The sequence below is a fragment of the Zingiber officinale genome, chromosome 7A, assembly GCF_018446385.1.
Source record: "Zingiber officinale cultivar Zhangliang chromosome 7A, Zo_v1.1, whole genome shotgun sequence".
Taxonomy (NCBI): Eukaryota; Viridiplantae; Streptophyta; class Magnoliopsida; order Zingiberales; family Zingiberaceae; genus Zingiber; species Zingiber officinale.
In genome coordinates, this window is record NC_055998.1 from 65,295,418 (window position 1) to 65,367,506 (window position 72,089).

The 72,089-nt window shown below is 35.2% G+C and overlaps 1 protein-coding gene and 1 pseudogene across 3 annotated transcripts; both read right to left on the reverse strand.

Moving 5' to 3' along the window:
- Positions 1-10,428: 10,428 nt before the first annotated feature.
- Positions 10,429-30,402, reverse strand: LOC122001454 (protein FATTY ACID EXPORT 3, chloroplastic-like). Of its 3 annotated transcripts, none has more exons than XM_042556198.1 (7): positions 30,143-30,402; positions 29,140-29,527; positions 28,810-28,977; positions 13,049-13,095; positions 12,879-12,916; positions 10,909-11,007; positions 10,429-10,808 (listed from the first exon to the last, which is right to left on the reverse strand). In XM_042556198.1, the coding sequence occupies exons 1-6, from the start codon at positions 30,308-30,310 to the stop codon at positions 10,923-10,925; spliced, it is 894 nt and encodes a 297-aa protein (XP_042412132.1). In that variant the 5' UTR covers positions 30,311-30,402; the 3' UTR covers positions 10,429-10,808; positions 10,909-10,922. The 3 variants fall into 3 exon arrangements, with proteins under 3 accessions (XP_042412132.1, XP_042412133.1, XP_042412134.1); XM_042556199.1 differs by having other exon boundaries at positions 10,429-10,811; XM_042556200.1 differs by having other exon boundaries at positions 10,429-10,822.
- A 508-nt stretch (positions 30,403-30,910) lies between these two features.
- Positions 30,911-59,316, reverse strand: LOC122001455 (annotated as a pseudogene).
- Between the last annotated feature and the right edge of the window lie 12,773 nt (positions 59,317-72,089).

A 72,089-nucleotide genomic window follows, 5' to 3' on the forward strand; every position in this document is an offset into this window, starting at 1 on the left:
TTTGAACTTCATGAATCAAAATGTGTAGGCTTACGAAATAAAGAAGAAAAGGCAGCGCACAACATAGCTCTAAAGGCCAACCAGAAAGGCAAAATAGATCCAAACTCCAAAGAATCAATCGGCGAAGATGAAGCAGCATTATTGGTAAGAAAATTTAGTAAGTTCATTAGATCTAATAAATTTAATAAGTTGTAGGCGAAAAAACACTTTCGAAGCAAAAGAAAGTTTTGGTGCTACAACTGCCAAGGAAAAGGACACATCAAGGACAACTGCCCCGAACTGAAGAAGAAGGAGAAGGACAAGGGTAAAAAATCAACAAGATCAAAGTACAAGAATTTGAAGGCCACATGGGATGAATCGTTGTCCTCCGAGTTCGAGATCGAAGCTTACGCCGAACTAGCTCTAATGGTAAACCACCAAGAATATGATGAAGGTAGCTCAGAGATGAGCATCGATGAAGAGGGAAGATTATCAGAGGAAAGCTACGATGAAGGGGGAGCATCCAAATACGAGGTAAGTGAAGTACGTGTGCTATCTCCCAAGCAATCTTTTGAATTTATCAAAATGTTATCTAAGAATATAATACAATTAGAAAGAGAAAATGTTGGGTTAAAATTAAACTTAGCAAATTCATGCCCCTTAGATATGTTTGATAATTTAAAGGTAGAAAACGAAAAATTGAAAATGAAAATTGAAAAGTTAAAAAATGATCATGCATGTTCAAACGATTTTTTAAAAATCAAAATTTAAAAATTATGGTAGAATCAACTAGTACATTAGAATTCACCAAGGATAAATTAGAAAAAGTTTTAAAAATTATGTACCTCCTAAATTTTTAGTAAATCTAGTAGGCATGAACCTATATTGGATTCTAAAAATATTTTTAGATTAAACTCTAATTTCTTTTAATCATTAGGATAGAAATTGTCCTTTTTTTTTAACTTTTCTGTTCATATTTCGAGTTGAAAATTTTTTCTATGCTATCTGATAATTTAATTTATAAATAATTTTTGTTTTAAAATTTTTTTTTACTGTTGAGTTATTTTTTATAAAATTATTTTTTAAAAATCATACTTTGAAATTTAAATTTATTTCGCAGACTTAAATTTTAAAAATCTTATTTTTCTGTGATAAAACATAATACTCTCTATCCTTACAAATATTTTTGAATTTTTTTGAATAATATCTTATTTATTATAAATTATTCTCCGAAAAGATAATTGTTAATATTAAAAATTTAATAAAATTAAAATTTTGAAAATTTTATTTTTTTGTCATTAAACAATGTGTCTCATATATTCAAGAAAATAATAAAACTTTTAGAGTTGAAAAAATATTTTTAAATATTTATTTTCAAAAATTAGTTTCTATACTGAAATAATTTATTTCTTTTCAAATACAAAATATTTCTTCGTGTAAATTTTTCTACTGATCTAACTTATTCTGTTTAGATTTGACAAATATTTTAAAGATTTTTCAAAATAAAAAAGTAATTTTTATATTATTTGTGTCAAAATATAAGCTTAATTATTAAAAATAGAATATGTTTGAAAATTATTCCTACAAATATTAGCCTACTAGTAATGTTTATAATGCACCCCTAAAAATATCTGTTTCATACTTTATTGTATTTTTTTCCTTTTTTTTATATGATCAAAAGGAGATAAATAGGTACAAGTTCAGGGGGAGTTAGGATTTTTTTTTATTTAAAATTTTTTACTTATTTTGCAAGCAATTTGTTATCTACTTTAGTTATGTTATTGTATTTTTACCATAACTTGAACTTAGGTTGATGCACATCAAAAAGGAAGAGATTGTTAATATCCTGGAGTAGTTTTGATATGGTCAACTAAGTTTAGTTAGGTCCTGGTGTATTTGATCCTTGTATCTAAGTGTACAGGAGCTTAGGAACACAAGAAGTCGAGTGGAAAACTGATGTGAACCATTTATATGTCATGTGGCACTTCAAATTATTAATCGTGAAACCCCATATTAATTCATAAGAAAAGATGTAGTATAGGTTTCGAGTCGTATTTTTCCAAGGATAACTAATAAATGTGTTCTTGATTTAGATTCAAAATTCTTTTTGGGTTTTCTATTTAGAAATGTGGATTTGATTTTCAATTTTCTTGCTAAATGGTTGATGAAATGCAATCACGATAAGTAAATTCCATTGAACGAATCTGATCTAAAATAAAAATTAAATCCCAGCTGTAACTAAACTACTTATTCTTAAGGAAATTAATCTCTAACAAATAAATGAACAACTAGACTTGAAAAGCAACTTAACTAAACTCAATGACTATACTAAGAAAAAGTGCAACTCATTAAAATGAATTGAAAACAGTTGGTTGTAACAACTACAGCAATGAAGTAGATGAAGTAAATGCATTGAAGTGAATTCAGAAATTGACCTAAGAACGTTAATGGACTACTTAACAACTAACACTAACTTAAGCTACTCTTATCCAAATTAAGCTAATTGACTTTTAAGGAACAAACAAACAGAATTGTTGAAATGGAATTGCTGAACACAACTTAAGAGTTAAAGATTAAGAACATAATTTACTTTAACAAATGAAGAACTAAATTGCAAAAGCTAAGCTAACTAAAACAGGATCAAGAGATCAATTGCAGAATTAAAATGTATAACAATTAAATTGCCAAAAATCTGAAATGGAGATCCAAACAGTTTTCCTAATTACAACTACTCGAGATTGCAGAATTCAAATGAGATCAAGATTGCAAGGATGAGGAAAACAAAGTTAAGCATTCGAACTAGCAAATAAATCCCAAAATCTAAGTAAAGAAATGTTCCACAAATTCAGATCAGTGATCTAATCCCTTCACTCTGTCATCACGCAAAGATGCTCCTAGAAAATACCCTTCAAGCAATCGATAAAGAAAATCCGAACTCCTAGCTAGTGCAGTTGATGCTCATAGCTCCTAGAAAATACCCTTCAAGCTCACGATCAACGAAACCTTTCGACGCTCGAAGAATAGAAGAATGAAATATGGAAATCGCTAGTTCTGATAGATTGATTTGATCGATTCAGAAGTCACAGATGAATTTGAAGATGAAATGAAATCGGAATACTGAGAAAATGCTGCCGACACCTTCGTTGGATGATGGAAGCTCAGATCGGGAAAACGCCCTCTAATCTGTGCTGACTGGGGAACGTGAAAGTCAAGATCGCGTACGAGGAAACACCTCTATCGCGCTCAGATCCTCGAACGCTGATCGCCGGTTGCTCAGGTCTCACCATCAACGAAGAAAACTAGATCTCAAATCCAAGAAAGGGAATGGAGCTTGCGACAGCGCCTGGAAACAACGATGACATGGTGAATAGGAACGTAAGCCACTATTCACCGTGTCGAAATTGAGCTAAAATACCCTTGGTTCAAAATGGTTTACAATGACTTGGCTCAACCGATTAAATAATAGCTTGGTTTGGTCTAATTTGTTGAGTCACATGGAATGAGTTCAAATGGTTAAATCGATTTGCTCTCCTACTTGGTCGCACAAACCCAACTTCTCCTCAAATAATCTTTAATTCCTTGTTCAATAACCCCCATGAGTTACCTACACAACCAATTACATTTATGTGACAAAAAAATAATGAATTAAAATAAAAGAATGTGGTTAACTCGAATCAATCCTTGCTTTGTAAAACCACATCACAAATTGATTCATTAATATAATAGCTCCCCAAAAATCATCCAAAAACTGCCAAAATAATATGTCCAAAAAACCAACTATCAAAGACACAGCTAGTGAGAAGGGTGACATGGGAAGGGAGTCGACGAGCTCGGTGCATCCGAAGGACGAGATAGAAGAGTACATCGGTGGACGAGAAGGATATGCGCGGTAGTCGAGGGACGAGAAGCCAGGGAAGAAGGCTGCTCAAGGAGAATATTGGAATTGGGTTCAGGTGAGCTCAACCCCGGTTAGCCAGAAATTTAGCCACATGAAAAGATTAGCCACTAAGGAGTTGATCTGCCACTTGGAAGACGCCTTCCAGAGCTAGAAGGCGCCTTCGATGAATAGTGCGAAGGCGCTTTCCAGCCTATTGAAGGCACATTCCCTAGCTGTTAGCGGAAGATAAAATTTTATCTTCGGTGATAAGATTTGTCATGCTAGAGACGCCTTCCACCCTATTGAAGGCGCCTTCCAACTTCGAATAGAATTTTCCAGGGGCCATAAAAAAAAGTTAGGAATAATTCAATAACTTTAACAATAAGTATTGTACACTTTCGTAGTCTTTTTTTTTTTAGCTATCAACTTCTGTAAGAGGCTTCTCCGCCTGCAGCAAAAGAGAATTCTAGTGGAGCTTTCTTTAACGCCTTGGATTAACAACTACTTAAGTTGTAACCAAATAAATAGAATTAACCTTTTACTTTTTTATTTAGTTGTTCAATTAATTCATTATTATTATTATGTTAGGCTAATCTAATCAAAGGATCAAAAAAGGGGGTTTATTTTTTATAGACAATTCACCCCCCTCCCCTCTTACCGACCCCGCTACACCAACACAATCCACTGGCCTGGCTAGCCCAAAGTCACCCATCTTCACGTTGAAATCGGAATCCAGTATCATGTTGCTGGATTTGACGTCCTTGTGCACCACGCACAACTCCACTTCTTTGTGAAGGTACAGCAGTGCCGAGGCGAGGTCGAGGGTGATGCTATACCTGACCTCCCAAGTGAGTGAGTGAGTGATTATTTTTCTTCATGGGGAAAAGGTGCCAATCGAGGCTTTGATTGGGGAGGAACTCATAGACGAGGATGAACTCGGAGAACTTGTGGCACCAACCCACGAGCTGCACCGGATTCCGATGCCGAAGTCAGCTAATGATCTTGATCTCTGACAGGTACTCTTTGATTCCTTGTTTGGAGTTGCCTGAGATCTTCTTCACCGCCACTTGTTGCTTGCCTAGAGAATAGGCAACAAGTTGTTACGTATTATTTGGATATATTATCTTAGTCTTCGATCATTAGCCCAACATAAATAAACAAAAGGGGGAGAGGGGCAAATCATGTGTTATGTATGCCCAGAGAATAGGCAACAAGTAGTTAGTCAGCTTCTCTTGCTTTATTCAGTCTGTAATGTGGAGATGTGAGGATCCATTCCAAAGGATAAAATTAATAATTTCATTGGAGTAAGGAAACGGGAGGGGGAGATATAGAGGATATAATTTCATAATTAATTACTCGAAAACATGAGTTATATTACACATCTTGAGCTCCTTCACTTTATTCTTTCAGTATTAGGTTTAACTACTCAAGTGTTTGTATAAATACATTCATTCATTCTAACTGATTGTTGAGCGAACTGTACTGCGGTAATGATTTGGTGAAGTTGTTACTTGGTTATATGGTTGTATAATTTGAGAATATGGTTTCTTCATCTACTCTCTCTCTTATGACCGTAACCCATCTAGATCAAGTGTACGGGATGTAGATAAGTACATGAATCTTTATTCTAGAGCATGGATCTTCATTATATTACAATTTTTTTTTTCATATCTTTTTTCCTACACGTTGGAGTCATTTTTCTTTTAGTCCACCAAATAAATAGTTATAGGTTTCATATCTGGCTCTATAAAAATCTCCATTTTTTTCTGATCAAAGAATTCATGTTTGTATATTTTTTTGTATCACCCACTGCACTACAGGTTAGACCTGACTATTTTCAAATTCACAAACAGAATCTCTATTTAGTGTGACACTTACAACTAATTTAGATATGTACATCATTCATTATGTTGACCATTGGTTGAATTAATGTGCAATCTTATTCTTTATATCATTTGTGAGTATTTTATTGTTTTCATTCTGATTTGTATTTTTAACTGTTGTTCTGACTTTAGCACTTGCAGTAATTACTATAACCTGCATCAAAACTGAAAATGCAGAATACCCTACCCATGAAATAAACTCTTCTATTAGTGATAGAGCTTTCAATAAACAATACTGCTTGCTATCTAATTTTCCCTGTATATATATCCTCTCCTCTGCGTTGCATATCTTTTCGATGATGCATAATCACAGAGGACCAAGTGGTTAAAATAGTTTTTAAAACTCTATAATTTCTTACAATTTGTTTTGCTTAGAACTACTTGTATTGTCATCACCATATGTAGGAATTTTGTGCAATCTAATGAACTTAATTAAGAACCTTGTGTTAATATGTTGGGGACTCATTTTTTTTTGTTATTGAACTTCTTTCAGAACTTCCAAAAGATGCTAGATTATTAATGGATTGTAAAGCTGCAGAAGTTTTACAGTTCTATCATAAGATCCAAAGATAAAAATGTCTGAGTACTAGCTTACAATTACATTGGGACTTTGTTCTTTTTATGTGCTTTGTTTGCAGATTATTCATATTTTCATAGTTGATACTTGTTTTTCTTAATGATATATTTTTCTTCTTATGTCATTTAGCAAGGCATTGCAATACTCTAAAGTCAATGATCATTATAAAAATGCCAAGGCTGTGTGCGACAGGTTTTGGAGTATCCTTCCGTTTTAACACATTATTTTTGGTTAACTTTTGGATTATGTTATTATTTGGAAAGCCTTTTTCAATTGGATCGTTAACTCAAGTTTTGAACTTTGAAACTAAATGCAGTCACTGATGGTGAGATTTGTACTCTAGCTTAACTATTCTTGATTTACGCATTTTTATCCATATCTATATGCTTGCTTTTGAGTCCAGCGAATGTAGATGAAGTTTATGCTTTAATACCATCCTTGAAGGTGAGTGTTATAATTCCTCTCTTTATAGGTGTTGTTTTCACTTAGTACTCAACTGAGCTATATGTCTACTTTGTTGCTGAGTCGAGCTAGGCTATAGGCAGCACTGTCTATTTGACAATTATATATTTTAGCTAAATTTGGGTGTAATAATGATTATTTCTGTTCCATTTAAAATACATTACAGGTTTTTTAGCAGAGGTTGTTTGTACTTTGTTATAAGTTATTTATGCGTGATCGTTTGTGCTTTCTTGTAACAAGTTGTTTACAGAGTCTATCTTTTTGAAAGTGTATTCACTTTATTTTCCTACTGATTTCAGGGTTCACAACAGCAACAACGATCTTCATATGGCTATGGATCTACTATAGGTTCTGTCAATAGAGGATATCCTCGTGCTGGAGTATACCATGGTAATACATTTGGAGCACCTCTTACCAACTTGGGAATCAAGGATTGGGAGCAGTTACTACATAGAAAAGTAAGAGTTAGGGAATCAGAAGTGCTCTATTGTGCAATTGCAACAACACTCTTGAATTCCTTGATGAAAAAAACCGAGGGCCACGAGTAAGAAAGAAAATGTGGAAGTTGGTCAAAATATACTTTTATTATCCTAATGTAGAATTGTTGTATTATACAATGTGTATCAGTTTATTGTGGCAAAGGCGAATACGCTCGCCCCCAACGCCCCCGCCAACCTGTCTCAGGACTAACACGGAAGAGGTAAATCACGAGCGACTACTAGCCTTTGGAATAGTGACTAGCACATAAGGGAGGTATTTACCTCGGCTTTGCCGAGATTTGAACCTCAGACCTCATTATGACAACACCTCATGCGCTAGCCACTAGACTCATCCGAGAGGACCAATGTGTATCAGTCTATGCTATAATTATTAGTGTGCATTTGTCTGTTTGTTTAATTATTAGTGTTTTATTGTGTTTTGCTTGTGTTTAAGATAATTGTTGTTAAAAGTAATTAAAAAACAATGGTTTTAAACTATTGTCGAACCATTGAGGTCCTCAAGAAAGACAACGATGTTTAACTATTGTCAAAAGCATATAAAAGACAACGATTTTTAAACGCTACGAAACTATTATTGTTGGTATTAAAAGACAATGGTTTAAAAATCGTTGTCGTTGAGGGTACAATTAATAGCACCATCAATTACAACGATTTTGAAAGGCCAAAGACAACAAATTTTATCCGTGTCTATTAGCGTTTTTGTTGTAGTGGGGCTAGATTCTTGGCAAACAGAAGCTCTTGCAGGTTGTACAAATAAATGCAAGGCATAGAAGTCCAAGGTGGCCGAGGGTCGAATTCTTTGTAGAAGGAAAGCCCGAGCAGATTGCGAGATCAAATGCAAGAGTGGATGGAGACTCAAAGACGAGGAAGTTTCAAACACAAAGTCCGAGGAATAAGAGGTTCATCTAGTATGAAGTACTTGTGGGATGAGGGTAGTGAAGTTAGACATATGTTGGTCATTAGGATAGCTAAAAGTTGTGTATTGAGGGTTTGTGATTGAGTGTAGCAATTGCCTGATATATTGAGGATGGGAAAAGGGAGTTTGTGATTGAGGGTTTAAGTGTGCAAACCCTGACTTAGGGTTTATCAGTCGGCTACTGGTTTCCAACAATTCGATTGCTGGTTTCCAATAGTTCTACTACTGGTTTCCTGCATTTCGACTATTGGTTTTCAACATTTCGACTACGGGGAAAGGGTTTAGCACAATAATTGATTGTTGAGTTAAACCCCGAATTCGGGATTTAAACAATCACCCTAACAATTAATTATTTTGATGTGATAATCAATTTGTAAACCATTCCACACAAACAGAATGCTCCCAATTCAACTGATTAGTTTGACTGAGGGCTAGAAATCGATTGCTAGGTTCTAGCAATTAATTGGTAGTCCATGTCGAGCGACCAGAATGCTCCTAATACAATTGGCTAATTCGACTGAAGGATACTTAGTCGACTGATAATTCCTAATAGTTGACTGATATGCAAAAAAAAAAATAGGATGATAACAACCGTTGATCCGGAGTTAGTAACCATTCAACTGTCTAAGCTCTACATCAGTTGATTGGTGAATAATAGCAATTGACTAGTGGTGGCAAAAAAGTGTAAGAAACAGCCCAATTAAAGCATGTTTAAAAGGGTTTTCAGTTGTCTCCTACACACTTCTATGTTACAATTCTCTTGCTCAACTGTAGTTCAAAGTGCTCAATCTCAACAATCTTCAAGTGAAAAAGAGAAAGGGATATTGTGCAATACTGTTGTAAAATGTTTCTTCCTCTCCAAATTTGGTCTGAGAATGAGGAAATTTATTATTGGTGGTGATAGATTGTTAGAACTTGGAGTAATCACCTCAGATGGCGGTGAACTAAATAAACAACCTATGTTCTGCACGTTAAAGTTTTTCACTGTGCAAACCTTTCAAGCACAATGGATTTCAGACAAAATTGAACAACCAAAAAATTACTTCTCTTTTCAAAACTTTCACATGTTCACGTCAATTGACTCAAAATTTTCTAAGCAGACAACTTAACTAAAGGAAAGTGAAAGCAGGAAAAAAAAATAGATTAATCAATCTATTCTATTACCCTAATTTTTACTGATATAATCAAATATGTTCATAATCATATTACATATAACTCGATAAATTTATATATACATGAAAGGACACTTTAAATATTTTTAAGCACGTTTTACTATTGAGAGAAGAAAATAAACATATTAATCCGACCATTAGCTAACTAATTGATTACCTTAAACCAAAATTCTAAATTATATTTAGCACTAGAGCAAGCAAACACATTCTAGTTGAGTACCTCGCCTAGCCACAAGATTATTACAAACAAGTGTGTAATAGCTAGCTATTGGTAGATATCATTCATCAACAAGACATCTAGCTCAATCTTCAATAGTATAATATAAATCTCCTTTTCTAGTGAAAAAGAAACCTCACCAGGGCCACCTTTATGGCATTTTAGAAGATTACACATATAAATACTCTATATAGTCCACAGTTAGTAACCTCAAGTTATAACAACTTTGTGACTATTTCAACTGCGATTGTAGACAATGCAAATTCCGTAATAGAACATAACAAGGTCATTCAGTAAACACAGGAAAATCATTGGTATAAAAAAATTATTATTCACTAATTGATGCAACATACAAAAATCACAAACACGAAAAATCACTGAAGTTACGAGCTTTTATGCCATTTGACTTTTCTTCATGTTGTCCAACTCACGAGTCCTATTGATTTCCTTGGATGATAACAACATTCTACAACCTTCTCGGGGAAGAACATAGTCAGGATTTACTATCTTACAATAGGGAGAATTCAAATTTCAGGATTAAAGGGTGTTTTTAAGGAATGAAATGAGAATATAACCCAACAGATTTGTTAGTTATGGCTTTAGGTTTTTGAGATGAAAGGGGCAAGGACAGGATACTGAGATTGGAATGAGCCAACCATATTGTGCAGATATCAGGGAAAGTTGTGTGGCTTGGTGTCAAGAACTCAAAATCCAAATACATGGCTTAGGAAATTTGACACAGAAGAGTATCGACTAAAAATACTCAATGCTAAAAAAGAATCGAGGCATCTTATCATACCCCTATCTAACACTCATTGAAAGCACATATCTCAGCAATTCACAAGTGATACAATATCCTCTCGTCACCTCACCCTTCACTAGTCTGGAAAAAACAACATACTCTGGCAAACTCAGTCATTTTGAGTTAGTGCTCTATTAATGTTGAACATTAACATAAAAGAGCAAAATGTTTCAACTCCAAAGAGAAACTGCAACACCATTAACATGCAACTCAAAAGAAAAAGAATAGCTACCCTAACCCGACATATGGAATCATTTATGTATCATTGTATTACCCAACATCTGAGAGAGAGCATGATGCAACAATTCAAGAAACTTTCACAACCCCTGATGTCAACAAGCACAATCATCTGGTACGTACAGGAAGAGAAAGCAATGGCAGGTGACAGCATCTTTCTTTCAGAGTCATCTTCACTAATTCATCCTGCTAATTAGGATCTTCAGCTTATATATTATATTGTGTGCAAAAAGAATATAATGTCTATCCAAATGTACAAAGAAAATTATAAATGTAAATATCTAACCTCAACTGTGTCCGTTAGGCTTCTGAACTCTGCTCCACTTTTTCAGACTTGTTGAAGTCGGATGCAATTCTATAGACATAGAAACCCAGCATTGCCCCACTATTCACCAAATCCAAGATTGGTTATTATTTCCAAAAGCATCTCTCTCTCTCTCTCTCTCTCTCTCTCTCTCTCTCTATATATATATATATATATATATATACACTTTGATGCTAGCTATGCGTTGAGTGGTTTAATATATAAATATTTCAGTGGTTGAATTTTCAGTAAAAGACTGGAATATAAGCTGGTTTCAGGGGCTACAATGGCATATAATGATTTAATGCAACTCAGAAGAGCTATCCAATCTGCTCAGCTGATTTCTGGTAACAATGATTTTATAGAATGGAGATGGAATGCAAGTGGTTTATCCATAGTTCATTCAATGTACAAGTTGCTTGCAAATGGAGGTATATCATCAGAACTTTTCAGTAATATGTGGCAACATTCACTGTTAACAAAGTATAAGTAACAGTTTGGCTGATTATCAATGAGAAAATACTGATCAGACAGATTGCTGGAAGAGGTCTACTAGTAAAAGATTCAAGCTGTGGGATATGCAGAAGAAGTTTGAGACAAGATACCATTGTTTCTTACATGCACAGAGGCATGTAGAGGCTGGATGAATAATAAGCCAAATGGCAAGTTTTCCAATGGAACATGTTCTTTAAATAAGATAGCCACATCAAATTGAGTATGAAGCCATATATCTTAGAGGTTTGTGCCACGGCTTGCTCTGGAAATTATGGAGGTTTAGAAATAATAGGATATTTGAACCAAGGGAGAATGAAAGATTAGATCTATTTTTTTAATGGAGAAAACTGATGCAGGATTCAGAAATCAGATTCTGCAAATGAAGGAGAGGATGATGCATGTGATTATTATAATCTTCCTTTAGATGGTGTTGGAAGGTTAAAGATTAACATGAAAAGAGTGAAAAGGACTATGATCTTCTTTGAATCAAAGATGATCTCCTACTTTGTTACATCATATAAATATCATATTATTTTTTAAAAGTTTTGTCGAGTTTGGGAAAATTATTATGGATGCATTACTCTCATTACATAATATAACTGTTATGTTTTCTAATATTTTAGTAAGTGGATGAGATCAGGAGTAAAATATGGAGAATGTAATAGCTAAAGATTACATTTACATGTTACAGCATTTATCCAAAATTTACAGTTCCTTTGCCATGCAGAAAAATGTTATATCTAATTTTGATAGATGTAATGGCTTCTCAAATATATAAATGCTTTACTCATTAACAATTAGTTAGGGATCCCTTCAAAGGGATGATTATTAGAATTATGTGCTTCATATGTTCAAATGGATGGTTACTATAGTTATTAGAATTATGTACTTCATATGCTATATTAATCTGATTAGCAGTGTATATATTGTACATTATTAATCATGTACTTTGGTAAAATAATTTATTATCTAACTAGTAAGATAAAGTTATAATTTATAACATTGTGGGATATGTTTTTCTTTGTATTTTCTTTAAAAGAGACTTTTAAATTAAGAAAACAATATTATTGTTATGATTGTAACAACATTGTATGAGAGTATCTCTATAATTATAATATTAAATCCTTTGATGCATACTAAATGTTAGATGATTTGTTATCTTTGAAGCAACAAAAAAAAGTTATTCTTACTTCTTTTTTGTTAAAATGTTTTTCCATTATGAATGTTTAAAATATTTTACATACAAAAAAAATACATCTTTTGTTTTAGTTAATTGCACATTGGGCAACAATGCGGCTATAAACAAAAAACAATATATACAATTTTCTATTTTTTTCACTTATCAGGAATAGACTGAGAACAAGATATGGTAAGATTTCTTTGAAATTAAATGTTTCCATTGTTCCGAAAGTATTAGAACAACCACATAAATTCATTATGATTAAGTGCATGCTAACCTGATAAGAAGCATCAAACGATTTGAAAATAATCCCATCTGCATGATTGAATATAAACATATCATCAAAATTTTAATGAAAACTTGGATTTGTCCCAAAGGAATTGTAAAAATCATTATGAACTTATTATTAGCACGCCATTCTACCTGCATAACCAAACAAACATGTACCTGAGAACACAACTGCCAATGCTTGAAGAAAACAATTGTAGAAATTGCTGCAAGATGAGAGGGGCTGTTATTAGTACATGTGATTATGGAAATTAAAAACAATTTAAGATAAGTAGCAGTATTAGTTAAAAAAAATCAAGCAAGGAGTGACTAGAACCAGATCTAGAATAAGATTTGTTGAATACTTCCAAAGATTTCCTTAATTTTAGGGATTATGATTGATTTAGATTAGCTTGATTATAAGGATTAAGATTGATTATAATTAATGATTGATAGGCATACCATAATTATAGGATCCTCTTTCCCTCCTTATGTATATAAATATCTACATATAAATAGATTAGGTCATTGGAAATATATTATCTCTTTCTCTTTTATATAGCAAGTTCTCCTTCTTTGACCTTTTTTTTCTGCCGTCATTGCTATTGTTGTGCCTCCTACTACTATCAATGCCTCTTGTTGCCGATTTCGGTGTCGACATCCCTTGCTACTGGTTTCGGTGCCGACGTCCTTTGCTGCCGATTTCAGCGTCGAGGTCCCTTGCTGTCGATTTCAACACCGACGTCCTTTGCTGTCGATTTCGTCACCGTCCCTTGCTGCCGCCTTCTACTACGGCTGCTGTTGCCTGCTGCTGGATCAACCAACGCTGCCCTAATCTGCTACTACTCAAGTTCTATATCTAATTTTCTCCTATGATGAAGTCTTTAGATTCTAAACTCAATTTGGCTACCACTATTAAATTGAATGGGACCAATTATCTCTTGTGGTCACGTTCGTTTGAATTATTCCTTGAATCCCATAAGGAATGTTGTCCTGCCCTCCTGACCCTAAAGATCCGAAATATTCAGATTGGGTTTTAGACGATTATTCTGTTATGGCTTGGCTTCTCAATAATTAGGAGTCTGCGAGCACTAATGTTATGTTTGTGGAAACTGACAAGGAGATGTGGGATGCTTTACGGGATATGTATTCGAATAACAAGAACATTTCTCTGGTTTTCAAAGTATATGAAAAACTCTTCTCTCTTCATCGATGGTCAATCTGTTTGCGACTATTTTGCTACTCTTAAGGAGACTGCCAATGAAATTCTGTTATACCATCCGATCTCTTGTGACGCTCAAACTCGAAAGAATTAGTGGGAGAAGTTCTTAGTTGTGAAGTTCCTATCCGGTTTAGATTCCATTCTACAACCGGTTCGGGATAGTAATAGTAGTCGTGGTTGTGTTACCACTAGGAATAGTTGTCTTCACTGATCATTCTGTTAAATATAATAATCAAATAATAATTAAATAATATGGTTAATTGAGAAATAACCTTGCGGAAATTTTTTAGAAAGGATTTTTCTGAAATTTAAATGAACCTTTTAAAAAAATTATGGAGATAAATGGGATAAAAGGAAAGTCTGGCTATCTCATTTAAATGACAGAAGTTTATTTAATTAAAACCTAAAATGAATTTCCTTTTCCTCACCCGTGCCCTAAATCCATGCCGCCCCTCCCTCTTGGGCGACGCTCTCTTCGCGCGGTCGCCACCGTCGCGAGGGTCAACGCCGCCGGTTGTGCGAGAGCCGCCGGATTCGCCTCTTCACCGAGCCTCTTCCTTTCTACTCCCGATCCAGAGTCGACACCGCTACTCAGTGTGAGGCCAGCGCGACGACGCCGACGACGTCGACTGTTGCGAGAGCGCCGGTCTCCCTGTTGCGGTCGCCACTGCCTCACCTCTACTTGGACCCTGAGCAGAAGCCGAAACCGTCATGTCCACTGTCCGTGCCGTGAGAACTACGGGCACTGCTCCTTGCGCGCCTCACCCCTAAACCACCGCCAGTGACCAACCAACCGCCTGCGAATAGCCACAGATCTGCCGCCCCTCTTCATCGTTTCTCCCTCACATCGTGCGAGGCTAGCCCAGCGACGCCATTGACCTAGACACTACAGTGGTGCGACCTACCACGGCTCTGAGCAACCGTGGCAATTGCTGTGATTTGCCCTGCCTCAGTTGGGCGCCGCTTCATCTGATCAGCAGCAGCTGCCGACCCTCCATTGCCTACCCCATTCCATTGTACAACCGGAACCGGAAGAGAAGCCGTAGGGTAGTGAATTTCTTTACCCTATAGTTCTATTTGTTTAGTTTGATTTATGTTACAATTTGATTTGAGGAATATTACGGAGGAGTTAGATCGCTCACATGATGTTAATCTCAATTTAGTAGATTAGATTGATCACTTGTTGATAGGAGTTGATTTCACCATGTTCCTAGGGTTTATTGGAATCTCATGATTTAGGTGAAGAATTGGGTAACGATCATTCATTATTTCAACAGTGATTTGGATTTAGGAGTGTAAATAAATTAAGTCGTTCATGAGTTATTCGAAATTCGATTCGATAAAAGTTCGTTTGAACTCGTTTAATAAGGTTCGTTAAGATAAATAAATCAAATTCAAGTTTCATAATATTCGACTCGTTAGCTCGTGAACATGTGTTAAGTTCATAAATCAACTTTTAATTAAAAAAAATTATATTTTTGATATTGAATTTATAGATTTTATTCTCCACTCATGAAATATATAGACAAATATATTAAATTTATTTATTTGAATGAAATTATAAATTTTAAAATAAATATTATAATTTTTTCTAAATATATAATTTAATTTTTAATGAATATTTAAATTTATAATTTATATTTAGTAAGCTCGTTTAGGTTCGATAAAAGTTCGAATAAGTTCATGAGTCATGAATATATTCGTTAAATAAAGCTTGAGTTCAGCTCGATTATAAACGAGTCAAACTCAAACATTCAAGAGTTCGACTCAGTTTGACTCAATTACACCCCTATTTGAATTTATGTTTATTGCTTTGAAGATATTGATTAGTTGGTTAACCATTAATTATATATTTATTAGTTGATTGATGATAATTTGATGGATTAGTTGATACAATTAATTAAATTTGGATCTGATTAAACTAAGGGATGATTAATTTAGTTGTGAATTAATGTGATATGTAATTGAATTAGAGATTGGTTTGATTAAATACTGGATTAGTTAATAAATCATGTATTTGGAGAATTATCAATCTGGATTAATTAAAGAGTAATTGATAGATGGATTAATAGATGGATAAATTAATCAGTTGGTTAAAGATCAATATAGTAGTTGGTTAAAGATCAATATAGTATCTGATCTCATTATTCCAAAGGTTAATAGTCGTCCGTGATTTACCTCCTTCGTGTTGGTCCTGGGACGGGTTGGCGGAGGCACTGGGGGCGAACGTATTCGCCTTTTGCCACCAATGTAGTACCTGATCTATTAATTTCATAGGATGAATTAATTGGTGTTACCTAATTAGATTAGGATTAGATTTTGCTACTTGGTTTATGATAGAACTTAGCTATAATATGTATCCTGTGATACAGGACACTGATACGAAACGAGCATTTTAATATGAGGATAGTTTCAGCACGGTCTATATTTAAGGTGGGTACTTTTTCCCTTACTTTCATAGTTCATTGACTCTAGTGCATGACTTATTATTCTGATTGATAGTTGTATTTATCTTGACTCTATTCGCTCTTGCTTCTTGAGTTTGATCTTTTATTATTTGATTTTGTATATTGATTTATTTTGATATCCATACAATCTCGTTGTTATCCATTCTATTTATGACCATTTATGCTTGTATTATTATGCTAGTGACACTATACCGTGGCATAACTGAAAAATATTGAACTAAGTTACCAACTTGATATTTATTCATTCCTGTGTATTAGTAGGACCATACCGTATTGTAGGATATCGAGTATCCTACTAAACTTTGTTTGTTATTTATGTTCATGCCTAAATGCTAGTGAGGTTAGACCCACATTGTTATACCCTATCGATCATTGTCTCTCATCCGTGGTTAAGAGAGTCGTCAGCGACCGTTGATATATCTTGTCGATCATCGTCTCTCATTCGTGGTTGAGAGAGTCATAAGTGATCATGATACGTACGATTGCCCATAAGACATTCGTGGTAGCGAGTTCACGTGCAGTCCATAGCTAAATAGTTACGTATATATCATGTCTGCCCACCAGATCATTCGTGGTAGCGAGTTCGTCCACAGACAATGACTATTTGCTTACCCTGACTGTCCACAGGACTATCCATGATAGAGCATTCTCCTGCAGTCAGTGATTGTTATTTACTTACCCAGACTGCCCACAGAACCATCCATGGTAGAATATTCTCCTGTAGTCATTGCTTGTTATTTACTTACCAGACTGCTCACGGGGCCATCCGTGGTAGAGTGTTCTCCTGCAGTCAGTGTTTGTTATATGTTTGCTATATGTTGGTCATGTATTTATTCGTGCAGAAAGGGATGTACTATAGGTTCTCCTGATTTATTGGTTAGATTTGGTTGAGCAGGTTAGTGTGTTATATTATTGATTATGTTGTCGGTTAGCCGATTATTATTTTGGTGCTCCTATCTTTGAAGTAAGTATTTTACCTGAGACTGCATTATTTGATTTCCTTATAGTACTATTATTCACTATCTATGTTATACCCACAGGATTTTTTTTGTACTCACTACCCCTTACTTTCCCTTTATTTCTAAGTTAGCAGCTAGAGGGTGTGTCATGTCACTCAGAGGTCTTGACTGTCGGTCCCACACCACACTCGAGATTGTATTTTCCACATTATGTCTTGCTATTTTGTATTTACATTTGGTTTTGATTCGTGGATTTTAGTCGTCTAGTGTATCTGTATTCAGTTGTGATATTTATTGTGTTAAGTCATGTTGACACGCAGTTTATTTATGTTTTTTATATTGTGTGGGATTGTGTAAATCTCTATATTGCATAGTTGGTTATCTTTTATCTTCCGTTGTGTTTATTTCCAACTTTGTGGGTTATATTATGTTGTATTGTACATTGTCACTAGGAGGTACCATCTATTCTGTTGGACAATTATACCTCTGGGGTGTGACACGTTCCAACCATGCCTTCAAGAAGTGTTGGGCAAAATTTGGTAAACATGACTAGGCTAATAATACATCTACCAAACTATCGACTCCATCACTAGATACTGGCAATCATGATGATATGGTCTCTATTTTTCGTACTGAATATAAGAAATTGTTTCGCTCTTCTACAAGCATTCCCTCTGTCAATGTTATCTCATCCTCTCCAGGTGTGTTTGCTATGTCTTGTGATAAGTCTTGGATGTTGGATTCTAGTACATCTGCTCGTATTACTAGTAACAAATATGTTTTCTCTTCCTCTTTTATTTTATCATCTTTATCCTCTGTCCGTCTAGCCAATAGTACCTATTATCTGATTATGAGAAGAGGTGTTGTCAGACCCATTACCAATGCTCTCTTTTCACCTAAATTTCCTATTAGTTTATTGCCTATAAGCTGGCAAACAAAAGCTCGCAACTAATCTATATCTTTTTATCCATCCTATTGTATTTTTCAGGACTTGCATACGAAGAATAATTGGTGGACATGAGAATAATGACATATACTATCTAGATTCAGTTACACCTGTAAGTTCCTGGGCACTCTCAACAACTATCTCCTTATCAGTGGTATTGTATTCTATGTCACTCATCTTCTTTTGCTCTTGAAAGTTTAGTTCTCATTCTGTCTATTAATCCAATGTGAGTCCTATGAGTTGATAAACATAGTTCTTTTGCATTTGAACTTGTCCATTGTGATGGTTGGGGACTTAGTAGAGTTGAGTCGAGAGGAGGTTTTCAGTATTTTATAATTTTTGTTGATGACTATTCTCGCGCGACTTAGTTGTATTTACTCAAAAATAAAGTGAGGTTTCTAAGGTGTTAGCATCATTTTATAATGAAATGAAAACTCAATATTATGTTACCTTGCGCATTCTTCGTATCGATAATGCACTTGATTTCATTCAGAAAACATTGTCTACATTCTGTGATTCTCATGGTATAATTCATAAACCACTTGTTTATACACATCCCAACAAAATGGAGTTGTTGAACGTAAGCACCATCATATGTTAGATTAACTCGTACTCTTATTTGTCACATGCATGTTTCTAAGTTTTTGTGGGGTGATGTTGTTCTCACAGCTTGCTTTCTCATAAATAGGATGTCGTCTACTGTGTTACATGGGGATATCCCCTTCTCTTATTTTCATCTTGATATATTTCTTTTCTCTATGTCTCCTCGTATATTTGGTTGTGTTTATTTGATTCATAATTTTACTCTTGGCTTGGATAAATTATCTTCTCGCTCTATTAAATGTATCATACTTAGATATTCTCTCACACAAAAAAGGATATCATATTATTACACCTGTACTAATGCTAGGTTTTCTAAGCCTCAACCATACTCTTCCCATCAAACAGTGTAAATCAGATCATTTTGTGTTTGAACAACAGAGCACAAATGAGATTATCGTTCTTATTGTTTATGTTGATGATATCCTAATTTCTGACGGTGATATATGTGGGATAGACAAAGTTAAGAAGTATTTGCAATAACACTTTGTGACGAGGGATATGGGGCATCCTAAGTATTTCTTGGGAATTAAAATTACTCATAACAAATCTGGAGTTTTATTATGCCACCAGAAGTATACTATATATTTACTCAAAAAAACTGGATTGCTTGGAATGAAATCGGTTGATACGTCTATGGATATCAATTCAAGTGTTTAGGATGATACTGGAGAGTTCTTTGAGGATGATGTAAAATATAGGCGGCTTGTTGGAAACTTATCTATTTAACAATAACGAAACCTGACATCTCCTTTACAGTTGAAATATTCAGTTGTTTTGTGGATAAACCAAAGCAAGTTCATTGAGATGCCGCTATCAAGATTCTTAAGTACATTAAGAAATCTCCCGAAAAAGAGTTGTCATTTGAGAGAAATTGACACCTAAAGATTGAAACTTATTCTAATATCGACTATGCTGGATCTAAAATCAACCGACGATCTAGTTTTGGGTATTGCACTTATCTAGGGGGAAATCTAGTAACATAGCCTAGTAAGAAACAACTGGTGTTGCCAGATCGACTGTCGACTGTCGAAGTCAAATACAATCATGGCTCACACTGTAACTAAGAAGTTATAGCGAAAGAATTTGCTTGAAGAATTAAGGTTCACCTACAATGAACCACTGCCAATGTACTGCGATAATTAAGCAGTTATTCACATTACAAGTAACCTAATTTCTTATGATAGGTTTAAGTATATTGAGGTTGGTTGACTATCACTTTATTCGTGAGTATGTAATAAGTTAAAAAATTATCACTCCGTTCATATCATCATCCAACCAAGTTATTGATGTCTTCACTAAAGCATTAAGAGGAAAACGATTCTCAGAACTTTATGACAAGCTGGATATGATCGACATATATACTCCAGCTTGAGGGGAAGTATTAAATACTTCCAAAGATCTCTTAATTGTAGGGATTATGATTGATTTAAATTAGCTTAATTATAAAGATTAAAATTAATTATAATTAATGATTGATAGGTGTACCATAATTATATGATCATTTTTCTCTGTATATAAATATCTATATAAACAGATTAAATCATTAAATTCATTTTCCCTTATTTTCTAAATCATCAAAGGATCGTTTCATTTTTACTGTCATTTAAAAGAAATTAAATTGACCGTCCAACTAGTCTAATCCTACACTCAGGTAGTAGTTTTGGTTAGAACTTTTAAAAAGGGCAAAGTGATACCAATTCTAATATAAAATTTTAAAAAGTACTAGATTAATTTTTAAAAAGACATAAAAATATAAATTTTAATATATATTATAAAATCTTAAAATATAAAATTTTAAGAAAGAAAGTAACAAAGAACAAAATAATATAAATTTTCCATAATTATTTTAAAATTGTAACATGCATTGTAATATAAAAAATTATCAAAAAATACAAAAAAAGTTTTAAAAATATTCTCACAAAATGTAAAATTTTGGTAATATAGATCAAAGTGATACAAATTATTTTTTATTAAAAAAATGAAGTGAAATATAAATTTAAAAAATGATATGTTTGGTCAGAATTGATTATATAATAATTTTGGCCAAAAACATGAGTTGCATGGTCACAATTGGCGAAATCTAATGGTCTTCTAGAGCGCATGGATATATTCGAATTGAATTTAGAAAAAGACTCAAAATGAATTGGGCCAAAGCTACCTATCCATTTAGTCTCCTAAAGTCCATAGAGAGCATGGATGAGCAACCGGAGAGGGGCACCAACCAAACGGAGGAACAAGTCGACGGCACACGCAGCCATGACGCGGCACGGAGGCAACCCCCGGTGCCGAACATATGATTGGTTCGAAGGGGTCACTTGAGATCGACCAACCTTACGGAGGGACAAGCCGAATGCACACACAACCATAGACCGATCGACACGAGGGCAACCCAAGATGTCGGGGCATTTTTGGTCATCGACCAACCTTGCGAAGGGACGAAGCCGACGGAACCCGCATATCTAAAGAGTGGCACGGGGGCAACCCCCGGTGCCAGGCATATGGCTCAAAGGGGCCATTCAGGTTGACATTTTTTGTCAACGACCAACCTTGCGAAGGGACGAGGCGACGGAACCCGAATATCTATAGAGCGGCACGGGGGCAGCTCCCGGTGCCAGGCATTTGGTTCAAAGGAGCCGCTCAAGGTGACATTTTTTGCCAAGCACCAACCATGCCAAGGGACAAGCCGACGGGCGCATGCACCTATAGAGCGGCACGGGGGGCAGCCCCCGGTGCCAGACATTTGGTTCAAAGAGGCCGTTCAGGTTGACATTTTTTGCCAAGCACCAACCATGCCAAGGGATAAGCCGACGGCCGCATGCACCTATAGAGCGGCACGGAGGCAGCCCTCGGTGCCAGGCATTTGGTTCAAAGGGGTCGTTCAGGATGACATTTTTTGTCAACCACCAACCATGCCAAGGGACAAGTCGACGGGCGCATGCACCTATAGAGCAGCACGGGGGCAACCCCTGGTGCCGGATGGGTCTAGTAGGTAGCACATGAGATGTTGCCATAATCAAGTTTGGGGTTCGAATCTCGACAAAGTCGAAGTAAATACCTCCCTTATGTGCTAGTTACTATTCTAAAAGATAGTAGCCACCCGTGATTTACCTTCTTCGTGTTGACCTTGGGACAGATTGATAGAGATATTGGGACGAACATAGTCACCTTTTGCCGCAATAGAGAGCATGGGTGAACTTCAATCGGCTCCTACAATGCATACATTGCATGGGTGGCTATCAATTCAAATTCAAAAAGCACAAAAAGGGAAAAAAAAAAAAACTCAAGTTAAAACTTCTACATTGTCATTTTGAGTGTCAACGGTGCCCTAGTGTTCATCTATAGTATTTTATCTATCCAGTATAAAAAATTCTCATAAATGACTGCCAAAATTGTAATTTTTGTTCGGTCACTTTGTAAATATGAGTGCTTAAATAGCCTCTTAGAGTGCATTTATCTATTAAAATTCAAAAAAGACCCCAAAAAAACGCCACGTATCATTTTTGGCCAAAAGTGTTACATGGCCACTTTGAAAGTCAATTCAAATCCAATCAACTTATATTGTTGCACATTTATTTCTTTCCAATCACTTCCTTCAGTGCATCTGTCAATTCAAATTAAAGAATATATAAAAAAATAGTCATGTAGCCAAGCTAAAATTTTTACATATTATTTTTAAGGTGTTAATTTGGTCGTTTTAAAAGTATAAGTTAACTCTAATAAATTCTTAGACTGCATTTATCTAATCAATTTAAAATTTGAGGAAGACCATATTTTAGCCAATTTTGACCAAAAATATATTTTATAATCATATTTCATGTTATGTTTTGAAGACTCCTAAACTTATAGAAATTGAATGACTTTGATTTCTATTACTCTTTTAGAAAACTTTATATTTTGAATTTTTTTCAAATTATAATTTTTTTAAAACTTTTAGTTTTTTTTTGTTAATTTTAAATTTGTAATATATATATATATATATATATATATATATATATATATATATATATATATATATATATATATATATTGATATTTTTTAAAAAAATATATATACCTCATGTAATAATTTTAAACATGTAATGTTTTTTAAAACTTATGGTAGATTTATAACTTTTTTAATAATATTTTGATATCTTTAAAAAATTTATAACTGTGAGTTTGCTTAGGCATGTATCTTAGCTAAAGTTGCAGCAGTTTAGGTGAGTTTACATGTTAAATTTGACAAAAGAACTAGGTGGGATGCCATTTAGAAATCAAAATGCTTCTTTGATGATTTGAATAAAAAGGAGTGGCCCTCTATTTTTTTCCCCCCATAAGATCAATACCATAATGAATTTATCATAGAGATGGTAATGAAAATGAATTAATAATTATTTATAATAGTTAATAAATTAAGTTGTTCACTTACTGTTTCTGCTCAACAAGTCTCTTCTGCATGAGAATGGTGTGAATGAGACACTAGAAATAGAAAAAAGTATTGATTCTTCTCAAGTTAAAATAGATTCTTGTTTGCTGATTGAAACAAGGTGATTATAGTGCAAAGTAAACGTGCATATATGTGGATACCATTGCTATGCATTTTTATTTGAAGTTATAAAACTTGTCTCCCCATTCTTCGACTAAAAATCTCAGAGGCTCATTTAAGTTCTAAGCATTAGAGCTTTAGGTAACTTAAGTGATGATAAACTGGCACCTCGAATACCAATAGGGACTTGAAATCAATTGGTATAGATGCAAGTGTTAGAATTGTAACACTTGGTTTACTCTTAAGATCACATGGCATTAACATCTTCAAAGGAAACTTCTTGTTGCGGTTTGTTACGGGCCAGGCTTTCACATAAGAGTTTTTATCATATGCAAGAGGTAGGAAAGATCTAAAATGACCAACTTCATTATAAATTAATTTACTATAACAACAATAACAACCAAGGCTTATCCCACTAGGTGGGGTCGGCTATATAGATCCTTTTACGTCATTGAGGTCTATCTCCTACTATATCATCATCTATACTTACATAAATTTTATTTTATTTTATTATTGTTAACCAAGTCTTTTTTAATTTTCCTCTTGTTTGATATACATGTTTGTCATAGTTTCACATCACCTAACTGGAACATTTATTGGTCATCTAAGTACATGTCCGTATCATCTTAAACATTTCTCAGAGTTTTCCCTCGATAGATGCAACTCCGATTTTCTCTCTAATACTCTTATTTCTTATTATGTCCATTCTTATATGTCCACACATCTACCTTAACATCCTCATCTCTGCAACTCTCATCTTCTGCTCATATGCTCGAGTCATAACCCAACATTCAACTCCATATAACATAACAGGTCTAACTGCAATTTTATAGAATTTTCCTTTAAGTTTTAGAGGTACTTTACGATCACATAAAACACTTGACGTTCTCCTTCATTTCAACCATCCTGCTTGTATTCTATGTAAGACATCTTTCAATCCCTTCATCATTTTGCAAAAATGATCCTAAATATCTAAAGCTCTCGGTTTTGGGCAACTCATCATCTCCTATTTTAACAATTTCTCATTATATCTAATATTGCTAAACTTAAATTTCATATATTCTGTCTTTATTCTACTAAGCCTAAAACCTTTCTCTTCTAGAATTTTCCACCAAAATTCTAGTTTAGAATTACTCTTTCACGTGTTTCATCTATCAAAATAATATCATTTGCAAACAACATAACCACGATATTGTGTCTTGAATGTGTGCAGTGAGTTCTACTGGTATAATTTTCACTAACAGTCCAACTCAGGTTTTAATGAATGACAAGTGAGTTATATTAGGTTTTTATGTGATCTAATTATTTTACCAAGTGTGTAAGAGTTGACGGGTCTAAAGGATCTGACACTAGACAGAAATCCAACTAAGTCTGAGGACCTGATAGTTGGTGTGAAACTCAGATAGGTCAAAGCGCCGACCTGATATCTAACAAGAAGTTTGGTTGGATCCGCGAGACCTGACGACTAACAGAAGTCTAGTTGGGTCTGCGGACCTGGCAACTAGTATAAAGGCCAGGTGAGTCAAGAGGCTAGTCGACAAACTGTAAGTTGGTAAGTTAGGTAAGTCACTGGAGGAGAGTAACATAGTGAGGACGCATTCCGGTTAAGGGACAGCAGGCGTTGATTCAATTTAGGTCCATTTTGGATCCCTAACTTAAGACTTTGACTAGTTCCTGGTCTAGGGAGGACAGGAGCTAATTATTATTACTCATTATTATTGTGCTAACACTTATCTTGCAGATTATTATTTAGTTTATTGGACTAACACATTTTGCAAGGCAAGAAGAGCACAAAAAGCCTCGGGTGAACAATACCCGAGGCACCTTCAAGCATTGGAAGGCGTCTTAACACTGTTTATAGAAGGCGTCTTCCGCAAGATAAAATTCTGACCTCTTCGGCGATAAGGATCAGCTTTTTTTAGGATAAGTTTTACACGTTGGAGGTGCCTTCAACCCTATAGAAGGTGCCTCCCATAGCCTTTATAAGAGCATCTCGACCAAGCTTCAAAGAACAACTCATACACAAGATTCTACGCATCCGATTGACGTTCCGACTGCTTCGGCTTCTTGCTATAACTCTGCTACAACGCTGCTACACCCATCTACCGCTAAGAAGCCGTCCAAACACTAAGTTCGAGCCGACCGACTCAAAAAAAAGTGTTTGGTAACTTTAAATTCTGTACTTAATTATTGCAAAAAGGACAAGTGTAGTGTGTTGCACATGTTTCGACTTTCTTTTGTACTCGATTCTCTCTTTCGGTGGTTCCAAAAGAGCTATTTTAGTGGATTACCCATCGATAAGTTCGCAGGACCTAGGTCTTGGAGTAGAAGTCGCTAAAGGCTTCAAACCAAATAAAATCAGTCGTGTCTGTCTTTGTCTTCTTACTTATTTCTTTTTTGTCAAAACCACGTGATTCATCCCCCCTTGCCCTCACGTCCGACTCGATCCAGTTCATCCATAATTAGTATAAAAAGATAAGGACTTAAAGTTGATCCTTGATGTAATCCTATCTTTATTGAAAATATTTCAATTACTATGCCCGAAGTTTTTACTCTAATCGTTACATCCTCGTGCATATCCTTAATTAGTTCAATATATGTTATACTAACACCTCTCTTTTCTAGAATTCTATATATAATTTCTCTTGAAACTCTATCATAAGCTTTTTTAAGTCTATGAATGCCATGTGCAGATCTTATTTTTGCTCTCGATATTTTTCAATTAATTATTTAATAAAATATATAGCTTCTATTGTCAACCTTCCAAGCATAAACCCAAATTGATTTTCGATAACCGTAGTCTCCTTCCTTAATCTTTTTTCTATTACTTTTTATCAAAGTTTCATGATATGACTTATTAGTTTAATACCCCTATAGTTTGCACAATTTTATACATCTCCTTTATTCTTATATAAGAGAACTAGAGTACTTACCCTCCGTTGATTAGACATTTTTTTAGTTTTCAATATCATGTTAAATAATTTTATAAGTCATTCAATATCTTGCTTCCCTAAACACGTCCATACCTCTATCGAAATATTATCTAGTCCAACAACTTTTCCATTAGGCATCTCATCTAAAGTTTATTCTAATTCTGAAGTTAGAATTCTAGGATAAAAAAATTAAATTTTTATACTCATTTGATCTACTTAAATTACTTAAGTTAAGTTAGTCACGTAAACCTTCATTAAAAAGTTGATGAAAATATCTCTTCCATCACTCTTTTATTTCTTCATCGTTTACTAGTACTCTATTATATTCATCTTTAATATATTTTATTTAAATAAGATCTCTAGTCTTCCTTCCACTCACTTTAGCTATTCTATAAATGTTTCTTTCCCCTTCTTTTGTATCTAATTTTGATATAATAATTCAAAAGTTTTATTTTTTTTGCTTCATTCACTACTTTCTTAGTCTATTTCTTGAGTATTATATTTTTTTTAAGTTTTTCTCATTCTTACAAATATATAATTTCTTATAAACTGTTCATTTTTTCTTCACTTTCTCTTATACTTTCTCATTCCACCATCAAGATTCCTTATTTAGTTGTGCATGCCCCTTTAACTCACCAACTACACTTTTAGCTACTATTTTTAACGTTAATACCATCTTATTCCATGTCATATTAGAGTCACCATATATTTCACCTAATACTTATACTCCTACCATCTCCTTAAATATATTTTGCTTCTCATCTTTTAACTTCCACCACTTAATTCTAGAAGTCGTACATATTTTCTTGCTGTTGATATTATATTTGAGGCGTATATCCAACACTACTAACTTATGTAGGGTAGTTAAGCTTTCTTTAGGGATGACCTTGCAATCTTTGTAAATCTATCTTTCTTCCTAACCATAAAAAAGTTAATTTGCGATTTATTATTCTCACTTTTGAACGTGACTAAGTGTTCTTCTCTTTTCTTAAAAAATGTATTAGCTAATATAAAATCATATGTTATCGCAAAATCTAATATAGTTTTTCTTTCTTCATTTCTCATTCCAAACTCATAACCTCATGTATCCTCTTATATTCCTCATTTTTTACTTCAACATGTCCATTAGATCACTTCTTATTAAAATCATTTCATTTGACAGAATATTTTATAATATTTCATCTAAGTCATCCTAAAACCTTGATTTAGTAGTTTCATCTAATCCTACATGCGATGCACATACGCTAATTATGTTTATAGTTTCTTTCGCTGCTATTATCTTAAGGGCTATAATTATATCCCTTTTCTAATTACTATTACAACTTCATCCTTTAACGAACTATCTACAATAATACTCACTTTACTTCTTGCTTTACTCTTTCCTTGTAACATAACTTAAAACTCAAATCCTCTATCAGTTTTGCCTTCTCGCCTACTATTTTTGTCTCTTATACACATAAAATACTAATTCTTCTCATAATTATCGTCGTATCTACTACCTCCATTGATTTATCAGTGAGAGTTCCTATGTTCTATGTTCCCTGTTCCAAATCTTATATTAGTAGTTTTCTTATGATATTTGTTCTTATCTAACATATGATGTGAGAACTCTTGCCTATTTAACACTACACCTAAGTTCTCGTGGAGATGTAGCGGTCCTTGCCGTTATATTACAATCGGACCCTGCAACGCAAACTCTTGCATATTTAGAACTACACCTGAGTTCTGGAGATGTAACGGTCTTTGTCAAGACGTTACAGTCAAACCCTGCAATCCGTTCCTTCCAGGGAACAACGTAGAATTAGCACAATAGTTTAATGGATCCATTCATTGAATATTTGTCATAGTTTTAACACTGGCGCAACTCTCCTCCTTTATCGAGGCTTGGGATCGGTCATAATTGGTTTGTCAAGGGAGGACTTTTTATAAATTAATTTACTAAAAATTAAAAAATATTATAAAAAATTCAGATGCTTTCAGTTTAAATGCGATTCATGATGTGAGTAACTTAAGGACTTCAGTACCATAAAGTAAGTTGAAAGGAAACGTAGACAATAATCAGCACTATACAAATGTAGGCAAGAACAATACAGCTAATAATGAATCCATCTTTGTTAATCAATAAGAGAATGCCACTCAGAAAAGTTACTAATAAAAATTGAGGAGATAAAAAATGCACCAAATAGTTGTTACCAGCTACAGCAGTGAGAATGCGAGCCAATCAAAGCAACAATTTGATCCTAAAAAATAATGAGAATGATACCGGATGATGGAAAACAACTTACCAGTTTGCCCGATCAAAAGAAGAGGTGTTGCTTTTCCATTCTTCCATGACCTCATGCTTGACACACTCAAAGCCAAAATGGCACTGCCAAGAATCACACCAAACCGGATGGCAGGAATGCTTCCAGTGAGCATGAAATATAAGAAACCACCAATGGAGAGAAAACAACCTGCATAGGATTTTGTTTCCATTGTTTTTAAAACTCTACTAGAGAAGATGACTGCAAAAGAAGGCTACAAGTATTGATAATACTAATAAAGATCTGAACTCAATCACTAGGCAAAAGAACATCACAGCAAAATCATATATGAATACCAGTCTTATTGCATACCATAGGGTATTCCAAGATAAAACTCTCTGATTGAGTAAATGGCAGTGGTTTTATCCCGTGAAGCATAAGCCTCTGTAATTTCCTTAATTAAATCAGGATAATTTTTTTCAGTGGCAGAAAGATACTCTTGCCCTTCTTTTGACATGTCTTGAGCAAGTATACTTAGATCTTTTTGTGCTCTATCAGCTTGAATCTTCAGCTTCTCAGCTTTGTCCGTCAACATTTCCATAATTTTCTTCGAATAAACTGCATATGCTTTTTCTGAGACAGCTTTGACTTTTAAGGCTTCCACCTTGAACCGATTGAGTGCCTCTTTCCATTGTTCTTGTGAGAATCCAGAGTTTTTGTTCACGTCATCATCATCCTTCTCCAGTTCAATATCCAAATGCTTCACACCAGAATTAAGACATTTAGCATTTCATATGCATTATAAAACAGATAGCATTCGAACAAACCCAAGTGTAAAGCAATACAAATAGGATTAACAGTCCCCTGTATTTTTCTGTTGAGTTGTACAAGCGTTGTAACTTGTTGTTTGACGCTTTTTTATAATGTCCACAAAATATTTTAGATCCTAAATGTTCCAGTCACAGTCTCGGAATTTTAGCAGATTCTTTTAATTTTTTACCAAACTACTCAATAGGCTTCTAAAATTTCCATCTTTAGGTCTTCCCATTCTTTTTCATATGCCTAAGGCCTGAAATCTTTTCCATCATGTCAAGTAACCACGAAACTGTGACTACTTCAGAATCAAGATCGAGCAATAACACTTGAACAAAAAGCCAGACACAGAATCTACATTACCTAATCTTTTCAGGAAACGGAAAAAAACTACATTGCCTAAGAATTGATAGCACAAAACTAATTAGCATAAAAAAAGAGAAATAATAAGGGACAAAAACATCAGCACAATAGCAAATGTTGATGATGATGATGAGCAGAGTAGAGTAAAAACATGGGATGGGAGAGCTAGAAACATTAAACATGCTTTAGTTCAGCTTACCGGTTCCTCATGAGAAGCCGATAGAACGACGTACTTCTTCGGGCGCCTGTCGGCGGGCACGAGACGAGCTCTCTTGGCCAGGCCCAAGCCGCGGGGGGCTACCCGGGCAATGTAGAGAGTAGCGCTAGGGTTCCGGAAGAGAAGAAAGCCGGGAGGAAAGGCAGCCATTGGCGACTACTGGTGGGAAGAGATGGCGTAGACACCCGAGGAATGACGCCAACGTGCAAAATTATATTGGTGAATTAGTTACGACTCTCTTCATTTATTTTTCGTCGACGGTTTGAACTTTTATTTATATACACGTCAGAGAAGAGACCAACCGCCAACGTGACTTTCAGGGCAGTGAAGGTGACCACGTAAAATGTAGTTCGGCTGACGTGTGCAAAAGTTGGACTGAAAAAAATTACTAAAGATAATTTACACGAAAAAGAAAAATAGAAAACAGTTCGAAATTCCCAGTTTATACCAAATTGTCATTGGAAGCGATCTTGCATAGTTATTATGAAAAATGAACAAAAACACCAGAATCTTCATTGAACAGTTGACCGAAACACAAAGGGATGGATAATAATACGGAAAGGGAAGGACGCGAAACAAGAAAAGAATTGATCCACTCTTTCTTTAGCTCCTCGAGCTGAGATCTGAAGCAAAGCATATATCCTTCCCTGTTTAGTGGCGGAAGGAAAATTTGGTACCTTTTCGTGCAAAATAACCGGAACAAATTGGATGAAAATGGAACTGAAAATGCTAAACTTTCACATCCAAACATTTACTCCCAGAGAAATTATTTATTTGGAAATTGAGCATGACATTCCAACATTATCTCATGAGAAGCTACTATAGTGTGCTCTCGAATATGGTCTCTCAGAATATACCACAAAAGTATTACCAACATGTTGTGTTGCCTAAGATTGTAGCGATTGTAGCAGCGTGAAAGCTTAGAGCCAACGTGATTGCTGATGCGAGTTTCGTTGATTCTATTTTATGCTTGCCTTGGTGATGGAAGACTTGCAAGGACCTGCAGATGTCATGAATGCTATTCCCTTGAAAGTTGCCACGCCTTCCTCATTGGTGTAGAGATGCTAGATCAAATGCAAACATTTCATGAATCAGCGTCGATACCAAAATCAAAAACAAAAGTCAGCTCAGTTCACCAAGGGAAAAGATCACAAATTATAAAGAGATAGAATGCAAGAGTGCGTGCAAGTTTTTAAATCTATCACCAACAGTTTTCAGATTTTAATAAATCTGAGACCTTCACTTTCAACAATTACATTGCCTCCTTCCAATATTGTAATGATTTTATTACCGAAAAAATTTGAGGCAATGATAAATGATCAGCAAATTGTCATGTATTAATAATTTCTAAAATTATTTAAATTTCATATCAATTTTTACTAGTACTTCCAATTTTTTAGCAAATTGTGTTTAAAATTTTGAAACAATGAGTGAGGCAAGGCAATCCATCTTCATCGGAAAAAATAAAGTGTCATTCAATGAGTTCAAGTAGAAAATATGACAGATTAGTTGCAATATTAAAAATGATATTTATGATTCCTAGAGGCAATTAGGTTGTAATAAATCTGTTTACACGTCAACACACAGGTTTTTATAACTGCATTAGATCGATTGTACTATATGCTACTTAACCAAAAACATGTTTGAAGCAATTCATTTTAGCTTTAAAAAAGCATACTAAAGGCTTCGAGTCTCGATAAGAATAATCTAGTCTTTTTCCACTTAGAATATTTTTTAGATTATATCACATTAAAACCACCTTGATGATATCATCAACCAATTTACTCAACATTAATTTCTATATATAGTTCTCTCTCACCAATTCATGACCACTTTTTAAAAAAAAAAGGATTAAGTTTGAGCCATTAAAAAATATTTAGAAAGAAGGTTAATTTTGCTATATCAAGGATGCTTGGAGGTAAATTTCTCAATTGAAGCACTAGAGTTTGATAGATTTTCCAGTTGACAACCTATGTTTCTCTTTTCCCAAATCACACTCCCTAAATTTACATTTTCCCTAAATCAGATAGTAAGGGTATTTTCAGGATATAAAAAGAGGTACTTGATTTGAAAAAGAAACAACATAGAATGCAATTTATATTTTTCCCAAATCACATATTAAGGGTATTTTTGGGATATAAAAAGTGGATATGATTGATTTGGGGAAAAAAAAGACAATATAGCGTGTGATGCATGAAAATATGAAACTTAGGTGACGCTTTGAGAATTTTCTCAATTAGTGATTAACCTAAAAGAATTGATCAACAGGTAAACAAGGGGAGAAACATGAAAAAAAAAAAAGAAGCAAGGATTGAAGATAGAAACATTTGATCATCATGGTCCTCGAATGTCTAGAAAGGATATCAAATGGGTAATAAGAAAATTCTTCTCTTAATCATCTTCTATGGATGAGTCAAACAAGCTAACCATGAAATTACTCTCAATCTCCAAACCTTGCTGATATTTAGTTTAGTTTGTGAAGTGGTACTAATAAAATAAGAGTAGAAGTTAGCTTGCTAGACAAAAAAGATTTTCACCTCTCCTCAATATTGCATATTGTCATTTGTGACAGCAGTCAAGATTGCTATCTGGATTTTGGGTTCTATCTCATGTAGGACTTGAATTAGGTCGGGATCTTACAAACTTACACTCCAACCCTATTCCTACTTAGTGTTCCTACAAGAATATACGTATAGAAATAATTTTAAAGATTGATGTTTACTATAGATATATTTTTTCTGTATCCTATCATTTGGAAAAAATTTCAACAATACAAAATTATTTTTAACTCCTAGGTAAGAGAATCCTAAGTTGCTACTTGCCATAGAAATATAAAGACTATGAATTGGTCCCCTCGGGACGGGCAGTTGGCTAGCGCATGGTAGTGTTGTCACCATGAGATTAGGGGTCAAATCCCAACTAGTAACCAGGTGTCTATCCTCCCCCATACACTATTTAACTGTCTGAGGCTAGTAGTCATCCGTGATTTACGTCTTCCGTGTTGAGCTAGAACGGATTGGCGGCAGGCGAGCAATCGCCTTTGCCACCATAAAAGATTATGAATTATATCATATTTACTGTTTGAATCATTTTATTTATGATTCATGATATTAGAATAATAATGTTTAAAATGATCATACTAATGTCATACATTGAACTTCATATCCACTGTAAGTTGTAAAAAGTCAAAATAAAGTTCTAGAATATTTTAATTAAATTATCAGATCTTATGATACTACCATCTACCCTCTAATCCTAAGGTATGAGCCTATGGACCACTTCTCATTATAACCTTGGTTGCATTCGTAATAAATGTTGTTGTATGTCCTCTCGGAACGGTCTAGTGGCTAACGCATGAGGTGCTGCCACCATGAGATCTAGGATTCAAATCTTGGCATAGCCGAGATAAATGCTTCCCTCATGTGCCAGTCATTATTCCAAAGGCTAGTAGTCACCCGTGATTTACCGTCTCCATGTTAGCCTTGGGATCGGTAGTGGGGGCGTTGGGGGCGAGCGTAGTCACCTTTTGCCATCACAATAAATGTTGTTGTATAGTTAGAGGTTTTTTATAACTTTAGTTTGTACTCAAGGCAATTGTTTTAAGAACAATATGGCTGAAATAACCCATTTTGTATGTCATGGTGGTTCTACCATAATCATCTTTGTCATCACTATATCCTATTCCAATGGCGATGCAGACCAAATAGAACTTGATATATCTTTCCTTTTGCTCCTCTTAAGACCATAATGTATTCAGCATTTAAGACTATCATGTCAAGATGCAATTTGCATAAATATAATCAAATATGTAAAGCCAGAATATGGCACAGAACCACAGAAGGCACATAATAATAAGACCAATGTCATGTAGGCATCAGATCGTAGAAACATACAGGTGTAATCTTTTCCAATTGCTTTTTCTTTGGATTTAGCACATCCTCTGGCTTACCATCATACCTAGACAGAATAGATGCAGAATAAGTACATAAAAAACAAGGAATAAAAGCATTAGATACTGAAAATCCCATAAAAGAGAGTGGATGTGTGATTCTGACAGAGAACCAGTAACAAACATGAATAAAGTTTTTAACGTGAAAAGAAAACAGCACTTGCAGATTCAAATGGAAAATAAAAATACAATTAGTTTTACATTTCTTTTTGTCGATTTTCAACATAGGGCATATTTATAGTAAAACTATCAAAAGTGGCACATGTTACACAGAGATATCAGGTCATTTGATCCTTTTTCAAATTTCGTTTAGGCTCTGCTTCATATAAAGAAAAAAAAAATTGGAAAAAAGTTGAGAAACATTTTCAATCTAACTGTTTCTTTGGAGACAAGAAAAGGAGGAAAACTTAATTTTTAAACTTTTATTTGTTAAAAACATATCAAAAACATTAATCAAAATAAATTTGAAAAAAAATATATATTTTTGAATTTTTTTTAAGATTAGATTTGAATTTCATTGCATGCACAAACAAGTTTCCACCAAATTGAATGGAAGAAATACATAGGAAAACTAAAAACATATCTGCCCCGTTGCCTCCTTTCCTCCCTCTTTTTCCACGATGTGAAATGAAGCGAAAGTGTCGATGGAAAAATCTCTTTGACACCTAATTTCTTTTGAATTCTAAAGGAAACAAGTTATTAGGGCAAATTATATCTACAACACTTTTAGTTCAGCATTACATGTAATCCCATCTTTTCCAAAATATTCATTTAATCCATAGTATTAATTAATTCAATCCAATTTAATATAAACTAATACTTTGTCCTTTATTCTTAATGATCATTTGTAGATAAAAGATCCTTTTAAAATATAGTGTGTATTAACTTATGTTAAATAAGTGAAATTATGGACTAAAGGGAAGAAACAAGTTAAAGGTACATGAAAATGGCAATAGAACTACAATGCAGATAATTTCCCCTTCTTTTAATACATCAGACCAGCATTAGAAAACTGGCTAGTAATTTGAATGTAAGTAATGAATTCTAATGTCAAGGTCCAACAGGGGAATGATGAAACAAGCAGTACAACAACAAAAAAACACCAATGTCGGGTCCCAAGCCTAGATGAAAATGGTTGAGAATTGTGTTAGGTTGTCAGCCAACATCAAATACTGCAAATATTCTATGAATGAAACAAGCAGTAGCGTGTATCTAAATATATCTGAATATACAAGCAGGTATATCTCATAGTGATCTGATCTGAATGATGACAATAACAATCACCCACATCAAAGCTGACAGACCATTGTACATTAAGCTGTCCTTCTATCAAATTTTGCTGTTGCAATTTTTGCGGTAATTGGGTTTATTGATAATCTTATGTGTAGTTGTTGAAGGTTCTCTAGCACTGGTAGGAACAGTTTGCCTCATCTGTTGCATCCGGTATATCATCTAATTCCCAGGTTCAAGAAAATTTCATAAAATGTATGAGTAATTAAACAAAAATACTACTTTAACAGAGCCAACGTTGGGATAACATGCAGTATTAAAATAATGTTTTATCTCAGGTCCAATTATTTCTTCAAAGCTATACTAAGAACTCCTATAACATACACTGTTTTCCAGCTCATGCTAGATCGGTAATGTTGGGATAACATGCAGTATTAAAATAATAAATCAAGTCCACTTTCTCCCATAAATGCAATAACACTAGCAAGGGTCAAACTTGGAATTTAAGATATTATTGGTTTTTCAATAGTAATGACAAAGACATGGAAAAGGGAACGAAAGAATCATGTCAAGAGCCATTAAAACAAGGACTGAACAGAATATCAGCTACTCCTATCACTGTCTGCACCTAAAATTTGCTTCAACCAGCAATATCACCAGATCTCCAACAAAATTTACTTTTATCACATCCAATAAGTGACAAATAAAGATAGTTTTCTAAAACAAAGTATGTAATCAAAAAAACATAATATGGGATTTTAGCAATGCTTCTCATGAAGTTTTTTTTTTTGGCTCCTAAACAAAATTGCCACTTAAGAAGGGTAACACTTTGTTATTTTTTATTTTCACATAAGAAAAAGAAAGAATTCGTGTACCCTGAAAATGAAACCCGCTCTCCAAGTAAAGCTCCTTCGGGAGGAATCAAGGGCTCCACCACTGTATGATCTTCATTAGAAGCACATAACACCTGAAAGATCAGAAAAATTCAGGTCAGCAAGCAAAAATATTTAGTAAAGTAATAAATCGTGAAGAAACAATAGAAACAAGACTTGTCCCAAGGTGTCAATCATCAATTGATCTCTATACAAGGTCTTATCATCAAAAAAACCTACATTGCTAAAACTCTTTTAATTATGATAAGTAGAGCTCTTTGATCTTCATTCCTTTTCACATCTGGAACTCAGATTGATTCAACTAGTTATGAAAGTTTCAATCAATTTTTAATAAGTTTATATCATTTTAATATATTTCTCTCGTTGCATCATCTGTTACTGATGCACCTAAATCCTCACAGATATTGATATTGTTAATATACATATCCAAGCAGTCCTTCCTTCAATTTTTAATCTATGTTACATTAGTTTTATTTTGTTTGTGTATGTTTTTACTATCCAATAGTTCTAGTTGTTGGTGCCATATTAAAATTTCTTTTAGAGTAAAGGCCACATGATGATCAGTCAGACAGATGCTTCTCACCAATTAATCACACATTTTAGGATAGCACAATATTAGATCGAGCTGTGCCTCACCATCTAGTCACTTGTGTTTTTATTTGCTATTGATAAGATTAACTGAAGAGTAGCATATGCATCTAGTAGAAATATAAAAACACATTGATATCATAGTCTAAAATGTTGTTTTATGTCGGTCTGCACAGACAAAATTTACACTCCCACAAACTGACTAGTACAAAGAGCATCCTCAAGACTGGCAAAACTACAACGACAAGTGGCAATCATGAGGGTTTCTACAACGTCAACAAGGACACAAGCATTTTGCAATATTGACGAGGATTGTGCGAAAGTTCTGCCTTTTCATAACGTAGGAGAGGTCACACGTGTTTCGACTTATGTGAAGCTTCTTCTTTATGTTCTCACCTCTACAACTTCGTAAGGATTGCAAGGGTTCTTCGACATCACACACAGGTTTTAGCCTTCCTCTTTTCTCACAAAGTACTTCGACAATATCCCCGATTATTCTCGTGGAGATTCTAAATTTTTGCTTGTATTGTTAAGTGTTAAAGGGCATCCCCAATTCTTCATCTCTCCGGAGCCTACAACATGCCATCCGCATGATAATAGATAGTACCATCTCATTCCAGTCAAGGATCAAAACAATAGTTCATGACAAGATTTCAACTTGCATGATACGCAAAAATAATTATTGCCCAATTAAAATAGATCAATCCAAATTTTAAAATTTATTTTGCTTCTAATTAAAGATTACTTAATTTTTATTTTTTTAACCGCATCATGCTTTAAGTTTGGAATATGATTGGTCCTACAACAGAGACCCTTATCATCCATTATTCCATCAATATCAATATAATAAGTTGCTCTTTTTTTTACAATTCTCTCTCCCTGATGGTGCATTACCTATTGATGAATATGGAAACGCCATAAAGCTGTAAGGAGACTCTAAGTTGGCTGAATGAGCCCCACATATATAACTTGGAGTAATGTGACCACGGAAGAATTTGTGGCTCACCAGGGCTCTAACCTTCTATCACACATGGTTATTCAGGACAGGCCAACACATTTTTCAGAGGCTTTATAGTTAGTCGTCTCTATTGGTGCAATTTGCACTGATAATCCAACTCAGATTTTAATGTATGACAAAAGGTTAAAGCTAGATGTTGTGGTTCTAAATCTATTTACCAAGTGTGCACGATCAAAAGACATGATGGGACCTAATACTAGGCTGAAGACCAATTAGGTCTGGAGGACCTGATAACTGACAGGAAGACCAGATAGGTTAATATCTAGCAAGAAGTGCAGTTGGGTCCGCGAGACCTGACAACTAGTTAAAGTCCAGATGGGACATTTGGCAGGAAGACATGGTAGGTCAAGAGTTGAGTAAGTCGGCAATGGTAAGTGAGGTAAGTACTGGAGGAGAGTGATCTAGTGAGAATAAGCCTCAGGCGTTGGTCTAACATAGATTTATTTTGAAAGTCTAAGTTGAGACCATGATTAGATCCTGAGAATCTAATTCATACATCTCATTTTTAATATGTTAACTCTGTTTTGCAGGTTATCTTTTGTTGTTTGGACTAACGTGTCTTGCAGAAATAAAGTGGAAGAGTTAGCCTCGGATGAACAGTGCTCGAGGTGCCTCGAGCACTGTTCATCCGAGACGCCTAGAAGCTGACTGGAGGTGCCTCGAAGCTGACTAGAGGTGCCTCGGAGTTGTATGGAGGTGCCCTCGTGCAGATAAGATTTAAAGATAAAGTTTCACTGCAGGGAGGCACCTCGAAGTAGACTGAAGGCGCCTCGGAGGGCATTGGAGGCACCTCAGAGCTTATGGAAGGCGCCATCGCGCGGATCAAGACCAAAGTTTTTGGATCAGATAAGCGTCGTTGGAGGCGCCTCCAACAGTGTTTAAAAGGAAGGTTTGGCTAGGAGGTTTTACGACTTTTCTATGCTCATTCTTGACCGTTCGGCTGCTTCATCTTCGCGATACTGTTGTGCCACTACTATACTATGCCTGATCGTTACAGTTAGACCAACATTAACACATGAGCGCATCCATTTCAACATCTTTGTGTTGGTAAAGAATTTCTTATCGTGCATGCTTAATATACTTGCAAAAGAACAGTGTAGAGTGTTACACTCTCCTTGTATTTTGTATTTGATATTCAAAGTTAGTGGATTACCCATCGGAAAGGTCCAAAGGGGGTCTTGGAGTAGGAGTCGCCAAAAGCTCCAAACTAAATAAATCGATGTGCCTTGCTCTCTCTTCTTTCTTACTTAACTATTTTGATTTCCGATGTCCACTTGTTTTTCAAATTCAAAATAGAAACATTTTTTAAAAACACATGATTCATACTCTCTCACGTGCTATCGGTCCTACAAGTGGTATCGAGTCAGGTTCGCTCTAAAATAGTGTGACCACCATTCGAGTAAGGGGTTTTTCTGGTTGCTTTTTCGCTTCATTTTTTCCTTTTCGGCTTTGAGCCTTTTTGACTTAATCTGAATTGGAGCAATCACCTCTTCGGATAAACTTTTCGTTTCGATTTCTTTAAATTGCTCGAAATTGGTGCAACACCACTCAAGCTTTCTCTCCGTTCTTTTTTCTCTCCTCACACACCACTTACCCCAAGACATAGTCTTGAAACCTTCTTGAGGCTTTTCTGTTTCAAACTAAATGGCCCTCTATTCGCCCTCCAGCGAGGATGACTTCCCTTACTGGAAGAGAAGAATGTAGGTGTATCTAAAGACAGACATTGAACAATGGATGAGCACTCAACGAGGGTACACGACTCTAGTAGATAACATATCTAGTACGCTCTTGAACCCCAAAAAAAATGGAACCCAAAGCAATAAACACCCTCCAATGCGGACTAATGAAGAAAGAATTCAACCAAATCGGACTGTTCGAGAATTCAAAGGATCTTTGGGACAATCTAATTGAGCTTACATGAAGGCACAAAGGATTCCAAGGTAACTAAATGTGATTTGTTATTAAATAGTTTACTTAATATAAAAATGCAAGATAGAGAAACAGCAACCCAGCTGCACACGAGGATTAAGGACATCCTCAACGGATTTCATCTAATCGGGCACCAACTGGAAACAAGGACGTCATAAGATATGCTTTAAACTCTTTTTCTCGAAATGCACTATGGACATCTATAGTAGATGTTTATAAAGTTGAGGATTTGTCTAAGTAGACAAGCTATTTCGTGAATTAGAACTCCATGAACAGACTAACTCAAAATAGGTTCAGATGAGTACAGCGTTTCTTGCAAGTTTGACAAAGGAGGTGAAAACAAGAACTCGAACCAAGCCCGAGTCAGAAGATGAATCTGACTCAGAATCAGACAAAGAGGAGCAACTAGTGAATCTGGTAAGGAAAATATTCACTAGAAAGAAGAACTTCACCTAGAACGATCAGCAAAAAATGATCAAGTCAACATCCAACGACGCAAAGGCAAATATCACCTACTTCAGATACAAAAAGAAGGATCATTTCAAGCACGAGTGTCTGGATCGAAAAGAAGACAAGTAAAAGAAGATGAAACAGAAAAAGGCACACTAAGCCACTTTAGACAAATCTTCCTCAGAAAAATCAGATACATTAGATTGGAAGCAAGCTAGCTCCCTCGCATTAATAGCAGTCGGACCCAAGTCAGAAAGCGACCTAGATCAAGAAGATGAATCCGAGTATGAATCAAGTCACGGGTCCGAACCCGTTTCTAAAAGTTCCAACATGGTACAAGTTATTTTAAATGCAAAATTTTTAAAGTAATTTCGTGTTTAAATAGAAAATTATCTGAATCTGAAAAATAAATTAATTTGCTCCTTAAGAAAAATCAAAACCTTAAGGAACAACTTAACCTAAACCCCTCAACTAAATAAGTTCAAAATGGAGACTCAACTCAAGTTGCAAAACTTGAGGAACAGAACTATATTTTGAAATGTGAAGTTGACAAATTTAAAGCACTATTAGAAATTTTTACCACAAAATCCAAAAATTTAGATTTAATAATTAGATCACAAAGAGTTGTACATAATAAGTTCGGACTCGGATACAAACCCAGCTCAACGAATAAATCATTTATTTCACTAATTAGTCAAAATAAGAAACAAATCAAAACATGCGTTCCAAAAGCTTATCTAACAAAGCAAATAAGACAAATTTAATTCTATGTACCTAAAAAAAGGAAATTTGCTATATAAACTCAAAACACAAAGTATATGATTCAGGGGAGACTCCAAATTAATTGAAACCTCAAAAGTAAAACTTATCCACTTGGGTAATTAGAGCTAGATAGGAAAATAATAGTTTGATTCTTTTTCTATTTTAGGAGTCAGTTTTGGTTTAGGAGTTGGAAGTCTATTCCGATGTTTTTGTTTATATTTTATTTGTTTTTGTTGACTCCCATATTGTTGTGGTGTGTATATTTGACTACAAAAATCATATTGTTGATTCTTAAGTTGTTTTTGAATTTGGATCTAAGTGCACTTAGTTTAAAGTGTTGTTAAAATGTGTTGTATGCGTACACCAATATTGTCATATAAAGCTGGTACTTGTAAGTCTGTCCAGGATTTATGGATTTCTTTGCCTAATTCTCTTGAGCTGGGTTACAATAGTTTCTTGATACTGTTGTGGGAGCTAGAAAGTCATTACAAGAGATTATCCATTGTTCTAAATAAGTATCATATGGTTGAGGATCACATTCAGTAATATTAAGTAAAACAACATCCTTACTAAAAAAAAAAACATTTCTGGTGGTTTACGTTTTCCTATGGTTCTAACTAAGGGGTTATTATTTGTATATGGTACAATTCATGTTCTTGGTGGATCTCCTTAACCATAATCCATTGTTTTCATGGTGCTTTTAGATAGGCATACTTCATATGGTCTAGAAGTAGCAGAGGGTTCGCCTGGATTCATAGAATTCAAGGATCCTAGTTCTGCCTTTCTCAGATAAATAGACATAAGTTGTAGATGTCTTTTCTCAAAGCAAGCAGTAATTGATCTTGGATTGTTGTTTGATGCATTAAATTCAATTGAGTTATTGGTTCCTCTTCTCTTTCTATGTCAGGTGCCATGGAAGTAGGCTAGTATCCAGAAAATCTAACTGAGAGTTGGTTGTTTCTATCTTTATACATAAGTGATGACGTTGGTTTAAGAGTGGCGTCATGAGTTTGTAAATTAATATTCCATTCTAACCCTCCTAAAGTTCCAGAGTTGTATTCTCTAAGTTTAAGGAAGTGTATACCTTTTGTAGTTAAGGCTTCACTCACATCTGTAATAGATATTTTAAAATGATTATGCATGTGATGTATTGTTTTACCTAAAAAGATAATATCTAATTGAAGATTATCTCCCTGGAATTGGCCATAGCCTTTGGCTTGGATATGGATTTGCATGTGTTTCACAAAGTCTCTTATGGTCATATTAAAGTTGGATATAAGTATGTAATGCCTAAATTTGCATTCATGACTACTTCTATAAGTCCAATGATTGCTTTCTCAGTATCTGAGAAATGGGGATCATGTAAGACAAATAATACTTTTCCTCCTAACTTGGCTCGAGTCAGACCTCGTAGCCCAAACACAATAAGGCCAAGATGAATATAATTACGTTTTCTAAGATATAAGGCTTTAGCCACCTCTTTTGTCATGAGTCCAAGTTTAACTTCTCCCCCATCAGGAAGATGAAGGGCTTCTTATCTGTGATGCCTATATACTGATGTTGAAAAGTTTAAAATTCCTTGACTATATAATTTTCTAGGATTTAAAGTGTTTATTTGTTCATTCGAGAAGATTGTAAGATCTCAATCAACATCAATTACTTCTTCTAATCTGAGGGGTCCTAAAGTTGAAGTACTAGTTTTTCTTGTTATCGCATCTATCCATAAAAAAGTTGCTTCCATGGACTCGGTCCTAGAAGGACCATGAAAACAATGGATTATGGTTAAGGATATCCACCAAGAACATGAATTGTACCATATACAAATAATAGCCCCTTAGTTAGAACCATAGGAAAACGTAGACCACCAGAAATAATTTTTTTCTTTTGTAAGGATGTTGTTTTACTTAATATTACTGAATGTGATCATCAACTATATGATACTTACTTAGAACAATGGATAGTCTCTGTCAAATGAGATTATCAAGCCAAACATGAAATGGACATAGAAACAGGAGATGTTATGATCCGTGTAGGGGAAATTACTTAGGAGATGTAACTAGAGTAGCTTGGGAAGAATTTAAAACTCACTTTCCAAAAGAAATAACTCGTATTGCCTCATAAGACAATAATATTCTTAATTTTTGTTACGTCATTCATAGGCTTTTAACTGCACGAGATGCCCACACTAGACTAGATATTAGACAAAAAGAAGCTATGAGAGATCTAGAGTAACTCCAATTATTTAATTGGAATTATATTAAACCATTCTGTAATGACTTTCTAGCTCTCATAGCAGTATCAGGAAACTACTGTAACCCAGCTCCAGGAGAATTAGGTAAAGAAATCCATAAATCCTAGACAAACTTACAAGTACCAACTTTATATGACAACACTAGTGTACGCATACAACACACATTTTAACAACACTTAAAACTAAGTGCACTTCCATCCGAATTCAAAAACAACTAAAGAATCAACAATACGGTTTATGTAGTCAAATATACACACCACAACAATATGAGAGTCAACAGAAACAAATAAAATATAAACAAAAACATCCAAATAGACTTCCAACTCCTAAACCAAAATTGACTCCTAAAAAGACGTATTATATTAGGAAAAACAAAGAAAGAAAGTCCTATTTAAACAAAGAAAAACATATGAGACGCTTTAAACCAAAGAAAACTTACTCAAATACTCTTACTTGCTTTGCTTGTCATAAACCTGGCCATCTATCCTCTGCTTGTCCAGAGAGAAAAAACTTGTACGTAGAGAAGTAGTCGGCAACACAAATTTTGACTTAATAGAAGTTCAATCAGATGTTTCCAGTACGTCTCTTATTTACTCTATCCTATCTAGCTTAGATCTTAAAAATATGCCAACTCCGGTCCAAAAAGATTATTCCTTAATCAATTCTTTTTTAAATCCCACATATAACTCTAGTTCCAAAGAAGGATCTTCTAGCTGATCCACTTTTTGAAGAAACTTTACATGATTTCCAGCCGTTCTCACTTATGTATCACCAATTTATCCCACAAAACTTAATTGATATACACTCTGACCAAAGAGCTTGTTCTTATGCTCAAAGAAGGATCTGATAATATCTATTGCTTTACTTGTGGCTATTACCCATCCATTTTACGAGGAACTTGCGAACTATGCAAGAAACAATGTTGTAATTTATATCTTAGTGCTCTCTTTCAAATCAGTATACCACCAACTCATACAGTCACAAGAAATACTTTGTTAGAATCCAAGGGTTTCTATCCTTGAAACTAGACTCAATTTATTAAAAACTGAAATTGCCCTTCTCAGAGAAGGCACTTGTCCACCATATCCGGAAGCTAGCCCTTCCTCCTATACACGACACTTATCAGGAAAAAGGAAAAAGGAAAAAGTCCCCTCATTCTTGAGGAACTAGCTAATCCAACATTTGTATTAAATCAAACACCTAGTATTTGTAATACTAGGCTCGCTATTGATATTCGCGTACAAGGTACCCTGAAGCCATGAACTTATTTTACATGTTCTTCTGGATAGCGGAGCCGTTACATCCACTATTGATGAAACTTTACTCACATCCTTTCTCCTTTCTACCTTAATTAAAACAACCAATATTCCACTGTTAAGTACCCAGTTTGACAGTCAACAACTTAGTTGCTATAAATTCGTAAAAAATGTCCATATCCGTTTTTATACGAATTGTGGTACTTTTAGCACCCCTCTTACTTTAGCCCAACTTTGGACTCGCCCTATGCCCCATAAATCGATTCCTCTTATTCTCAGCCTTAATTTCCTTATTTCTCCTAACCGTTCTCTGTTACTTACCAAAGATTAAGTGATTTTTCTGTCCACTCCTATTATTTCTCTGATCTTGTCCGCCTACCCATTAAAGGTCAGCGCTGGAAGCGTGGTGACACCCCTCCAGCTGAATCCTGTACTCCTACCTCTACTTCCACCTATCTCTGTCCTAAACCCAAACCTTATTCTAAGAAACCTACTGTTAATATTTCCTTACGAAAAACTATATATACTTGGCTATTGCAGCCCTGAGGAAGACATAGCCAAGTTTCAGAAACTTCAGAAACCTATTACCAAGACTGTCTTAAACCATCCTACTTAAATACCTTACTTAATAAGCAAGAGTCTTTGGATGGTCTAATCTCTAGACTCGAAAAACTAGAGGTCATAGGAGAAAACCCAACTAAATATTGGGAAAAGGATAAAACTTATTGCAAATTAAATATCATTAATCCAGATTTAACCATAAAAGCACAAGATCTAAAATATACTAATTGGGAGGTTGAAGAATGCAAAATGCATATTACTCAACTCCTGACACTTAAGGCAATACGACGATCTGATTCTAGACATAGAAATCCTGCCTTTATCGTTAACAAAGGAGCAGAACAAAAACGTGACAATCTAGGATGGCGTTCAATTATAAGTGTCTCAATGACAATTGCCATGAAGATGGGTATAAGATTCCTGATAAGGATCAACTACTTAACAAAATTCAGAAATCAAAATGGTATTCTAAGTTTGACATGAAATCTGAATTTTAGCAAGTAAGAATGCACCCTGACTCTGTTCCTTGGACAGTCTTTTCATGTCCTGAAGGACATTTTGAATGGTTAGTTATATCATTCGGACTTAAAATATCACCTCAACTTTTTCAAAAAAAAAAAAAGGGATGATATTTTTAGACCAGTGACCACTTTCACTTATGTTTATATTGATGACATACTAGTGTTTTCTAATACCAAAGAAGAGCACTAAGCTCACTTACACATGATCTTTAACTTATTTGAGAAACATGGATTAATTGTTTCAAAGAAAAAGATGCAACTTGCCTTAACGCATATTGAATTTTAGGAAGCCTTGTTAAGCCAAGGAAAAATAACACTCTAGGCTCATACAGCCAATAAAATATTAATTTTTCTTGATAAAATGAAAGATATTAAAACACTTGGATCCTTTTTAGGATTACTCAATTATGCCAGACCATATCTAAAAGACATTGGCAAACATAGTGGTCCCTTATATAATAAAACTTCACAAACTGAGCAAAGATATTTTAATCAACAAGATGTTGCTTTAGTTAAACAAATTAAAAACATGGTACAACACTTACCCCAGTTAACCTTACCCTTACATACAGACTATTTAATCATCAAAATGACGGTTGTGAAACTGGTTGGGGTGGAGCTCTATTCAGTAAAAGGTCTAAATACAACTCGAAAAAGTCTGAATCTCTTTGCCGTTATGCCTCAAGCAACTACAAAGAAAAAGGTCGACTTACATCCTTAGACTATGAATTATTGGCATTCATTTATTGTTTAGAGGCCTTCATGCTATTTATTTACAGCAAGCTAGAAATTACACTCAGAACAAATTGCGAGGTTATCGTCAAATATAGTCAACAATTAAAGGATGTGAGGAAAGGTCTTGGATCTAAAAGATGGATCAAATTCATAGATACTATTTTAAATAGAGACCTTGAAATCCATTGGAAACATATTAAAGACAGTAATAACTCTTTAGCAGATACTTTATCAAGATTATTAACTTAACATGATTCTTGCATAAATTGACCACCAAAAATGAGTTCGCATTTAAGGTTATAAAAAGACTATGAAATTTAGAAGTCATGAACTTCCGCAATACTCGAGACCCGAAGATATTTTTCAGTTTCAGTAAGAATACAACTTGATCCTATCCTATGAAATTTGGAATTCATGAACTTCCGCAATACTCGAGACCTAAAACTACTTTTCAGTTTCAGTAAGAATACAACTTGATCCTATCAACAATATTTAATTGATAGCATCTGGAACATCCCAACCTCTCCAGGAGTAGCTAATCAAAAGATAGCTATTATTAATGCACTGTCAAATTACTTCCTTACTACGCTCCAAAAATCACTTGGGAAGAAATTCTCGTGTTATGCTATTCTTGCAAGAGCCTATGCAGGCTTATACTCTACTTGGGATGAAGTCAAAGTACTTCTCCCGGAAGAAGATAAACCCCCTTATAAAGGCTTTTATTCCATTAATGAAGCCAATGACTTACTTAGGAACAAATTAGGTCCTAACTTTATAATAAGTCCTTTACTTCATCTGGATAATACTATCCAAGAAGACAAAGCATACTTAATGGCGGCAACTTCATCCAGCACTAATATTCCAGAAAGTATTCATCAAAAAAAATATATTCTAGAAAGACAAGATACTGATGTGCTGTTTGTTCCACTTCGACCAATGCAATATAAGTCACTGGAAGTCTTACAAGCCAACACAAAAAGGGACAATTTTCTGTCCATCAAAGCATTTCCTAAAGACATGCTTATCTTCGAGGTTTGGGTGATACCTCCTATAAACAGTTCGTTGAACTTGAAGAGACCTTGAATTGGTTTCATCAAAATCCCATATTTGGGGTAACTATTACTTATATAGAAGAACACACTTATAAAATCAAGTGAACAAAATCTTTTCCTCAATGTGCTACTCCCGGAACTTCAGACTTAGGCTATCGATGTCAACTTTTTTATTCCTTCAGAAAAGCAAATATTCATGCTGACAAATTCAAACACAAAAATTATAGAGGAAGGTTAATTACTCTTCTTACTCATGAACTATGGACTCCTACAACAACTTTGGGTCCAAGACATAGACTCATACAAACTTTGTCTTCTGTACTTAGAAATAGAATACTTCATATACTTGAAGAAAAAGAAACATTTGTCTTGGCTACTTTCTCCTCCTGAATGGCTAGCTATACAAACTGAACCAGCCAGACATCTAATTAAACTAGATGTCCAAGGACTTAATATACAAATACTTTCGTTTGAAGATTATCCGTTTATGGCACAAAAGACTATCCCACAATCACTTTAGAAACATCACTAAATTAAGTGACCTAGTTAGAGGATTACCAAAATTACTTAACTTGGAATCAACAATTTGTAATATTTGCCAATAAAGAAAACAGACTAAATCAACTCAAACCAACTCAATACTCGAATTATTAAACTTGAGACTTATTTCACTCACATGGAATCAAATCAATCAATAAAAGTCTATATTGCTTAGTAATAATTGATAATTATTCAAGATTTACTTGGATAAAATTTTTAAGAAACAAAGATAAAACATTTGAAATCTTTAGTAATTTTTGTAAACGAACAAAAAATAAAAAGGATTTAAAAATTAAAAGAATTAAGAGTGATAACCGTGGAGAATTAAAAAACCATAGGTTTCATAAATTTTGCTTAAAAAATGGGTACCATCATGAATTCTCATATCCTAAAACACCTCAACAAAATGGAATAGTGGAAAGAAAAAATAGAACCCTTCAAAAAAACCACTAGAACAATACTTAATGAATATCAACTACCCAATTACTTTTTGGACTGTGGCCGTTAGTACAGCCTGCAATGTCCAAAACAAAACAACAATAACTAAAAAACATAATAAAAGTTCATTTGAAATTTACTATAATAAAATACCTAACATTAAATATTTTAAAGTATTTGGATGCTCAGTTTATATATTAAATATAAGAGAATACTTAGCAAAATTTACCTCAAAAGTGGGAAATGAAATTTTTATAGGATACTCACTAAACAATAGAAGTTATCGAGTTTACAATAAAAGTAGAGTTTTGCCATGGAAAGGAAAGGAGTCATGCACACTCAATCTTCCAAACTAAGAAAAACAAGGGACTCTTCCCCACACAAAGTCTTAAAGACATAAGCCATCTTGGATCAAAACACAACCCTTAGAACCTCACTCAAGCATCAAAAACCTAGGATTGTTAAAACCTGATTATCCTCAAGCCACCCTCAAGAGATTGACCCTCACTCTACCAAAATCGAGACTAAAACTAAGTCACCCATCTCATGGATCCTCAACTTGTATTTTTTCCAACTACGAATCAACACTGTAATTCGATCCTCATTATTAAAGGGAATTTCCCAAAGGGCGGACACAGAGTTAGGAATTAACCAAAAGATACGCCATACTTTGATAATTACCAAAGGGCGCCCTAATTTAGCTAGTCTTCCCTTTCTATCCCTTTTCAAACCTGACTTTTTACTCTTTCATCTCTCATATGTATGTAACTTTTCTCTCTCTTCTCTTTTTTCCAATTAAACTTTTTGTTTCTTTCCTCCTTTCCATGCCCCACGAAAGTTTAATCCTAGAGCACCTATAGGAAGCCCGAAACAAAGTAACGGAGGGCACCTTTGGACTCCATCCACAGGACTTGAAATGGATGCAATCTGAGCTCTATAAGCAAATTAATGGATTTTGACCGAAACTCATTAATGAACCTAGACAATTTGGATTTCTACAAACTTGCAGCCATCCGGTAGGGTTGAGTGAGAGGAAGGTAGATATGATGTCAAACCATAATTCTTATCAAAGGAACACTATGAGCATGGTGTGGGAAGAGGAGCAGAGTTGCAGATCACGTGTCTTCCCACACCATGCTCATAGGGTTCCTTTGATCAAAACAAGGTTTCACATCATATCTACCTTCCTCTTACTCAACCCTATCGGATGGCTGCAAGTTTGCAAAAATCCAAATAGCTTAGGTCGGGTTTTGGTCAAAACTCACTGATAGACCCAGAGAGCTCATATTGCACCTATTTCATGTCCTGTGAATTTCTGAGATTGCAAGGAGTCTAAAGGTGTCCTCCATTACTTATTTCGGGCTCCCCATAGGTGCTCCATTATTATGTTAACTTTAAACTAGACTACTTGGGCCTGGTCTCAGAGACAAGGCCCACATTGGGCTTGATTTGCTCAGATCAGGCCCAACATGATCCTAGTCTTCCCACATCATGCTCACCGTGTTTCTTTGATCAGAACCAAGGTTTAACATCATATATTCCTTCCTCTCATTCAACTCCACTAAATGGGTGAAAGTTTACAGAAATCCAAATAGCCTAGGTCCATCAGTAGGTTTCTGTCGACCTAGAGAGTTCAAATTACACTCATTTCATTTCCTATAAATTTCTGAGATTACAAGGAGTTCAAAAATACCCTCCATTACTTATTTCGGACTCCCCATAGGTGGATTAAACTTTCGTGGGGCATCTAAAAAAGAAAAACTTAATCGGAGGAAAGAGAAGAGAGAGGAAATCGAAGAGAGAGAGAGAAAAATGCATACAAATAAGAGAGGAAAGAGGGTAAAAAGTCAAGTTTGGTAGGAGGGGTAGAACGGGAAAACCAGATAAATTAGTGCGCCCTTTGATAATTATCAAAGTATGATGCACCTTTTGGTCAATTCTATGTGTGCACCTTTTGGGCAAATCCTGCATTATTAATAAAATTTATCTGTTATAATCCCAACAATAATGGATTGACATTATCTATGGAAAATGTACAATCATAGAATCAATAGAAGACAACCCGCAAGGGCATAATCGACCAAAGCCCCAAGAAAAAAAAGAACACCAAGAATCAAAATAAGACAATGATGATACCTTCTCCTCCTGTATGAATAAAGTAGTTTTTAAATTCGGCACTACAGGAGAAGATGATAATACAATATAGGTAAGCAAAGAAGCTGAGAGTAGAAGTGATATATCGCTACTTCAACCCTGACCATAAACAAGATAAAGGAGAATGAGAAGGAACACAAGGAGTCAAGAGCTTCATTATTAGTAAAATTTAACTTTATCTGTTCTGATCTCGACAATATAAGATTGACGTCAAAATGTAATCAGGAAGAATCAATAGAAGAAGACAACTGAACTAGGAATAATTCACCATAAGCCCCAAGAAAAAGAGTGCACCCCAAGACCATTAAGATCACTTCTACCCTGTCAGAATAAAAAAGTTTTTCCCGTCTAAATAACAAAAAAAAAAAACAATTTAGCACTACAAAAGAAGACACAATATAGGTTAACAAAGAAGTTGGGAGAATGAAGAAGTATCTACAAGTGATGACTCACTACTTCAACCCCAACCATAAACAAGACAAGGGGAAGGAGGAAAAAACACAAGAAGAAAACACCAAATTTGTCGTAGCCCAGATCGAGCCCAGATCGGTAATGAAAGAACTCAAAGGCAACATTGGTCAGAAGAGATTGTCTAAATTTAGTCCCACATTATGACTTATGGATTAATAGAAGCTTTACATTAGAGAGCTATAATTATTATTAACTTGGGCTTAAGCTTAAGTATTTTGGAAAATTGGTTATAGCTGAGTCTGATAAGTCAATAGTTATGGTAATTGGTATCACAGCAAACCCAAGACATGATGAGGTGTTGCAAAGGGTTGCCTATATGATAGTGTAGTCATAATTGGGATATGGATTTAAATTTCGTGTCATGCCAATCGGCATAGGCACCTCGTCACCCCCACAATACCCTCTGTGAGGGCACAGAGAATGCCACAACCTCCATCGATGCCCCCCCCCTCCTCCCCCAGTGATCTCTACGAGGGATCAAATGGTGTTGCAACCACAACCACACGACAACCTAACCTCCGTGTGGTCGTGGCACTTGCAGCAACAACTGCAAATTTTTTTATTTTAGAGGACAATTTTTAAAATTTATCAAATAATTTGAAATTTTTAATATATATTGAAAATTGGATGTTAATTTAAAATAATCTAAAAAAATTCAAAATATAATTTTTAAACATTTTAAATAAATTCTAAAAAATTATAAAAACATTCAAAAAAATAATTTAAGACCTTCGAATAATTTTATTTTGAGAATTATTTTTTTTTAAATTAAATATATATTTTAATAATTAAAAATAATTTTTAAATTTATACCTTTCTATAGTTGTAAAAATTTAATAGGCAAACTCAACACCCAAAATATAATAACAATAGTGAACATATATAACAATCAAATATTAATAAATTAATTTTTAATTAATAGACACTTATATTTAAATTTTTTAAAAAGTATCAAAACTGATACGATACTAAAATCATATAGTTCTGGTCCGAGATCGAAACTCTGACACATCTCGAAATTTTAAACCTTTGCATTCGACCTCAAATGTTGGCGATAAGGAATGATCCTTACTAATGAATTAGAACTTGGATCTTAAAGAGAATATTAAAATGTAAACTAGGGGAGATTGTGGCAACTTAAGTTTAGTCCCACATTTTGAGTTATCGGTTAATAGATAAATTTTATGTGCTTAGACGAGAGAACTACTATCAATTTGGATTTAAGGATAGTGAAGGGCTAATAAGTTAATAGGTCACTTCCTTCATCTAATCAAATTATGACCAAGATGGAGATGAGCTTGACCTGGACCCAAATTTTGACCAAAGGGCAAGGAGCCTACACATGAAAAGGATCTAGAGCCAATGAGTTTGCATTAGGCTGGTCAAAACACTCTTCACCCTTGATATCTAAAAACAATTAATATCGAGAGGATTCCAAATACCTAGTATAGATGCTTACTACAAAAGTAATGACCCATTAGAACACGTGCAAGCCTCTACGCGAGTACTTTTGCATGCAGTTACAAACACCCTCATGTTCCTACTCTTCCTAACTACTTAGGAGTAGTCCACCAATGATTTTAGGCTACTCTTCGACAGCACTGGTTCCTTTGACAAAATGTGTCAAGATTTTAAAGTCAACTTTGTAGGGAGAAATTGAAAAAAAACCAAAGTGAAGATTAGAATGGCACTCTGATAAAGGCATAATAAACCATAATTATAAAAACAATATAAAAAATTGAACCAATTAAGTTCTAAGTAACTAGTTCAATGTTCTAACCAGTGGGACAATTGATCGAATCACACGTTGGGCCAATCGATCGAATCACGCGTCAACCTAGACATTGACTAAACCAAGTTCATCGGTTGGACCGACCTAGATCCATAGGTTAAATAAGAAATTTATTGATTTCATCAATAAATATTAATCCAGGTATCGCATTTTTGGTATTTCAAGTCAGATGACAAATGACATGATTTCCACCAAGGCTGATCAGACCCATTTTTACCTTCCTTTTTTTTTTTCATATCCATGCACATCCAATCTATGAACTAACCAATCTAGAGAGATATCAGGTTCCATTTTTTTCAAGTCAAACCGTCAATTGGATCAAATGTTTATAACTATGCAATGGACCATTGTTTAAATTCTTGAAGTGATTCATTGAAGTTGTTAGGCAAGTCAATCACTCTAAACCCATCATATTAATGGCAACCTTTAATCTTATTACCTTTATAAAAATCCTCTAAGTGACTACATCAAAATGAAATAGAAGGCGAACTAATTCACCACTGCCAACAATCTGTCTATAGTGAAGGCGGTCGAGCTAAAGCCACAGAAAACAAAAGAGCAAGCACCCAATGCCCAAAGAGAAGCTCCTGAGGGAGCTTAAGAGCAGTCTACCATTGAATAGGTGGCCCTATGTGATTAAACCCTTTTGGTAAACCTGTGAGGACATCACACTCGGGAGTAAACAGCTTGAAGATGCTCTGGTTGAGACCCAAACTAGGTACCGTAAGTATAATGCAGGGCGTTTGATGGTTAGAGACTCCTGTACCTAACAAGAATCACATGACATCAAGGATAGGAGGGTGTGTGGAGGTTATTGTATTTGTTAATACTTAAACCTATGGCCACAGGATCTTGAAGATAGTGTGAACTATGATGGTTAAATAATGCCTAACAGAAGACTTGCATAATTGGAGATGTTACAGTTCAGCAACAGTTAAGATTATCAACTTTAATGAGACCTAAAAATTCCACCCAACTTTATATGCCAAGCATGCATCCATAAATATAGGGGAATATAAAGATACAAAACAGAGAGTTTTATACTCATCTAACAATTGATAGAGTGGGGGATGATGCATTGCACTCACCTTTATTCATTTGTTATTTATTTGTATTCTTTGATCCCTAATAGGAGACTCTCCTACCAATATTACACTATTACAGACAATCTTTACCTTATTCTCATCCCTAAATTAGCTTAAGGTAAGCCGTTTTGCGAACTATTATTAATCTTGATCTGAGAAACTCACTATCAGAATTGGAGTTTTGCAAGTCACTTTCAACTTTTCAATGGTTTGCTTCACATTTGTTATTTTGTTCTTCATATTTATGAGAGATAGCTGACTATTGACTTTGATATGATTCTACAACTTTGTACATTATGTTTCTAGTTTTATTGTGTTTATGAGATATTCACCTGATAATAAAGCTATTTGAACATGTATTGTGAGTGCTATCCAGCTATTTAAGCACAAGGACTCACAAGGACTCACGATAGAATTGTGCACAGTCAAGAATAACTCACTTGGGGAAAGACAACTAATTGCATAGATAAATCAAATAACACAACAAACCAAAGAAAGAACATTCAAATACAAATATAGTAAATTAGAGAACCCGGAAGAAGGAACCTAAATGCATCCTTTTGCAGCACATGCGATAAAAAAAATATTTCCACAATTAATCAATACTCACATGAGAAAAAATCCTTTATAATTGTTGTGAAATCTGTCACATAATTAATTATCTGCTAATAACCATAACAGGAAGCAAGGCACTACTCAATAGTTAATTATAATGAAAATTATGGAATTCGACAACTGAGATGACAATATCAAAATGGACTAAAATGGTCTGGTTAAACCTAACTTCAAGTGGATATAAAAGCACGGAAAAATTACCAATCCAGCAGACATGAAATCACGTAGCTTTCCCGGTTTCACATTTGTCACCAGAACTACTCTTCGGTTCTGAATTGTCAATTTGAAGTATAAATACAATAAATTGGAAAAAAAAAAATAAATAAGACTTGCACTGGAGGATTAAGAATTATTTTCCATTAAGATTCACTTACTACTAGGTCTTCAGGGCTGTAAAACCACTAACTACTCTATGGTAGTTACCGTCTCCCAAATCTATCTCCTCCACCAACAAACTGTAACAATGTTAAATTTGATCAAGTATTCAACACTAGAAAGTTGAATAACAAAACTACCTATCAGCTGATGGGTGCTTTGATGCCTTTCGAATGATACCAATTTGTATACTGAGAATACTTATATTGGATTCTGCATCCTTCTCAGCTGTCTCCTTCTCTAGTGTTTTCTTTTTCTTCTCATTTGCCCCGCTATCTTTTCCTGAAGGTCCATTAGCTTTATTATCACCAGAATTCTTTTTCTTTGCAATTTCCTTAAGGCCAAGCAAATGATGACCAAGTTCAGGCTTGAATTTTACAGGGGGGGGGGGGGGGGAAATGCAAACTTGGACAGAAATGAAACAATCAAAATAAATTCATGTTCATTAGGTACTTAATATGTCAGTAACCTATCGTCAGACATTGTAGTAACTAAAATAATTAACACTCAAGAAAAAATATAGATATAAGATTAAAAAAACATAAAGATTAGTCGGGAATAGTGTAAATAAAAATATACAAGAAAGAGCAGTAGTACAGCCGTGTAGATGCCAACCACCAAGAAAGATTGGAAACAAAGATAGAAACTTCATCTCTGAGGATTGTAGCCCTAGAACAAATTAAAAGGACCAACTAATGTGAGCAATTTAACAGCAAGGAAAAGTATACTCACAATAGGTATGAATTCTGGCTTGTCGACCACGATTTTTGCAAATACACCACCAAAATCTTCCTTGTCCTGCATATATGGAAATGGAATATGATGTTGAAAAACACAGCTCAAGGGTGAACTTGGACACATCACGGATCACTTATTATTGACCAAACAAAATAACTAGTAAAGACAATTCCATCTAATCTTCTTGTGAAATGTTCTTGTGGTATCATATGTAAAGACAATTCCATCTAATATTCTTGTGAAATGTTCTTGTATAAAGACAATCCTATCTAATCTACACAACCAATTTCACCCATTAGAAGCTATCAAAGTTTAGATAACTGGTGATTAGAATGACAACTTCTAGCTAGGACATGCAAGGCTTGTTGGAGTGTACCAAATGGGAGGAAAAGACAAAAGAAAAGACACCGCATAAGCAAGATCAGATACAAATTAGTTAACTTCATACTCAAAAAGTGTTCGAGTTCACAATTGAAAAATCCAGCTCAAAATTCATCTGGTCATAAGAAGGATTAAATATTGTGGTGTGCGATTATTGAAATGAATTCATCATAATCCGATATAATTTAACTACTAGATCTAACAGTTTTTTTTTTAACTAAACAAGCATCTTAATCTGTTGGATCTGAGCTGTGGGCGAGATATGGGAACAAGAGATCTACATAAGACAGAAAATACCAATGATGGCCCATGTAAATATATTGAAAAGGTAACGATACAATTTGAAAATTAACTATGAGAAGGATAAAATGAGAGTTGGTAAAGAGAAAACACTATTTAAGAACTTCTATTCAAAAATTAGATTATTTCATGTTTGTAGGATCGTAAAGCGCACTAGAGGGGTGAATAGCGCGAGTCACTTTTTCACTTTTTGGGAAAACTCAAGTTAAAACAGCGGAATAACCGGGTTCGATTAGCTGGTACTTCCAACACCAACAATGTTTATCCAAAAAATTCAATATCTATTAAGTGATAAATAAATAAGCAATTGACAAAAATCTTCCAACTTCTAATAAGATTACTTGTTACTAAGCTAGTAATACAGCACAAGATTAACAGCAACATATCTCCTAATGACTGTCATCATGATGAGAAGGAAACAAAGCATCATCCTATTGAGCTCAATAAGGTCAATTTCATATATGTGATAGAAGAACCTACGATACTCTGCAATTCTAATCATATTAGTAGATGCATTACAAGTTTTGTATAAGCAACTTGGACTATTCTCAGATTATATGGAGATTTATATAAGTTTGCATCTAAGCATTCTAATAACGTGAACAGTTTTGTGTAAATACAAACACATTTGAAGCCATGTGCATTAAGCTGTAAAAGGACACTATCGGTTATATTAAAAATGTTAACAGTATGTGTTAATATGAATGAATCAAATGGAATCAATTTTAAACAGCAGGTTACCCCAGGCTACTGCACATAAAATATCTAGTGTGTGAAATTTCCTATCAGGTTACATCTATAATGTTCAGAAACAGAGCACCAAAAATGACATGCTATCTCAAAATAGTACCTGGATATAGTCCATCCACCTAATCACATTAGGAAATTTTTGCACAGATGTGTTAGCAAGACGACTCTAACATAAAAAAATCCCAAATAAGTAGAATGAAGAATATTAGAATGGCATAACTTTTTGCATTCTCTAAGATACAGCTGAAAATTAGTATTTGGAAGTGCAGGAAGCAAAGGATAGCCAGTAAACTTCAAACTTAACAAGTCAGATAACTCAAAAGACCACAGAAAAATGGTTATGTACTTGTATGTAACAAATAAAGTAGGAAGGATAATGTTTATAAGAGTAATATATCTGGTGGCATTAAATATCATCAATTAGATGGTATACAAACATGAATATTGTTTTTTGCTACACTTAGCAAGTGTAGTTATCTTGATGAGTAAGTAGTGGAGTTGACTTCAAGCAGTAGTAAACTAGTATTATTTTGGTTAAACTACTGGTATAGTAAGAGTGTATTGGTATGTATGTTGTCACTTTCAAATAGTGGTGTTGAGGGATAAAGTGATGGGTTGATATTGACAGGAATATATACATGAGAGGGGAAGAAAGACACCAAGTATATATCTCAAACAAGTCTCTCTTTTATCTATTTCAAAAAGATTTGGGTTCTTGTCCCCAATTCCAATAAGTTCAAGAATACTGAGATTCATTTCTAATTAGTTCCAAATGTCCTGCACTAATGATGTCTAGCCAGATCTAGGAAGGTAGCGGAAGGGCGAGATATGGAGCATTGCAATCCGGTGCAAACAGTTTGTCTAGACTACGAAAAGCAGCTTGTCAAATAAAAACAAACCAACTTTGTTGCAGGAGCATAAGAGCAATGACCCACCTACACGAGATAATTATAAGAAAGACAATAATGCGCATATAATTAAAATAAAACTAGTTTTGTGCCTCGGTATGTCACACTGATAACAATAGCACAAGTGTTTTTCTTTACCCTGGCAGTGTGCCACAACAATACGTAAACAAAACCAAGAAAAAAACACTTCTAGTAGACTTTACAAAATACATACCACACAAGAATGAACTGCTGAAAACACAACTATGTCAGCTTCTGATGGTTTAAGTCCATTGTCTAATAAAACAGACTTAAGGTTCAGTTCCTCATTCAGATGTTTAAGTGCCAGAAGGCATGCATCACCATCATTGGGAAAGCTACTTGCAAATGCAACCCACTTCATTATCTAAATCAAAATTTAAAAAAAATAATGATAAAATTAGAGGAAATGAAACAATGATAGTTTACAGAACAACTAAGTTCTATCTTCACCTCATGTTCATTTGACAAAGGAACCTGATGGTCTGATAAACACAAAATGTTTGAGAATAGGCTTGTCATATCAGAGCTTTCAATTCTTCCACTAGAGTACTTGTTCTGTAAAATTCAAACAATATTAGTTCTTGAATCCTACCAGTCAGAATTGCATGTACACTACTATATCATTCCTATTGGGAAGTTCCGCAATAATAAATTGTTGAACAAAACTTTCAACTTCTATTATTAAGATTCTTTTGTCCCGACAGATTTACAAGATACAAACCAGTAGACATCACTTTCTTTTTAGCCTCTTAGAAAAGAACATACAACAAACGGAACTTAAATATTCCAAAGATGTAAATAAACACACATTAGAAAACTCTTCAAGTCTGTAAGAATATAATGAAAAAAGTTGCATGAACCTCAAGTGTCAACTATGCCAGTAAAATAAGTTATTACTACAATATCAAAATATACGGCTATAAAAAGGAAGTACACAAACATTTTCAAATTTTATGATGATCAAAACGAAAAAGAAAACCATATGCATCATTTTCAAATTCATATAGTGAAATAAACCTAAATAATTAAGTAAAATTTTGTACTAAATGTGAACTGAAAGGCAACTAATTTCGTTATCATTCTACCAAATATCCAGCCTAGCGACACGCATATGTCAAAATAAAAAATATGAGAGAGAGTGAAGCTTGGTTTTTCCTTAAGAGACAAATGAAGGGAAGCACAAAAACCCTAATGACGATGGAAATCTGAGATTACCGGATCGAGAGAGAGGCGCTTGAAGAGAGCAAAAGCCATAGCTTTGTTTCGATCGGAAGCCATCCCGAAATCGTCCGAAACCTTCGACGCCGTTCCTGCCGCCATCGCTACTCTCGATCGCCGCAGGGGGTCTTCTCCTTCCAGACTACAGCGAACGAAGCGAGGAGCCTTCTGTTTCACGAGCGCGGTGGGGGTTTAACTTGTCGCATGGAAGGTTCGAACCGGAAAGACACACGGCGCGGTGAACCGGGAGCAAAAAGTATCCCCTCATTATAGGGTTGTCAATACGGCTGGATTAAATAGGTTCGAATCCGATTGAAAATCTATTATAAAAAAATTCAATCTGAAATCTGAATCTGAACTTAAAATCAATCTAAACGATCTAAATTTGAATCTGGATAATTCGATCAACCAACCTAATCAAGAAAAAAAATCTCTTTTTTATTATTTTTTATAATTTTTCACTTCTATTTTCATATTTTCACCATTATTATATACATTTAATTATTTATGTACATAAAATACCTTAATTTTTAAAATAAAATTTAATTTAACTATAAAAAAATCTTAACTCCTAAATTTAGATCAGCCTAAATCCAATCCGAACCTGAAAACCTCCAGCCCGAACTTAATTTTTTTTAGATCAACTTGAGTCTAGTTAGGAGGGGGGTCGAGTTCATTTTTATACTCCTAACTCATTTCCTATACAATCAACTCACTTGAAGTTCGAGTAAAGATCTGTACAGCCAGCCTACGAATGTTGGTCATTTAGATGACCTCTATGAGTGCTTCTCGATTTATCCTAATGGTCAATGGAAAACTTCCCTAGAGCTGGGTCGATCACTTCTAGAATTAGTCAGTTCAAAAAACTAGATACTTGGATTATTAAAAAAAATAGAGATCCATGCAGCCGGGGGTAATGGTATAATGGTTAGGTCCTTCAATGGATAACTAAGAGATCTAAGATTCAAATCTTAACTACTCCATGTTAGGGTTAGTGGACCGGCTAAAAGAGAATAAATAGCCTACAAATAAAACTTTACAACTTATCTTGCTAATTGTTTTGCAAGGACAGACTAATTAACAATAAATTTAATGCATAAAAGAAAGTAAGGAGACTACGGATTTACTTGGTTTGCAATATGGGTGGTTCCTAATTTAAGGTAATATAAAGTGCACTCTAAAGCTCCTTTAACAATGATCGGAAGCGGAGTAGCCCCTTATAGCATTTACGAGCAAGAATCGTAAAACCGATTTGGAAATGGAAATTACAGAATGTGTTATCTAAACTTAGAGCTCAAGGGCTCTTTTTATAACTTACTAGTCGAAGTGACTATTCTTGCTAACGTGGTGGATTTGGGGCGCCTCCTCTGGGCTGAGTTGTTATCCGCTTCGCTGTCAATGTTCGACTGATCTGGCATATTGGAGGTGTTTGGAGTCATCCTGTTGGTGTAATTAGCACCAATGGCCAAACTTAAGTTTTGATGAATAACAAATGAATTAAAATTAGGTGTGGTGTATGTTGGATCCCGGGCGACCGGCTAGAGGGGGTAAATAGCCTTCCCAATAAAGAACAGCTCGGTGCATGAAGCTCCCACTATGTAGGGTCCCGGGGAAGGATCCATTATACACAGTCTTACTCTACTTTTTTGCAAGAGACTATTTTCAAGATTTGAACCTATGACCTTTTGGTCACAAAGAAACAACTTTACTGTTGCGCCAAGGCTCCCCTTCTCAGTAAGAAAACAAAAAAAAAAATTGACTTATAGCTTTACCAATATTAACACTTGTATAAAACAAATAAAAACTAAATAGAGAAAAGAAGAAGCACAACTATTTACTTGGTTACAACTGGGGAGATTGTTAATCCAAGGATGATAAAAAACTCAATATTTTCTCCTTCGGGTAGAGAAGCCTCTTACAGTAATCAAAGCTCACAATCACAAAGCTAAATAAACAAGTAAACGATTACAAGTGTTGTTTCTCTCTTTTTCAGTTGTTTTTCTGCTTCTGGGATAAGGGTTGCACTTATAGTCCTGGTCCGGGCGCCTGGAAAGGTTCCATACACCTAGAGGGGGATAAAACTTTATCCTCGCCGTAACCGATCGCGTTTGACATGATCCAGATAAGATTCAAGGTCTGGGCGCTTGGACCGTCTGGGCGCCTGGATTTAGTCCAAGCGCCCGGACCCAAGTTAACAACTTGTTAACTTGTTTGGTTCGGGTTCTTGCTCCGGCTCTACTCGCTTAGGTCTAGGTCTTCCGCTCCGGCTTTGGATCTACTTGGGTGATTTCGGTCTTCCGGAATAGGGCTCACCCAAACCCAACTTCTACCCTTCGAGCAAGCTTCCGCTCTAACTTCTTGTCCGTAGGAAATATCGTGCGTCTTCTTCTTATCCGCCCGCATACTCTTCCGCAGCACCTCGTCCCTCGAGCGCACCGAGCCCATTGGCTCTCTCCTGTGTTGTCCTTCTCGCTAGCTGTGTCTTTTGCTCGACTTTTTGTACTCCTAAGCTCTTGCATACTTAGACATAGGGTTAAATACCAACAAGACTTAACCTAACTTGGTTGATTACATCAAAATCACCTTGGGGTATCAACAATCTTCCACTTTTTAATATGATCAAACCCAGGTTAAGTTAAAGTAAACAAATAGCAGTTATAATTAAAAAAAGATTTGTAAGTACAAAAATTAAGTGCAAAAATTAAAATTTGAAATACTACCCTCCCTTAGACTTAATCTTTATTACTCCCCCTTTTAATCACATTTAAAATGGGATATAAAAAAAATTCTACTTAACAATAATAAAAAGTCTAAGAGTTAATTAAAAAAATATGAAAGTTTAAGAAAAAAACTATAAGTTTTTTTTAAAAAAACTTTGAAATGTTTTACAAAAAAAAAAAAATTAACAAGGACTCGAAAATTTTCTAACTATTTACGAAAAATTTAAAAACATTATATGAGATAAACAATTCATAATTTAATTTTTTATAAATGAATGATAAGAAAAAAAATCTAACTAATTTCTTGTGGAATTTTGATAAACATTAAAAGCATTATCTAATTATAATTAAATGTTTAACAGTTAGTCAATTAAACATTCATTTCAGTAATTGGCTTCTAGGCTATGGCGAGGCACTAGGCCTTCTTGGTTATTAAAGCAACAACCACTTTTTAGACAAAGCCTCTTAAAGAAATTAAACATTTAATTTTCTCTCTGAAAATCCTAATTTTAAAGACATTCAATTCAAATATGATTTTGGAACACAATATAAGTTCCTTCCTACTGGGTTAATTAAAATTTTCTTAGGAATATATGTCTGTGAATTTTTTCTAATTTGTCCCTTATGATATTTGAAGTGTCAATTTAAATCATTGTATTTTCTAATATTTTGATTATTTAAACCTGCATAATTTTTCAAGTTATCCATTTCTTTATGCAATTTTTCATTCTCATTTTTAATTTTATCGAAGTCCTTTAATCGACAAGTAGTAGCTAAGATTGATTTTAATTCTTTATTTTCTTTCTCTAGCATACAACAATTATTTGATAACTGTTAGAGTGTATACTAAAAGTCTAGCTTTTTGAATAAACATATAAGAATCACATTGGTCAAATGTCTACATTTATATGCTAAGTGTAGTTGTTCAATTAATTTATATTGTAGATAACATGGTGTGTGGTGTCACACACAAAAGATCATGTTATCAGTTCCTTATAAATTATAAATAGTAGTTCATGACTAAGATGGTTAGGAACAAACCATTGGAATAGTCGTAGTATAATTTGGTATTAGTTTATCTTGACTATAAAATTACCCTAGTACACTCTGAGTGTATTGAGCAGGATCATTTGAGGTAGTTTCTTTTTATACTGACTAAATAAAAGAACAATACCTCTGTTATTATGGAAGTGTTTGCTCTTAATCCTAATATAATAACAAACACATATACTTAATATCTATTTCTTCGATTTATCAAAGGGTGTGATTTAGTTCGATAAATCAATAGGCCCGATAAGTTGAGAAATGATATTATTTATAGTGTATGTTGTTGATTATAGAAGAAAACTGTGTCCTAGAAATCTAGGTTGATAATGTCCCTAAGAGGAGCTCATAAGGATTGTCATGTTAAACCCTACAGGTGGACTTAGTCCGACACGACAATAAGGTTAAGTGGTACTACTCTTGGACTAAGATATTAATTAAAGTGAGTTGTCAGTAACTCATTTAATTAGTGGGCATTTGACATCTTAAACACAGGGAGATTAACACACTCATGATAAGAAGGAGCCCATATAATAATATGGGATTGGTGCAGTAGTTCAATAATAACTCTTTAGTGGAATGAGTTATTATTGATGAACTCAAGTTGGGTGTTCGGGACGAACACGGGAAGCTCAAGTTCATTGGGAGACCAAAACCAATTCCTCCTCTCAGTCCCTATCTTAGCCTCTTATTTATAAAGTATTATATCCATCTATACCCATCTTCTTACCTACCTTAAGGTGGCCGGCCAAGCCTAGCTTAGAGCCCAAGCTAGGGCCGACCAAACCAAGGTGAGTTGGATCCAAGGTGTGGCCGACCCTAGCTTGAACCCAAGCTTGGTGTGACCGGCCATAATAAATTAAAAGGTTTTTATTTTTTAAAATCTTTCTTATGTAGAAGCTATGATTTTAAAAGATAGTTTAAAATTTAAATCTTTCCTTTTATAGTTTTCTACAAAAGATTGAGAGAAAAGTTTGATATCTTTCCTTATTTGTAGATAAAAGGAGATTTTAATTTTTGATAAAGCTTTCCTTTTTTGTAACCATCCTCATGGTTTTGAAAAAGAGTTTTAAAATTTAAATCTTTCCTTTTATAGCTTTCTACAAAGAAATAAGAGAAATGTTTGATATCTTTCCTTATTTGTAGTTAAAAGGAATATTTTAATTTTTGATAAAACTTTCATTTTTTGTAACCATCCTCATAATTTTAAAAGAGAGTTTTAAAATTTAAATCTTTCCTTTTATAGTTTCTACAAAAGATTAAGAGAAAAGATTTGATATCTTTTCTTATTTGTAGAATGAAAGGAAGATTTTAATTTTGAGAAACTTTCCTTATTGTAATCATCCACATGTTTTAATAGAGAGATTTTAATTTATAAAAGTTTTTTTTATAATCAACCATGAAGGGAATTTTTAAAGAGAAATTTTTATTTTAAAAAAAATTCCCGGAAACAAATTAGGAAGTTTTAATTTTGTATTTAAAACTTTCCTTGTGTGGAGGGAATAAGGTGGTCGGCCATTAGAGGTTTGATAAGGAAATTTTAATTAAATTTTTCTTCTTAAACATTGGCAAGGAATATAAGGAAATTTTATTTATAAAACTTTCCTTATTTGTCAAGGCCAAGGAATATAAAAGAGAGGGTAGAGGTGTCTCACCTTAGAACAACAATATCATCTATTGTTTCCTCTCCTCTCTTCTTTAGTGTGGCCGACCCTTCATCCTTCCTCATCTCCTTTTCTTCTTCTTTGGTAGCCGGCGGCATCAACTCATTGGGAGTCCTTGGTGGCCGGATTTTGCTTGGAGAAGAAGTAGAGAAAGGAGACTTTGTTTCTAGCATCCCTTGGAGCTTAGTTGGTGGCCGAAGTTCTTCATCTCAAGGAGGTTGTTGTTGGCCAAATCTTGCAAGGAGAAGAAGGAAGCTTGGGTAGATTCTCGTCTCGGTAGATCGTCGCTCACATGACGTTCGAGATAAGAAGAGGTGTAAAATACCGAAAATAGGCGAATATTAATAAGGGAATTTTCCGGAATTTTTGGAAATTTTTCGAGAATTTTTCGGAGCTCGTATGGACGAGTTAACGGGAACAAGAACGGGGTCCGGAAAAGCCTGTTTAGGCTACCCGATTTAAGCGAGGAAAAGATTATATTTATATATCCTTTTCCTTTTTATTTCTTTATTTCTTTCCCTTTGCTTTTGTCGCCGAACCCCAGCCGTCCCCGCATCCTTTCCTTCTTCTCCCCGACGCCGCGCACCTTCTCCTTCGGTGCCCTAACCGCCGGCCACGGCGGTTCCTCCCCTTTATCTTCTCCTCTTCTCGGTGAAAGCCGATCGCCACCTCAGCCGACGACCTCAAATGCCGGTGCCTTAGCTTCTGCCCCGACGCCAGCGACGCCGACCTTCTCCTTCCCGACGCTGTCTCCCCCTGCCCTAACTGCTCGAGGCAGTTCTTCTCTTCTCCTCTCCTCTGCCGCCACCACAGAGCCGACGCCGACCATAGAGCCGACGCCAACCACAGAGGCCGAAGCTTTCCTCAGCCCTAGCAGTTGAGCCTTTGCCGATCTCCTTTGTGTCGGCCTCCTCCACTGTGCTGTGCCCTAGATCGCTGGAATTCAGAGGTTTGAGAAGGTTTTTAGTTGGGAGCAACAACCCTAGCCTTGGTGTGTTCGTCCGTGCCCTAATTCCACTGTTGTGTCTTTCTTCAGCCACCTCCTACAGTGAGGTCTCGGCAGAGGAAGCAACAGGCAGTCACCTTCTAGTGGCGGACAGCCCAATTCGACCACGAGTCTTGATCCAGCAGCAACAAGGTAAGGATTTGGTGATTCTAGGTAGCTGTCAGTGGAAGTTTTTATAAGGTTATAAGCTTTGCGTAACAATTGTGGGATTGCTTTTGGTTTCCAGCAGCTACTTCATCCTGTAGCAATCAACTTTGACTGTGAATTGAGGTAAGATTTAGGGATTTGATGCATGATGTAGAGGATGGTTAGATTGGTAAATACATTGAATTAGGTTGGAATTGGATTATTATGATGATGGATATGAAATAGGTTTATGGGTTGATATTGGAATTAAGGATGAACTTATTATTTAATTGGATTAGAATTTAGTTTGGCTAATTGTTGTATGATAGAATTAGCTAAACTAGACATTATGTTGGATACAGGACTTTGACACGAGACGAGTATCTCGACGTCGTGTTCGGACCGGATTGGACCTTTCTATTTTCGGAGGCGGGTACTTTTGACTTATGTCATTTGATATGCTTAGTAATTAAATTAACATGTTGCATTAATTGTGTTTCTTATCTGTTTCGGTTAATCACTACCCAAATCTTACATGCTTGATTGATTGATTGGTTTTGCATCTCAGGTATATTTTACCTGTTTATACATGCTTATAGGGGTAGTGATATGCCATGCTTGACCATGTTCAGGACCTAGGTTTTATACCTTCTGTATACCTTTGGATTGTTTTGGATTCGATGACCTATGATGCATTTTTATATATATGTGGATTAGGTCAGGATATTCTTGTGGTTAGTGCCATGCACCATTTGCATGATTGCATGCTGAGCGATAGTCCGCTCCATTATTGTTGAGCACATCGCCAGTTACATGGATCTGCACACACCACCACTCATGGGTTAGTGGTCGATTCAGGCTGAGTGTGTTGCAGCAGGGACTCTGTTAGGCACCGTTGGTCCGCTCGTGGGTAGTGTGACACAACGTGTTATCCGGCAGGGATTCCTCCTCGTCTTTGAGTACCGGGAGTTGAGAGCATTGCGCTCCCCCATCTATGATTTGGGGTAGGAGGATAGGTGTACTCTGATAACATCCCGTCCACTCGGTCACTCATCAGGAGTAGTGACGACAGAGTGCACGGTTGTCACAGCCCTACCCACTCGGCCTCACTTTTGTATGAGATGATCGACTGGCGTCAGGGGTGACCAGGACGCATCATTGGCATCATATGCATGATGCATTTATTGCTTGTGTTTGTGTTTGCTGCATTTATATGCTGCATATTGTTTGGATACCTATGTTTGACATGCATACAGGATTTCCTTATCCCTCGGACTGTTTGACCTTATACTCAGGACCTGGTTAGTACAGTATTCTCCTGTTTATTTCAGATGCATTCTTATCTTTCTTATCAGGAGACTGTACGCATGATTAGTGCTAGGTGTTGTTTCTTTACTTTGCATATCAACTGTACCTGCTGAGTGTTGGACTCACCCCGCCTCCATTGTTGATATTTTCAGGTTGATGCTGTCAGGAGGGAGTTCCAGTCGCTAGTCCCCACTGCACGTAGTGCTACTCCGCTGCTGGTTTTTGAGTTGTTGTTTCATTTTAGCTTTTCGCTATCAGACTTTGTTTTAGTTTTGTTTTGGACTTACATATGGATATTGTATGGAATCTTTCCGTTGGATGGACTTTTAGTATGATTTGGATTTACTCTACTACATGCCTGCCTGGATGGCAGAAGAGGTAAGAAAAATCGGATTTGGGCTTTACGAGTGTAGTTGAGTAGGGTTGATTTCGAGTCAAAGTATTACTATGTTGTTTATTTTATTAACTGCGTGGTTGTGACAGCCAGAGGCTGAATACATATATAAACTGCGTGGTGATTGATTTTTATTTACTGTTATTATTCCAGCCGCCTGTGGCTGAGGTATTTGTGAGATGTAGAAAAGTTTCAGATTGTCCACCGTACAGGGGAGATGCTGCCGAAATTTTCTCGGACAGGGACTCCTCTGGGGCGTGACAAGAGGAATACGATAGAAGATCGTGAGGTTTATAAGTTATAAATGGTATAACTAGTTATTAAGTTTCCGCATCATAACTAGTTCATCCTTTTTGTTTAGATCTTGAAATACCAAACACAAGAGGCTAGTGATTCTAGGTTTCAGATTTGTGATTCGAATTTGTGTTTCTTTGTTTTTTGATCTTGTGATTCGATTGTTCTTTTTGGTTAAACCTAGGGTTACTATACGGAGATTAAATATTGAATTTCTTTGAAAGGCTTTGTCGAGGCAGTAGTGGATGTTCCCATACCCAAGAAGGTCAAGTGCCTCGCCATGTTTGACCTGAAATCCGATCTCTGAAATAAATATTTAATCGAATTTGTAACATGAGTGGGTTTAGATCAATAATGTTAAACATCGTTTGCGATCCAAGTCTAAACCACTAAGAACCGATAAGTTGAATTTGGAATCAATAATGTTAAGTTCTGTTTGCAATTCCAAATTTAATTTCTAAAGAACACAATAAGTTGTTAGGAAAGGTTCAAGACTTGTACAAAATTTTTGTACAGGGGAACCGGTACGATATTCCGAGTAGCAACCAACAATTGATATCAGATTTAGAGTTTGCCTCTGTGTGTTTATTTTTCAGTTTAATTATGCACATGCCATATATAATTTAGGCAGGATAATAGTAGGATATGTTAACTCTGTGGTTACAGGCTCCAACTATTATGGTTTATAGTGATTGTGTGTGATTGGACCCTTAGATATGTCAAGGGCATTTATGTGTGTGCATGATTGTATTTATTAAATACAGCAGGAGTTGTATTAGCCCTAGGATTTTACTTTTTTTTTGTTCGATCTAGACTTTATGTACATTCCCTTGTGGAATATAGGATTGATATATGTAAAATTCTATTTTTGTCGCGGATCGTATCCTTGCGGGGCGTGGTGCTATTGGAGGACCAGAGACGCAGTAGAAAAGGAAGTCCGATGGACCCGACGACATGAACCATAGGGTTGGCTGCACACGGAGGACAATGATGGAAAAAGCCATAATAGTTGGAAAATTAATTTTCATATTTATTGCTTTTATTTACTATGATGTGTGTGTGCATGTGATGTGTGCTTGCATAGTTAAAATTCCTCACCTTAAAAAACTAAGTGAGAGAGGGATTAGTAAATAAATTCCACGGTCTCCATTACTGGTTTGTAAATGATGTAACAAACTTGCGTGTTGGCTCTGAGTGTCTCCCTCCACAACGGATGAACTTGTTTGCGGATCACTAGGTCAAACTTCCTTTATGGATGGTTATAGGAAATTATTTAGGAGCGTGTGATCTTCTCCCACTGAAGGGGCACAATCCTATTTAATGGACTAAGTATCAAGTAATGGTATACACTTAGATGCATTCAATAGTATCCTTCCCAACGGAGTCACTGCTATTATTTTGTGTGACCAAAGGAATACCAACTATAAATTTATTATAAAGCTAGGTAAAACCCCCTCTTACAAATGTCTGAATTTGTATACGTCCACACTAATGTGACATACAAAATTCACGGTGTTTGAGGTAATTTTATTTGTCATAAAGTTAGGTTGACAAAATAAAATGGGTAAAACCTCCTCTTACAAACAATTGAATTTGTATACGTCCACACTAACGTGGCATACAAAATTTATGGTGTTTAAGGTAATTTAAGGTTGACAAGATAATTAATGGGTATGACCCTCCTCTTACAAATATCTGAATTTGTATACATCCACACTAATGTGGCATACAAAATTCACGATATTTGAGATGTTGGTGAATTTAAATGATATTGTTTTGAGGAATCAATATTATTTTAAATTCAAAGTTTTGACCAAATATTTGATCAAAGATAGACCAACTATTAATTTTATTTGTCATAAAGTTAGGTTGACGAGATAATAAAATTAATGAATAAAATCTCCTCTTAAAGATTGAATTTGTATACGTCCGTAATAACGTAGCATACAAAATTCACAGGGATTTTGAGGTGTTGGTCTTGACCAAATATTTTTGTGATTCTTAGGATTTCAAATGTTTGTCAATCCCCTAGCTGTTATACTATAGAATTGACTTAGTAGTCTCAATTATAATGATTGGAATCAAAATGTCACGCCCCAGAGGAGTCCCTGTCCAAAGAAATTTCGGCAGCATCTCCCCTGTACGAGTAACAATCTGAAGCATTACTACATACAAAATATACATCAGCCACACTCGGCTGGAATATATATACCATAGAAAATGGAAACAACACAACCACGCAGTTTAATATACTCAGCCTATTCGGCTAGACAAAAAAATAAAATAAGCACAGCGGAAAGAAAACGAACAGAAAACCCACAAATTGCAAAGTTATCAAAACATCACAAATACCAAGTCCAGACCACAAGTATCAAAACCTAGTTCTCACAACACCAACTCCAACGAATACGAAATGCAAGTAAAGAGAAACATAACCAAAATCAATTTTCGAATATGACGCGGGACCCAGGATTGGCAGCCGGCATCTCTCCAAGCATCCATGACTCATCTATCTGTTCCCTGGCGAAAGAAAACCATTTTACGGGGTGGTGAGTATTAGAACTCAGCGGGTATAGAAAAGATAGTGCATGAACATAATCAACCAATAAAGAATACCCCAAAGGAATACAGTCTCATAAGGGAAGTAGCATATACAAAATGAAACCATAATCAATGCTCATACCTGGAACCATATCCTAGGCTAGATATAGAAAGTCAAGAATGGTACTAATCTGCTACAATACTGCTCGTAACTATAGAGGTAATGTGTCAGACATATAAACATTTTCAATAAATACACCAAGGTCTATTCGCCTACAACGAGAGCATATCTCAACATAAGGCAGCATATCAGCATAAGTGAACAACAGCAAGAAGCAACGACAGCATAAATATACCACATCAGCATAAGTAAGCAATAATAACATACGTAAACAGCAGCAGCCAAAGCAGGCATAATAACAGCGTATGCACGGATGGTCACCCCGCCCACCGCTCTGCACCATGACCCCTGTATGGTCGAGAGGCTGGATCAATGACAACTGTACCACCCAAAGGCCGCCACTCCCATGAGTGACCGGATGGACAGGTGCTGAGTAGCTAACTAGCTACACAGCGAAGGGGGTCCCTGCTGCTCACAACTCCAGCTACCACCAACTGCAAGTGGCCGAGTGCGGCACGACAGGACAAGCGACATCAACTCCAGCTACCACTCTCTCGAGTGGCCGAGGATGCGGCATGCATGCAATGACATGATGCATACAATGCAACAGTCATCATATATACATAAGCAGAAATAGGTATGCTACATGAAGCCAGCATGCTCAATATCGTACATAAACAAACAACAGTTAAAGCATACAAATATGATATCTAGTATCTGCTACGAATCATGGACAACAAGAAGAGACTGTATGGATATAGAAACGAATTTCTCAAAGATTGTGTGGAAGTATCAAGCGTAGGAAAAATAAGAGTGGAGTCAAGGTAAACAGTCCTTATCCAAAATAATTCATGCACTAAGGTCAAAGTACTAAAAGAAAACAAAGCAAGAAGTACCCGCCTTAAATGTAGACCGAGCTAAACAATCTCCACGTCGAGGTGCTCGTCTCGAATTACAACCCTGTAAATCACACAATGTACAGTTTAACTAATTTCATAAATAACAACTAGCTAAACCGAAACCCCACCTAATTAGCGGAAAACCCTAATGCAACTATGAACCTTGATTCATCCAAATCCATCCAGAATTCAAAGCTATTTACCGAAACCAAAACAATATTGAGATTGTTTCGAAATATACAGACCCGCTCAGAAATCCAAAGTTGTCGTGCCGAACAAAAACTACATCAAGATCAATTCACTACCCTTAAGTCTATCCAAACAAGTCCCAAGCGACACAAAGAATCAAGAACAACATCACACTCTAAACCTCAATTCCAATCGATCCAACACACTGGAACCATCCTCGAAGAACAAAACACATCACCAACAAAACTCAACTCCCAACCTGTTCCAAAATCCACAGCAAGCTTGCGGAACAAAATACCACAACAAATCCAAATCCTTACCTTCCTAAACCCGATCAATAAACAACGAAAGGAACCTTCACGAGGGCAGTGAAAGAAAGGAAGACAAACATCAAACTACAACCCCAAAATCCATTTCCATAGAACAAAACTCATTACAAGAAAATCCTGCTATCATTAAAACCGAACAACCTCTCCCAAAATCACAGCAGAAAGAAGAGAACAACATAATAGAAAAGTCTTGGTGCCCTATCAGAGATAGCCTCCGATTTAGTTTGTAACCTTACTAGAAAAACACACATTCATACCTACTAGTAGAATCTTCTTACTGGATCAGTTAGGGCACGGCTGCTGGTGCGGAAAG

Coding starts and splice junctions, on each gene's coding strand:
- LOC122001454 (XM_042556198.1), bottom strand. CDS start 30,310: ATGGCTGCCTTTCCTCCCGGCTTTCTTCTCTTCCGGAACCCTAGCGCT. Junction 28,978..29,139: donor TTATCTTGGAATACCCTATG/GTATGCAATAAG, acceptor AATCCTATGCAG/GTTGTTTTCTCTCCATTGGT. Junction 12,917..13,048: donor ATTGGCAGTTGTGTTCTCAG/GTACATGTTTGT, acceptor TCAATCATGCAG/ATGGGATTATTTTCAAATCG.